We start from the raw sequence: 60948 nt of genomic DNA on the forward strand, positions 1-60948 counted from the left end.
CTCGTCGTGTCTCAGCGAAGAACAGACGCCTCCGGCGACCTACACGCAGAGGCGGGGCCAAATCCAAAGCTGATCCCCTGGGAGCTGTGAGAACAAAGAAGAGAAAGGGAAATCTCTCCCAGCAGCCTCAGGAGCAGCGGATTAAAGCTCCATAGTCAATTTGATGTACCCTGCATCTGTGGAATACATGAATAGACAACCAATCATCCGGAATTAAGGAGGTGGACTTTGAGAGCAAGATTTATTATTTTTTTTCCCCTTTTCCTTTTTTTGTGAGTGTGTATGTGTATGCTTCTGTGTGAGATTTTGTCTGTATAGCTTTGCTTCCATCATTTGTCCTAGGACTCTATCCGTCCGTTTTTTTTCCTCTTAATATTTTTTTATTTTAATAACTTTATTATATTTTATCTTACTTTATTTTACTTTATCTTCCTTCTTTCTTTTTTTCCTTCCTTCCCTCCTTCCTTCCTTCCTCCCTCCTTCCCTCCCTCCTTTCTTTCTTTCTACTTCTACTAATTCTTTCTTTCTACTTTTTCCCCCTTTTATTCTGAGCCGTGTAGATGAAAGGCTCTTGGTGCTGCAACCAGGAGTCAGTGCTGTGCCTCTGAGGTGGGAGAGCCAACTTAAGGACACTGGTCCACAAGAGACCTCCCAGCCCCACATAATATCAAACGGCGAAAATCTCCCAGAGATCTCCATCTCAACACTATCACCCAGCTTCACTCAACGACCAGCAAGCTACAGTGCTGAACATCCTATGCCAAACAACTAGCAAGACAGGAACACAACCCCACCGATTAGCACAGAGGCTGCCTAAGATCATAATAAGTCCACAGACACCCCAAAACACACCACCAGACGTGGACCTGCCCACCAGAAAGACAAGATCCATCCCCATCCACGAGAACACAGGCACTAGTCCCCTCCACCAGGAAGCCTACACAACCCACTGAACCAACCTTAGCCACTGGGGACAGACACCAAAAACAACGGGAACTATGAACCTGCAGCCTGCAAAAAGGAGACCCCAAACACAGTAAGTTAAGCAAAATGAGAAGACAGAAAAACACACAGCAGATGAAGGAGCAAGATAAAAACCCACCAGACCTAACAAATGAAGAGGAAATAGGCAGTCTACCTGAAAAAGAATTCAGAATAATGATAGTAAAAATGATCCAAAATCTTGGAAATAGAATAGACAAAATGCAAGAAAGATTTAACAAGGACCTAGAAGAACTAAAGATGAAACAATGATGAACAACACAATAAATGAAATGAAAAATACTCTAGATGGGATCAATAGCAGAATAACTGAGGCAGAAGAACGGATAAGTGACCTGGAAGATAAAATAGTGGAAATAACTACTGCAGAGCAGAATAAAGAAAAAAGAATGAAAAGAACTGAGGACAGTCTCAGAGACCTCTGGGACAACATTAAACGCACCAACATTTGAATTATAGGGGTTCCAGAAGAAGAAGAGAAAAAGAAAGGGACTGAGAAAATATTTGAAGAGATCATAGTTGAAAACTTCCCTAATATGGGAAAGGAAATAGTTAATCAAGTCCAGGAAGCACACAGAGTCCCATACAGGATAAATCCAAGGAGAAACACGCCAAGACACATATTAATGAAACTGTTGAAAATTAAATACAAAGAAAACATATTAAAAGCAGCAAGGGAAAAACAACAAATAACACACAAGGGAATCCCCATAAGGTTAACAGCTGATCTTTCAGCAGAAACTCTGCAAGCCAGTAGGGACTGGCAGGATATATTTAAAGTTATGAAGGAGAAAAGCCTGCAACCAAGGTTACTCTACCCAGCAAGGATCTCATTCAGATTTGATGGAGAAATTAAAACCTTTACAGACAAGCAAAAGCTGAGAGAGTTCAGCACCACCAAACCAGGTCTACAGCAACTGCTAAAGGAACTTCTCTAGGCAAGAAACACAAGAGAAGGAAAAGACCTACAATAACGAACCCAAAACAATTAAGAAAATGGGAATAAGAACATACATATCGATAATTACCTTAAATGTAAATGGACTAAATGCTCCCACCAAAACACACAGATTGGCTGAGTGGATACAAAAACAAGACCCATATATTTGCTGTCTACAAGAGACCCACTTCAGACCTAGAGACACATACAGACTGAAAGTAAAGGGATGGAAAAAGATATTTCATGCAAATGGAAACCAAAAGAAAGCTGGAGTAGCAATTCTCATATCAGACAAAATAGACTTTAAAATAAAGACTATTAGAAGAGACAAGGAAGGACACTACATAATGATCAAGGGATCGATTCAAGAAGATATAACAATTGTAAATATTTATGCACCCCACATAGGAGGACCTCAATACATAAGGCAAACACTAACAGCCATAAAAGGGGAACTCGACAGTAACACATTCATAGTAGGAGACTTTAACACCCCACTTTCACCAATGGACAGATCACCCAAAATGAAAATAAATAAGGAAACACAAGCTTTAAATGATACATTAAACAAGATGGACTTAATTGATATTTATAGGACATTCCATCCAAAAACAACAGAATACACATTTTTCTCTAGTGCTTATGGAACATTCTCCAGGATAGATCATATCTTGGGTCACAAATCAAGCCTTGGTAAATTTAAGAAAATCGAAGTTGTATCAAGTATCTTTTCCGACCACAATGCTATGAGACTAGATATCAACTACAGGAAACGATCTGTAAAAAATACAAACACATGGAGGCTAAACAATACACTACTTAATAACGAAGTGATCACTGAAGAAATCAAAGAGGAAATTAAAAAATACCTAGAAACAAATGACAATGGAGACACGACGACCCCAAACCTATGGGATGCAGCAAAAGCAGTTCTAAGAGGGAAGTTTATAGCAATACAAGCCTACCTTAAGAAACAGGAAACATCTCAAATAAAAAACCTAACCTTGCACCTAAAGCAATTAGAGGAAGAAGAACAAAAACCCCCAAAAGTTAGCAGAAGGAAAGAAATCATAAAAATCAGATCAGAAATAAATGAAAAAGAAATGAAGGAAACGATAGCAAAGATCAATAAAACTAAAAGCTGGTTCTTTGAGAAGATAAACAAAATTGATAAACCATTAGCCAGGCTCATCAAGAAAAAAAGGGAGAAGACTCAAATCAATAGAATTAGAAATGAAAAAGGTGAAGTAACAACTGAAACTGCAGAAATACAAAAGATCATGAGAGATTACTACAAGCAACTCTATGCCAATAAAATGGACAACCTGGAAGAAACGGACAAATTCTTAGAAATGCACAACCTGCCAAGACTGAATCAGGAAGAAATAGAAAATATGAACAGACCAATCACAAGCACTGAAATTGAAGCTGTAATTAAAAATCTTCCAACAAACAAAAGCCCAGGACCAGATGGCTTCACAGGCAAATTCTATCAAATATTTAGAGAAGAGCTAATACCTATCCTCAAACTCTTCCAAAATATAGCAGAGGGAGGAACACTCCCAAACTCATTCTACGAGGCCACCATCACCCTGATACCAAAACCAGACAAGGATGTCACAAAGAAAGAAAACTACAGGCCAATATCACTGATGAACATAGATGCAAAAATCCTCAACAAAATACTAGCAAACAGAATCCAACAGCACATTAAACGGATCATACACCATGATCAAGTGGGGTTTATTCCAGGAATGCAAGGATTCTTCAATATATGCAAATCAATCAACGTGATACACCATATTAAGAAACTGAAGGAGAAAAACCATATGATCGTCTCAATAGATGCAGAGAAAGCTTTCAACAAAATTCAACACCCATTTATGATAAAAACCCTCCAGAAAGTAGGCATAGAGGGAACTTTCCTCAACATAATAAAGGCCATATATGACAAACCGACAGCCAACATCGTCCTCAATGGTGAAATACTGAAAGCATTTCCACTAAGATCAGGCACAAGACAAGGTTGCCCACTCTCACCACTCTTATTCAACATAGTTTTGGAAGTTTTAGCCACAGCAATCAGAGAAGAAAAGGAAATAAAAGGAATCCAAATCGGAAAAGAAGAAGTAAAGCTGTCACTGTTTGCAGATGACATGATACTATCCATAGAGAATCCTAAAGATGCTACCAGAAAACTACTAGAGCTAATCAATGAATTTGGTAAAGTAGCAGGATACAAAATTAATGCACAGAAATCACTGGCATTCCTATACACTAAAGATGAAAAATCTGAAAGTGAAATGAAGAAAACACTCCCATTTACCATTGCAACAAAAAGAATAAAATATCTAGGAATAAGCCTACCTAAGGAGACAAAAGACCTGTATGCAGAAAATTATAAGACACTGATGAAAGATACAAATAGATGGATACAAATAGATGGAAAAGTATACCATGTTCTTGGATTGGAAGAATCAACATTGTGAAAATGACTCTACTACCCAAAGCAATCTACAGATTCAATGCAATCCCTATCAAACTACTACTTGCAGTTTTCACAGAACTAGAACAAAAGATTTCACAATTTGTATGGAAACACAAAAGACCCCGAATAGCCAAAGCAATCTTGAGAACGAAAAACGGAGCTGGAGGAATCAGGCTGCCTGACTTCAGACTATACTACAAAGCTACAGTAATCAAGACAATATGGTACTGGCACAAAAACAGAAAGATAGATCAATGGAACAGGAAAGAAAGCCCAGAGATAAATCCACGCACATATGGTCACCTTATCTTTGATAAAGGAGGCAGGAATGTACAGTGGAGAAAGGACAGCCTCTTCAATAAGTGGTGCTGGGAAAACTGGACAGCTACATGTAAAAGTATGAAATTAGATCACTCCCTAACACCATACACAAAAATAAGCTCAAAATGGATGAAAGACCTAAATGTAAGGCCAGAAACTATCAAACTCTTAGAGGAAAACATAGGTAGGACACTCTATGACATAAATCACAGCAAGATCCTTTTTGACCCACCTCCTAGAGAAATGGAAATAAAAACAAAAATAAACAAAGGGGACCTAATGAAACTTCAAAGCTTTTGCACAGCAAAGGAAACCATAAACAAGACCAAAAGACAACCCTCAGAATGGGAGAAAATATTTGCAAATGAAGCAACTGACAAAGGATTAATCTCCAATATTTATAGGCAGCTCCTGCAGCTTAATAACAAAAAAACCAAACAACCCAATCCAAAAATGGGCAGAAGACCTAAATAGACATTTCTGTAAAGAAGATATACGGACTGCCAACAAACACATGAAAGATTGCTCAACATCAATAATCATTAGAGAAATGCAAATCAAAACTACAATGAGATATCATCTCACACCAGTCAGAATGGCCATCATCAAAAAATCTAGAAAAAATAAATGCTGGAGAGGGTGTGGAGAAAAGGGAACCCTCTTGCACTGTTGGTGGGAATGTAAATTGATACAGCCACTGTGGAGAACAGTATGGAGGTTGCTTAAAAAACTACAAATAGGGCTTCCCTGGTGGCGCAGTGGTTAAGAATCTGCCTGCCAATGCAGGGGACACGGGTTCAAGCCCTGGTCTGGGAAGATCCCACATGCTGTGGAGCAGCTAAGCCCATACGCCACAACTACTGAGCCTGTGCTCTAGAGCCAGTGTGCCACAGCTACTGAAGCCCATGTGCCTAGAGCCCGTGCTCTGCAACAAGAGAAGCCATCGCAATGAGAAGACCGTGCACTGCAACGAAGAGTAGCCCCTGCTCCCCACAACTAGAGAAAGCCCGTGCACAGCAACAAAAGACCCAACACAGCCTAAATAAATAAATAATAAAATAAATAAATTTATTAAAAAAAAAATTACAAATAGAACTACCATATGACCCAGCAATCCCACTACTGGGCATATACCCTGAGAAAACCATAATTCAAAAAGAGTCATGTACCAAAATGTTCATTGCAGCTCTATTTACAATAGCCCGGAGATGGAAACAACCTAAGTGTCCATCATCAGATGAGTGGATAAAGAAGATGTGGCACATATGTACAATGGAATATTACTCGGCCATAAAAAGAAACGAAATTGAGCTATTTGTAATGAGGTGGATAGACCTAGAGTCTGTCATACAGAGTGAAATAAGTCAGAAAGAGAAAGACAAATACCATATGCTAACACATATATATGGAATTTAAGGGAAAAAAATGTCATGAAGAGCCTAGGGGTAAGACAGGAATAAAGACACAGACCTACTAGAGAATGGACTTGAGGATATGGGGAGGGGGAAGGGTAAGGTGTGACAAAGCGAGAGAGAGGCATGGACATATATACACTACCAAACGTAAGGTAGATAGATAGTGGGAAGCAGCCGCATAGCACAGGGAGATCAGCTCCGTGCTTTGTGATTGCCTGAAGGGGTGGGATAGGGAGGGTGGGAGGGAGGGAGACGCAAGAGGGAAGAGATATGGGAACATATGTATATATATAACTGATTCATTTTGTTGTAAAGCAGAAACTAACACACGATTGTAAAGCAATTATACTCCAATAGGGATGTTAGAAAAGGAAAAACAAAACAAAACAAACAAAAAAAGACAACAAAAAAACCCCACAATGAGATATCATTTTACATTCACTAAAATGAGGCTATTGAGAAATTGGAGGCTATTGGCTATCACACAGACAATAGTGAGTGACAACAGCTCTCTAGGGCCACCAGCCCTACAAAAGTATTCAGCGTGGGATTTGCACATTCCCACATGGACTATTTTTTTAAATAGATTTTATTTATTTATTTATGTATTTATGTATGTATGTATGTATTTATTTATTGGCTGCGTTGGGTCTTCTGTTGCTGTGCACTGGCTTTCTCTAGTTGTGGCGAGTGGTGGCTACTCTTTGTTGCGGTGTGAGGGCTTCTCATTGCGGTGGCTTCTTTTTGTTGCGGAGCACAGGCTCTAGGTGTGCAGGCTTCAGTAGTTGTGGCACACGGGCTTCAGTAGTTGTGGCTTGCGGGCTCTAGAGCACAAGCTCAGTAGTTGTGGCATGTGGGCTTTGTTGCTCTGTGGCATGTGGGATATTCCCGGACCAGGGCTCGAACCCGTGTCCCCTGCATTGGCAGGCGGATTCTTAACCACTGCGCCACCAGGAAAGCCCCTCCCACATAGACTATTGTTGGTCAGAAGATAAAACTGATGTTTTCCATCCGTTGGATGGGGCCACTGAGGGTGCCCGAAACATATATTGGGGCAGGCCCTTGTAACTGTTCTTTCTCTCATGCTATAGACTGACTGAATGTGTCCTGACAAAATTTATTATGTTGAAACCTAATCTCTAATGTGATGGTATTTGGAGGGGGCCTTTGGGAGGTGATCAGATCATAAGAGCTCCCTTGCTTCTTCTTACCATGTGAGGACACAGAGAAAAGATGAACTGTCATGGCACCTGTGGGTGTGTAGTTTGGCATATGTAGTTTGGCAAATCTAAAATCTCAGGATGATATATTCCTGAGTTAGTCCAACCCAAGACCACCACACACTCTTCTGGAAAATCCCCATTTTGCAGTCTGTTTCTGTTGCTTGCAACCCATGGACCCTACCAGATTAATAGTGATCTGGAGTGGTGTCACATTGCACCTGGCCATAATAACCTATGGTGGTCTTTCTAAAGACCATCAGGCTCTGGAAGGGGAGAAGTAGAACTTCATGAGCCTTTGTTCTAAGCTCTGTTATATGTTAGCTCAGAGGACTTGAGCTCTGAGCTATGCCTGTAAGTGGAATTGCTTGGATGACACATGGTCCCAGAACACCAGATCTCTCGTGACCCCAGGTCACTCCTAGGGTGAGACTGGCCTAAAAATTTATTCTAGTTGATGGCGATCGAGCCAGGATTCCATGTACCAGGAGAGAGGGCAGGTACTGAAGCTGCTGTCTGTGAGCCCTAAAGATGGGCTTAGGATGGCTTTTGGAATGAAGTAGCACATCTAGGGTTTGGAGGAGATTTTGGGTTCTTGGGAGCCCAGCCAGGTGGGCCAAGAACTAGAAAAAGTGTCGCCCTTGGAATAGAGTGCCACTTCTGTTCCCGTATGGACATAGCACAGTGTGGTCAGTGGCTGGACCCACTGGGCCAACTGGAGTTCAACCTGGTTTTCAGAGCACTCTGAAGCCCTCAAGCCCAGCTGACTGAGCATCTGAAGTTGGGCTCCTTGCTGTCCTGAAGTTGCATTCAGTCCCAGATGTATTCATATAATCAACACATATGCCAGGCCCTGTGCAGGGCATTGGGGATATGAGGCGAATCAGATGTCCTCCACTCCTCTTTCTTAGGAAATATTGGAGACAGTCACATAAGCAAGAAAGGGCCAGGGAACATTACAGGTGCTACTGGGATGTATATCTATACAGATAAGGGACCCAAACTGAGGAGGACTGAGAGCTTGGGAAGAGAGTACCAAGGAGGTGATAGAGGGGCATCTGGGCAGAGGGTGCAGCATGAGCAACGGTTTGGAGGCATAAAACCCTGGTGGGTGGTTTTGTCTGTTGCAGTGAAGGGTTAAATGGCCAGAGATGAAGTTAAAGAGGCCAGCAAAGGCCCAGTCATGGAGGAACATGTATGCTATATCAAAGGGTTTGGTTTTCATCCTCAAGTCAATGAGATTGAATAATTTTAATTGAATTGATAATAATAATTCAATAATTTCAAGAGAGGGATCACATGTTCATTTTTGCATTTCAGAAAGAAATTGCTCAGGAAGCAGATAGAGGATGCGTTGGAGGAGGTGAAATCGACTTCTGAGCGATGGGGAGGAGGTGAAGTTGCTAAGACCTGATTCCCTGAGTGCAGAGGGAAGGGAGAAGTTCAGCAGGATGCCCAGGTCCACTTGGATGATGACGGTGCCCTTTTTTTTTTTTAATTTTTGAATTTTATTTAATTTATTTTTTTATATAGCAGGTTCTTATCAGTTATCTATTTTATACATATTAGTGTATATATGTCAATCCCAATCTCCCAATTCATCCCACCACCACCACCCCCCTGTGCCACTTTTCCCTCTTGGTGTCCATACGTTTGTTCTCTACATCTGTGTCTCTATTTCTGCCCTGCAAACCAGTTCATCTGTACCATTTTTTTAGGTTCCACATATATGCGTTAATATACGATATTTGTTTTTCTCTTTCTGACTTACTTCACTCTGTATGACAGTCTCTAGGTCTATCCACATATCTACAAATGACCCAATTTCGTTCCTTTTTATGGCTGAGCAATATTCCATTGTATATATGTACCACATCTTCGTTATCCATTCGTCTGTCGGGCATTTAGTTTGCTTCCATGACCTGGCTATTGTAAATAGTGCTGCAATGAACATTGGGATGCATGTGTCTTTTTGAATTATGGCTTTCTCTGGGTATGTGTCCAGTAGTGGGATTGCTGGGTCATATGGTAATTCTACTTTTAGTTTTTTAAGGAACCTCCATACTGTTCTCCATGGTGGCTGTATCAATTTACCTTCCCACCAACAGTGCAAGAGGGTTCTCTTTTCTCCACACCCTCTCCAGCATTTGTTTTTTGTAGATTTTTTGATGATTGTCATTCTGACTGGTGTGAGGTAGTACCTCATTGTAGTTTTGATTTGCATTTCTCTAATAATTAGTGATGTTGAGCAGCTTTTCATGTGCTTCTTGGCCATCTGTATGTCTTCTTTGGAGAGATGTCTATTTAGGTCTTCTGCCTATTTTTAGATTGGGTTGTTTGTTTTTTTAATATTGAGCTGCATGAGCTGTTTATATATATTGGAGACTAATCCTTTGTCTGTTGATTCGTTTGCAAGTATTTTTTCCCATTCTGAGGGTTGTCTTTTCATCTTGTTTGTATTTTCCTTTGCTTTGCAAAAGATTTTAAGTTTCCTTAGGTCCCATTTGTTTATTTTTGTTTTTATTTCCATTCCTGTAGGAGGTGGATCAAAAAAGATCTTGCTGTGATTTATGTCAGTGTTCTTCCTATGTTTTCCTCTAAGAGTTTTATAGTGTCCGGTCTTACATTTAGGTCTCTAACCCATTTTGAGTTTATTTTTGTGTATGGTGTTAGGGAGTGTTCTAATTTCATTCTTTTACATGTAGTTGTCCAGTTTCCCCAGCACCACGTATTGAAGAGACTGTCTTTTCTCCACTGTATATCCTTGCCTCCTTTGTCATAGATTAGTTGACTGTAGGTGCGTGGGTTTAGATGATGGTGCTCTTTACCCAGATGGAGGAACTGGGAGGTAGGACATCTCTGGGTAGAGAGGAGATGGTAAGTGGACTTTTGGACAGATTGAGTGAGGGGTCCGTGAAATCTCTCTCTCACTATTTCTATCACTGCCCCAACCACAGCATTTTATAAATATGGCTCAAGTGTCCATGTGTCCATTCCACCTCCCCACCACTTGTGAACTGCAAGCCCTTTGAGCATGGAGATCCAAGTCTCACTCATCTCTGTGGTTCCAGGACCAGCACAATGACAGGTACCCAACAGTAGGTGCTCAATTAGTGTCCATTGAATGGCAGGCTGGGTGTCCGCATGGAGAGATGACTTCAGCCCATTCCCATCACTGAGTCCTTCTTGGAGTCAGATCCCAGACTAGTAGATGAAATCTCCTCTTAAAGGAGTAGAAGGGTGTCCTTTCCTCCCACTGCCATCGTGTGGGGTCCTGCAGCTTTGGACCAGGTGGAATGGGAAGTGGTCAGACCTGGGACATGTTGGGTGGCTGAGGAGGCCAGGATAAGACAGGTTGTGGAGCTGGCTGTGTCCAGACCAGGCCTCCCTGGAGTAGGTGCCCACACCCATTCCTGCTGCTCACAACAGGTAGATGGGCTGGGAGGGGCACTTGAGGCTGGTGGAAGGGTGGAGCAGGATGTTGGCTAAGGGGCCAGGTAAGACGGTCCAGGGACAAGCTGGCTGTATTGGCCATGCCCTCTGGCAGGCCCAAGACCTGACTGAGTTCGGTTTATTCACCTTAAGCCAAACAAGGCCTCTGTACCCACCACCCATCAGCAGGGCTCATGACTCAGACCTAATGGATCCTGGGTTGCCGTCATCAAGGAGGGGCTGTATTCCTAGAAAAGCTGGGCGCCAGTCCAAGTCTCAGTAGTTGGGGTGAAGTCTGCTGGGTGAGGCTGGGGTGTGTCAGCTCAGCCAGTGTGCATGTCCCAGGCCTTCACTCTGACCTGGAGCAGGAGATGGAGAAATCACCGGCTTCCTTGCCTGAGCACAGTTCTTTTCTTACTGTGTTGATCCCAGCACTTGTGTAGGTGCCCAGGGCTTTTAGGGCTTGGCCTCGGCTCTGCTCCTAGGAATCCCCACTCAAGGCACTTCCTTGGCATCACAGTGGCTGCACACATCTCCCCTCATACTCCCCTCATCAGGGCCCTCACAGCTGCCCTGGGAGTCAGGCTGGTGGTGGTACATATCAGCGGGCCCATTTCTCAGATGGGAACACATGCACAGGCCCAAAGAGAGGAAGGGAGGCACCCAAGTTCATCCAACAAGTTGGTGGCTGTGCTGAGACCTAAGTACGAGCTGGCCCTCCCCTCCTGGCACTCACTTCTTTGGTCACTCCACTCCAGCCACAATGGACTCCTTGATGCTTACTGCCTGAGCATGCCAAGCTCGCTCCTGTCCCAGGGCCTTTGCACTCGCCATTCCTTCGCTTGGCAGGCTCCTTCCCCAGATCTCTGCAGGAACATTTCCTTCTTGCTCACATGTCATCATCTAAAAGCAGCCTCCTCCCCTTCTGTCACATTCTCCCCTTACACCATAATTTCTCTTCTGTATAACATATCATGTGCTCATTTTGTATTTCTTTGTTGTCTGTCACTCCACTAGAATATAAGCACATGGAAGGCAGGGACTTCCTCTACCTTATTCACAGCTGAATTCCTGGTGACTAGAATAGTGCATGAAATATAGTAGGCACTTAATACGTATTTGTTGAAGGAATGAACAAACTCAGATCTCTGGGATGCAGAGAGGTACAAGGAGAGAGTTCAAGGTCCAGAACTCTCTCCTTGTACCTCTCTGCATCCCGGAGAAGCTAGAGCAGGAAGGTAGTGAGGGAGGGGTTGGCTCAGGCTGGAGGGAGACAGCCCCTTTGCCAGAGACGCACCAGGCACTCTGACCCAGGCTGTGCCACCTGGGGTCTGGCATGTGTCAGCGGGCTCTCTAGGGTTCTCACGACCTCCCAGGAGCATGGAGGGACCAGTGGGGATAGCAATTGCCTTCACTCCACTGCTCCCTCTTTTCCAAAGCTGGGACCATCTCTGTCCTTGGACCCACTGTCTTCTGCCCCCTCTTGGAACTGTTACTCAGTATTTACTGGGCACCTACTGTGTGCCAGGCCCAGGACTGGGCACCCAGAGAGCTTTATGAGCAAGGTGGACAAGCAAATGCCACGAGAGCACAGGGCAAAGACTGATGGAGGAAGGAGGGGCAGTGGGAGGGGGGCATTCAGGAGGACAGCAGTGACCTTGCCCAGGCTGGTGGAGGGCAATAGGAAAGGTTTCAAAAGAGAGGGATATTTGAGCTGGTTTTTATAAGATGGGGCTGAGGGGGATAGAGATGGGAGACCCGGCATTGCCGGCAGAGAGAATAAATCATGCAAAGGGTTCAGTAGAACTGAAGAAGTGTAGGTCCAGAGTGGGGCTGGGCAAAGATGAGGCTGAAAATGTAGGTTGGAATCAGAGGCTGAAGGGCCTTGAACAACAAGCTGAGGAGCCTGGGCTTTGTCCTGCTGGCAGGGGGCAGCATTACAGCACTTTGGGCAGGGGTGACTTGGTCCAATTTGCATGTTAGGAAGCTCGTCCTGGCCGCTGTGTGCAGTGGTTTGGAGTGGCAGGTGAGGAGGCAGGGATATGAGCTAGGAGACTATTGAGGTAGCCAAAGATAGTCTAGGTCAGAGATGAGGGTGGCCAGGCCCAGGGTATGGTATTGGGTGGAGAGGGACGGCGTCAAGAGCTATTGAGGAAGCAGAACCTATACACTCAGTGGAAAAGCAAAGAAGGCCGCAGGCTTGGCTCTCAGATTCCACAGCTGGAAGGTGGGGGCCAGTGATTTGGCCCCCCTGACCGTTCCAGGCTTGTCTCATGCCCCTCTCTATTCACTGATGTCACCTTGGCTACACTGGCTTCTCTGTTCCCTGGATGTGCCAAGCTTCTTCCTGCCTCAGGGCTTTTATACATTCTGTTCCCTCTGCCTGCAACACTGCTCCACCCTGCTACAGCCTGCCCCGCCCACTCACCCTGTGGCCTTCTCTGATTTCCCAGATGGACAGGTCAGTCTTGGATCCTCCTAAAGCACTGAGCGTGTCTCATTCATGGGACTCATCCCAACAGTGATGATACAGTTCCGCTGCTCATTTAGTACCACTCACTCACTTAACCACAAGCTCCTTGAGGGCAGGAACTGTGTCTGACTTATTCCCTGCTGTATCCAAACACTCAGCATAGAGCTGGGCACCTAGTTGCTCATTAAACTCTTGTTGAATGAATGGGTGAATTTCAAATTAATGAATGAGGTTTATTTGGATACATTAACATCCACAGGGATGTTGTCCAATAGCAGTTGGATATAAGAGTCAGGCTCACACTTTGGTGGGAGGACAGATTAGGAAGTTTGTTACTGTGAGTGAATCTAGGAGATGTTTGTCTGAGGAAAGAGACCTTGGGCAGCGGGGAATGGTAGGTGGGCTTGGCAGCCCACAGGCTGCCCTTGATTTTACTCTGGACTTTGGAGGATGCAGAATTCAAGCTTTCTGTTCCCTTGAACAGCTAAAACCATTAGCAGCCATTCCTGCCACAATCATAGAGGTCTAAGGTCCAAAACAAGTGAGGTGACAAGTTCCTTTGCTCCATTCTGTCCCCTTCTCACTCTAACCTGGGACACTGGCAGACAGACCTGGGGACCAGGTGAGAAATGCTGAGAGACCCAGGAGCTTCATCATATGCAAGGGTGGGGGAACTTCCCTTGTGGTCCAGTGGTTGAGACTCCACACTTCCACTGCAGGGGGCACTCGTTCGATCCTGGTTGGGGAACTAGGATCCCGCATGCCATGCAGCCAAAAAAAACAAAAGCAAGTGTGGGGGCAGGCAAGGGGCTGGACCTGCTCAGCCTGGAGGTGCTCATCTGGGGTTCATGCAGGTACAGGAAGCTAGACAGGGAAGCAGATCTCTTGTGTGAGGAAGGGCTCCGTTCAAAACCATCCAACAATGAAGACAAATACTGTGTGATATCACTTATATGTGCAATCTAAAAAATAAAACAAACTAATGAACATAACAAAACAGAAACTGACTCACAGATATAGAGAACAAACTAGTGGTTACCAGTGGGGAGAGGGAAGGGAGTGGCATGATACAGGTAGGGGATTAAGAGGTACAAACTACTGTGGATAAAATAAATAAGCTACAGGGATATATTGTACAGCACAGAGAATATAGCCAACATTTTATAATAATTATAAGTGGAGTATAGACTTTAAAAATTGTGAATCACTATGTCGTACACCTGAAACTTATATAACATTCTACATCATCTATACCTCACTAAAAATATTAAAAGAAGTCAAACCTTAAGAAAAACCCATCCAACAATGAAACTTCTCCCCATCACTGGAGAATGAATGACTTCTTGGTGGGGCTGCTGTAGGAAGGTCTGAGTGGAAGAGGAGAGAGAACCTAGATGACCTTTAAAATTCCCCTTCCTTTATGAGATGGCGTTCTTACCTTAGGGCAGGAAATCATGGTTAAATATTTGCTCTGCCCAGCTGGGCAATGGAAGGACATCTGCCACCTGTCCTTCCACCTCAGAAGCATTCCTGAGAAGGGGCAGGAGGATCTCAACGCTGAGTTATGGACCTCAGGTGGGCTTGGCTGTAGATCCCAGGCTTCTATCAGCCTGTGAGGGTGATTGTCTGGCTGCCTGTGGCCCCCAAAGGGGCTATTCTTGAACAAGAATCCTTCCCATTAATTCATTTAACTATTTTTACAACCTATTCGTAGACTTGAAATCATTCAAAGTAAAAAGGTTTTTTTTAAAAAAACAAAACACTGATTCAAATATTTCAGAGTAGGGCTCAGCATCTGTAGTTTAAAGTTCTCCCCAGGGAAATTTATCTGCAGATGGAGCTGAAAATCACGGATCTAAACGAATTAGAGGAATGCATGGGTAAATAAAATTTTGTTATTCTCTTTATAATCTGAAATTCTTTGAGGCTTCCCTGGTGGTGCAGTGGTTGGGAATCAGCCTGCCAATGCAGGACACAGGGGTTCCGGCCCTGGTCCGGGAGGATCTCACGTGCGGCGGAGCGGCTGGGCCCATGCACTACAACTGCTGGGCTTGCGCTCTGGAGCCCACGAGCCACAGCTCCTGGGCCCGCGGGCCACGACTCCTGAGGCCTGCGCTCCTGGAGCCCGTGCTCCGCAATGGGAGAGGCCGCCGCAGTGAGAGGCCCGCGCACGGCAGCGAAGAGTGGCTCCCGCCTGCCGCAGCTGGAGAGGGCCTGTGCGCAGCAAATGCAGCCAAAAATAAATAAATTAATTTAAAAAAAATTCTTTGAAAACAGATAACCAAATATCTTAGTCATATACCTGTATAAGTAAGGGGAAGTTTTAGATAGTGATTTTTCTTTTTTAAATTCTTATTTTAAAATTAATTAATTAATTTTGGGTGTGTTGGGTCTTCGTTGCTGTGCGCGGGCTTTTCTCTAGTTGAGGCGAGCGGGGGCTTCTCTTGTGGAGCACGGGCTCTAGGCATGCAGGCTTCAGTAGTTGTGGCTCACGGGCTTAGTTGCTCTGCGGCATGTGGGATCTTCCTGAACCAGGGCTCGAACCCGTGTCCCCTACATTGGCAGGCGGATTCTAAAACACTGCGCCACCAAGGAAGTCCCCTAGATATTGATTTTTCCTGAACAGAATCTTATCTGTATTTAACCCATTTAAATGTAAAAGAACATAGACTACATGCAAAGCATGAGGGCATCTTCCTTACAATATGTTTTATTTTATTTTTTTTTCCTCTGTCAGTTGCACCCTCTTCATGGTGCAAAAAAAGAAATAAAAATAAATGAAAAGAATAATTTCTATTTATACCTTATTTCATACTCTGCAAAGTGTTTTCCCATCTGCTATCACCACCTCTCGTCTTCACAGCAGCCCTAGGAGGGAGACAGAGCCAGAATTATCTTCCCCATTTTATGGTGGGTAAACTGAGGTCCAGTTTAACAAAAGCGGCTTTTCTGAGCTCACGAAGTTGGTTAGTGTCAGCACTGGCCAAAGGAACCCATGACTCCAGCCCCTTTTCTCTGCCTCTGACCACCTTCCAATTGCTGCTTTTTTGTTTTCTTTTTGATATCTCTGTCTCAGTCTCTCTGAATTAGTCTCTCTTTGTTTTCCTCTTTTTTTAAAAATAAATTTATTTATTTTATTTATTTATTTTTGCCTGTGTTGGGTCTTCGTTGCTGTGCACAGGCTTTCTCTCTAGTTGCGGTGAGTGGGGGATACTCTTTGTTGCAGTGCGCAGGCATCTCATTGCAGTGGCTTCTCTGGTTGCGGAGCACGGGCTCTAGGAGCGCAGGCTTCAGTAGTTGTGGCGCACGGGCTTAGTTGCTCCATGGCACATGGGATCTTCCCCGACCAGGGCTCAAACCCGTGTTCCCTGCATTGGCAGGCGGATTCTTAACCACTGCGCCACGAGGGAAGCCCCTGTCTTCGTCTTTCTACTTGTTTCCCTCTGCCTCTTGCTTCAGCCCTCAGTCTGGAGTCAGCTTTGCAAGTTGTCCAAACTTTTTCTCACTTCCAAAATCTGCTGGCCATAGCCCAGCCCCCGCCCCAGGCCACCACAAGCTCAGCGTCTCTGCAGAGAACAAACCCTTTCTAGATGCCAAGGTGCAGATAGGTGACACCTCCGGCCTCTCCATCTGGCCTCAGGTAAGATAAGGGTGGGGATCAGCACTATAAACAGGCCTCTATCGTCCCTGGCCCAGGCCCCAGCTCACTCAGGCCATGTCAGCCCAGGATCAGCATGGCTGTTCGCCTGTGGGTGGTCACCCTGGCCTTGGCTGCCCTCTTCCTTGTGGGCAGGGGTGAGTAGGCAGAGCCTGGATTCTCTGGCTTGGTGTTGGTAGGTGAGCTTGCGTGGAGCAGAGGCAGGGCCTGGAGCACCCTCTAAGGCCTTGGTTTTCTGCATATACCTTCTTTCTGCACACTGGGCTAGGAGAAAAGAAACCTGGGTTCAAATCCTAACCCTGTCCCAGAATTGCAAAAGTCCCCTCCCCTCTTGGGGACTCTGTTTCTCCAGCTATAAAGTAGGAGGTTGTTCTAGTTCAAAGCTGCACTGAGCAACTACTGGGCTAGAGATCGGGGAGGCAGAAGAGAGAAGTCTTATCTCTGGGGAGATAGGCAAGTCTGGTGGCTGTAGGGTGGTGGGTGCTGAAGAAAGCTTGGCCTGGGTCCTCTGAGCTCCCATCTGCTCTGACAGGCTGTGGTTGTGGGGCTGAGAGCAGCCTTGTGAGCACAAGGGAGCCCTCGCCCTGGGCTACACACATGCCCGCAGGAGTGGGGCCTGCTCAGGGCCTAGGGCACCTCTGCAGTCTCGCACCTGCTGGGTATCAGGCATTGTTCTGAGCCCTTAGAACTTATCAGTGAGCACACCAGAAAAAGAACTGTCCTGATAGGTCTTTAAATCCAGTGGGGTTTGAGGGAGGGGAACCAACAATAAACAAGACAGGTGCAATGTATGTTAAACAGTATGTTAGAAGGTGATAAAGCCTAAGGAAAAAAATACCGGGCAGGGTGATGGGGATTGAGAGGGGGTTGCAATGTTAAATAGGAGGAGTTCTCTCTGAGAGGCTGATGTTTGAGCAAAGCTTGAAGGAGGCAGAGGAGTGAGCCATGGGGGTATCTAAGAGAAGTGGGTTCCAGGCAGAGGGAACAGGCAGTGCAAAGGCCCTGAGGTAGGAGCATGTCTGGAGCGTTTGAGGTACGGCAAGGAGGCCAGCGGGGCTAGAAGAGAGTGAGGGGCAGGGTGCAGAGAGATAGGAGAAGAGATGATACAGGCAACTGGGAACTATATTGGGTAAGGCATTGGAGGTCAATGTGAGGGCATGGCTTTTCCTTTGAGTGAAATGGGAGACACTGAAGTGTAATGAGCAGAGTTATGTGTTAAAAGGTTTGCTCTGGTTGCTAAGTTGAGAACAGACTAAAAGGGGAAGCAGGGAGACTATTTAGGACACACCTGGACAAAGTCATGATGTTACAGAGCAAAGCCCAGCAGGACCCCAGGGACATTGGCCTCATGGCCAGTCTCAAACCCATTTCCCCAGCTGGGGTCATAGACTAGGAGCTGACACAATAGAGAATGGGTCTGCAGACTCTGGCCTGGCACAGCCTGCTTACTCCCAGCCTGGCATCCATTCCATCAGCAGCTCTTTTGTTGGGAACACTGAAGAGGCTGCCCTAAAGAGAGTCCTTTTGCCCATTGCAGATTCCTGCCTGGGCTGTGTGAGGAAGGGGCACACTGGGCCAAGGTCAAGGGCAGTCTGGGGGTAAATGCAACTTCCCACATCATCCAGGAAGAAACTCTGACACCAGAGAAGTTCTGAACTTCTCCCCCACAATGCACATTAGTGGTCAAATCCTGGACACTCACTGTGTGAAGGGCATTGCCACTTGGAGGCAGAGACAAAGGAACCCCAAGGCACTCAGGCCCGGCAAGAGTGACCCGGTGAGTGGGTGAGCACATGGTGGTGTGAAAGAAGCTACTAGGGTCTAGCTGCTTGTGGCCCCCCCAAATTCATATGTTGAGATTCTAACTCCCAAGGTGATAGTATTGGGTGGTGGGACATTTTGGGGGTGATTAGGTCATGAAGCCAGAGTCCACATGAATGGGATTGGTGCCCTTATAAACGAGGCCCCAGAGAGCTCCTTCACCCCTTCACCACGTGAGGACACAGTGAGAAGGCACCGACTACTAACCAGGAAGAGGGTTCTTGTCAGACACCAAGTTTGCCGGCACCATGACCTTAGACTTCCAGTCTCCAAAAGTATGAGTAATAAACGTTTGTTGATAAGCCACCCAGTTTATGCTATTTTTGTTATAGCAGCCCAGACGGACTAAAACAGAAGCCTAAGTCCAGGCCTGCTCAGGAAGCCCTGGGGGATATCAGGGAATACTTCACTGGGAGGTGGTCTGTGTCTTGAAAGGAGGGTCTGACTCAATAGGAGGAGAAGGAGAATAGGGACATTTCAGGCAGAGGGACCAGCATAAGCCAACACAGAGCTTGTTCCAGAAGAGTGAGCAGAGAGGAATGGCGGGGGCATAGGGGCATGGGGAGGTGTACGAGGAAGTGAGCCCAGGGGAAGTTTGGGGTCAGCTCACGCGGTGCCCTAAACATAAGATGAAGAGGCTTAGTGGTCACAATAGGGAGCCTTGGAAGGGCTTTATTATTATTTTTTTAATGCTTTTTCTCCCCCGCTAACAATTATGCACCATGAAAGGTACAAGTCTTATCACTCAATGAATCCTATTCAATGAGGTTTTTTTTTTTTTTTTTGCAGTACGCGGGCCTCTCACCGCTGTGGCCCCCCCCTTTTGCGGAGCGCAGGCTCCGGACGCACAGCCTCAGCGGCCATGGCTCACGGGCCCAGCCGCTCCGCGGCATGTGGGATCTTCCCGGACCGGGGCACAAACCCGTGTCCCCTGCATCGGCAGGCAGACTCTCAACCACTGCGCCACCAGGGAAGCCCCTATTCAATGAGTTTTGATGAGGCATATACCTGTGTAACCCAGACCCTTACCAAGATACAGAACAGTTCCATCATTCCAGAAATTTCCTTCATGTCAGTCAATCCCTGCCCCTACCCCACCCCTGCCCCAGAGGTAACCACAGCTCTGACTTTTTTCCACCATACATTAGTTTGCCTGCTCTAGAATGTCACACAGATGAAACCATACAGTGTGGAGTCTTTTGTGTCTGGCTTCTTAGGCGTGTTTTTGAGATTCAGCCATGGTGTTGCATGTTATGTTATTGGATTGTTGGGGTTTTTTAATTAATTAATTAATTTATGGCTTCGTTGGGTCTTTGTTGCTGCACGCGGGCTTTCTCTAGTTGCAGCGAGCGGGGGCTACTCTTTGTTGCGGTGCGCGGGCTTCTCGCTGTGGTGCCTTCTCTTGTTGTGAAGCACGGGCTCTAGGCATGCGGGCTTCAGTAGTTGTGGCTCGCAGGCTCTAGAGCACAGGCTCAGTAGTTGTGGCGCACGGGCTTAGATGCTCCGTGGCATGTGGGATCTTCCCGGACCAGGGCTCGAACCTGTGTCCCCTGCACTGGCAGGTGGATTCTTAACCACTGCACCACCAGGGAAGCCCTATTGGCTTTTCATTGTTGAGTTGTATTGTACTGTACTGTGTATCACAGTTTATCCATTCGCCTGTTGATGGACATTTGGATAATTTCCAGTTTGGGTGATTATGATATGGAAGGGTTTTGAGCAGTGTGGTGACAAGGGTAGATTTGCATGTTGACACTTCAACAGTGCATCAGAGGTCAGTTTTGGTTCCCTTCTTCCTCTCTGCCTTGGAAATCTCTTGTAATAGCATCTCCAGGAAAAGCTAAAACCACAGCGCCTCGCCCACCTCTAGGGATAGAGAGCTCTCCACTTCTGGAGACAGCCTCCTTCATTAAGGCATAGCTCCCACTGAGAGAAAATTCTGGAACCCACACCTGCTTCTTTGCAGCCTCCTCACGCAGATGAGCTCTGCCCTGTGAGGCTGAGAATAGCTCATCTCTCCCATGGCCCCATGACAGCCCTTCAGAGACTTCAGGAAGCAGCCTGCCCTTCTTCAACTTACATGGATACCTTTTCTTACACCTGTGGTCTTAAATACAGATCCCGTTCCCTCATCCACCTGTCACACTCGCCAGTCACATCACAATTTGCTCATGTCCTGTAAGAAGTGCGTCCAGAACTCAAGGGGCCATGGGGCATGACTGCGTGTGTGGAGTGACAGATCCATGTGCAAATCCAAGCTCTGCCCTTAACAAACTGTGTTGCTTTACCTGTGAGCCTCTTTCGTAAGTTAGTCAAGTTTCCCGGGAAGCAGACTCTGGGGAGTGCTCACGGGGTAACACCTATGAGGGATGAGGGATGTTGACTGTGATGTAGTAGAGCTGGGATGGCCCATTAGCATCATTCTGAGTAGAGAGGAGTAGTTCAGACCGTTGTACCCACATCACGCTGACATTGGATGCAAGCTGTTTCTGGGTAGGGAATGCGACCTTGGGCAAGGCAACTCCATTCTCTGAGGGTAATTCCCAGGAAAGGACTCTGCCGTGAGCAGCCAATACTCCTGGCAGCTGAGGAAATGAGTGCCTCTGGGGGTCGCAGACCACTGCTTCCTCTCCTGCCTGTTACACAGGCTTGAGAAAGCTGTGAATAGCAGTCAAGATCACGTGTTGTCATGGCCTGGTACACAGTAACTGAATTATTTTCATTGCTATTATATGGAATATAACAATCCCAGTGGGATCTAACTAATAACGAACAGGCTGGACTTTGATCTCCCTAATTCTAGACTTTCTGTCTCAGTTCTTATAATACAAGGTCACATGAGCTTTCTGGGAGCCCCTCTCTGGTGACTCACTACCTTTCCTTGAGGAATTCCAGATGGGGTGGTGGCTGGACAGATGCCCCAAAGAAGCTGTCCTCAGGCCCCTGGACCTGGGGCCTAGAGCCAGTATCACCTAATTCTTGCTTCTTTGCCTTTCAGAAGTGCCAGTGTCGGCAGCAAAGTTCATTTTCTCAAGAATGCTAAGGCAGCTGCTTGCAGTTCTGGCCTCAGGGCTGCTGATCTGGCCTTCCTTCTGCAGAGGGGAGCCCTCTCATCCATGCTGGGAAACCGGGCTTCTTCTTCTTTACACTCCTGCTCATACAACTTCAATGGCTCCGCAGTGGCCAGGGTGGCCTCCTGAGCATGCATGCTCCCCAGGTTAGCCCTTCCAGGCTGAGCAGGCCCACCCGCTTTGCCAAAGATTCACGGCTAATCAGTGCAGAGCTCAGGTCTCTCAGGCCTGGGGCCTTCACTGCTGCAGGGCACTGCCCCCCTCACCATATCCCTACCCCAGACCCCAATCCTAGTCCTGACCCAATTCTGACCCTGACCTCAGGGCTGGCTTGAAACCCTTTCAGACTGAGCTTCAATTAAGTCCCATTTCTCCAGCCTTCTCATACTAGGGGCCTGATAGGTCATGCGGGCCAGGGTGAGTTCAGGAGCCCCCAGGGAGGCGGGGCCTCCTAGGAATGATGGGTGGTTCCGTCTCCCGGGGTCCTCAATAGGACCAGCAGCAGGGTTCTATTAGACCCCGTGAGGAGTGTGTGAACCCATAAAGACAGGCACTCACCTGGATGCCCGCATACTTGGGCTCAGCAGATATAGGTACACACTTACGTACACACCCACGGTCCACGGTCGTGTACACACACATAAGCAAACGTGCCAAAGGGCCCTGAGTGGTTGGTTTCATGCTCTTTGGACCCACACTGGGGCCTTCTTGAATCTGGCTCCTCCGTGGAGATCCCCGCCTGGCTGCAAGCAGAGCCCCCAGTTCCCTCCTCTCTGCCTCCGAATCCCTGAGCGCCTCCCCCTTCCTCTCTTCCACAGCCCATCTGTGAGCACATGGCAGAATCTCCAGTCTGCCCCTAGATATATGACCCAGTTTGTGGCACTGACGGGGTCACGTATGACAGTGAATGCAAGCTCTGCTTGGCTCGCATGTAAGTCCACCCCCCCACCTTCCCCTGGGTTGGCTTGGGTGGGCCCCATCTGTGGTGCATATGAGTCTGAAAGGAGCAGGTCTTGACCTGCTTCTTCCTTCACTCACACTTGGCCTGGGAAGAGTCCTCCAACATTTGCCCGTAACAGAGTGAGTGCAAGTATAAATCAAAAGAAGGCACATGGTTCCAAGCAGAAAGTCCCACTGGTTGGGGGTTCAGGGTTCGGGTAGAAACTCTGGGCTCTTTTCCTTGTTCTGCCCCCGACTGACTAGGTGACCTTATTTGTTCATTTATTCCTCCAGTCAACAATTATTTATTGAACACCTACTGTGTGCCGGGCACTGGGGATACAACAGGGCATAATAAGCTAGACAGCATTACCGGCTCCTGGGGCAAACAGTCAGTCTAAGGGGGAAGCCAAGCTGAAGGTCAGCCAACAGCAGCACAGAATGCTAAAGGCCCAGATGGGGGCGCACAGGGTACTGTGGGTACCAGGCAAGGACAAGGCAGGGAAGACTTCCCAGGGGAGGCGACACCTCAGCTCAGCCCTGAGGGATAAGTAGAAACTAGGTAGGAAAAAGAAGAAACAAGGGACGGTAATTCCAAGTAGAGAAATGAGTTTGGAAAGATCTAGAAGGGAAAGAAAGTTTATATTTGAGGAAATATAAGAAGGTGGGTATGGTGGAGGACATTCTCATTTAAAGGAGAATGGGGGAGAGGCAAGAAATGAGTCTAGAGCAAGCAGGGCTGGAACATGACCTTGGTACATCGGATCTCCTATTTGGTCTCATTTCTTCATTCATAAGACCTTGAGCCGGCCAGAGCTAAGTGAGAACACAGAAGAGAAGAAAGTCTTTGGAAGCTGCAATACTCTAGACAGATGGAGAGTGTCCTAACTTGGAAAGCAATCATGATAATTAAAGGCTCATGGTTACATTGGGAGTAGAATCGACAAGCTGTGAGATTGGATGTGAGGGGTTGACAGGCAGGAAGGAAGCAAGAGCAACATGCTGGTTTCTAACTTGTAGGCTTGGGTGGCTGGTGGTGTCATGTGGCAGGGGGCAGGGTGTGCGTGGCAGGTTTGTGAGGTGATGATGTTCGTGGACAGTGGAGCCTCTGGGACAACCCAGCGGCGATGTACAATGGACAATCACATGAACAGGCCTGGAGTCTAAGACAGAGGTCCAGGCCAGAGACAGATTTGTGGCCAACAGCATGCAGAGGTGGTTGAAAGCCCAGGAAGCTGAAACCGCCCCAGGGGAGGGTGTACAGAGGGAAAAGCTGTAGAAGGATATGCCCAGGGAGCCCTGGGACCTCCCCCGCACTGTACACTGGGTGGGTGGGCAGAGCTCAGCAGGGGGTCTGGACTGGGCCAGGGTTCCTGAAGGGTACATTACGGTTCCTGAGGAGGTGGCCTCATCCTTGTCTGCTGTGATCCTAGAAAAAAGACAGGACATCCAGATCATGAACAATGGCAAATGCTAACCCCACAGGAGCCCCTTGAGCCATGAAGCTTCAGGCTGGAGAACCGTGGTGGGCATGGAGAGGATGTGACATGAAATAAAAGATTCAGCACAACCTGGCCAAGCAGGTCAGTGTCTGTGGGGATCCTGGGGAGGAGGCTGGCATAGGGGGGAATTTTGCTGTCCTCCCTACTCTGAATCTGATGTCCTCTCCATCACTCTGATGCTCCTCAACCCTGTCACATGTTCCCCTAGAGGTCCCAGGCATCTTCTGCCTTCTCGAGGGGGTCACGACTCTGAGAGTCAGTCCCTGTCCCCAGGGCTCTATGCAGTGCTCCTGTGTGCCCCAGCCTGGCCTGTCACTGAGGTCAAGAACCTAAGTGAAATCTGTACCCTCTGCCACTGCAAGGCCCAGCCTCGAACAGCCTTTGGGAGGGTCCCACACCCCTCATAGTTTTCTCCCTGGGCTGTACCAGCACCCCAAATCTCACTCACACACACACACACACAGACCGCCCCCGCCACATGTCAACACTATCATGGCTGATATTCAGGTGGTATTCATCATACATCTGACTGCTTATTACAATACTGAACCAGGTCTATAATTGTTGACAACAGGTGCTGCCCCAAGCCCTTAAGTGTCCCCCTGCACCCTGGCCACCATAGCAGGATCATGTCCAGACCCTGCTCTTCTCTTTTGGTCAACGTCCATTCTGACTGGTTGTTAAATATGTTGACATTGGACACACACAGCTCACAGGCACTCACACAATGGCCCACAGGGACACGTAGCATTGGGAAATCCCACCATAGACAGAGATCCCAGCCTGTGGTATATGTCAGATACCCGCTCTTGGCCAAAGCTTACAGGAGGAGCCTTTTGGTAGTGGTGGAGGTGGTGGGCAGAAGAGTGTGGAGAGGGGCCTGGCAGGCGGCAGCAGGGTCACACAGACTCAGATTCCTGCTCCAGGGCAGGCAGCTGGAGCAGGAAATGCTCGGTGGGAAAACACACACTGGGAGGAAAGTGGGGGCTAGGAGGACAGGAACCAGCATTCCCTGGACCACTGAAATGGGAACCTGGGCAGGAATTGTTGCTGATAGGTCTGCAGGTAGCAGGGACTGAGAGGTCACCTGTAAGGCGCTTCTATGGCTATTGACAATAGAAACTTGTTTCCCACCTGCATAGGGTTGGTATAGGATTAAGTCTGGCTGTGAGAGACCAAAAAGCCAAAATAACAGTGGCTTAAACAGATAGAAGTTAATTTCTCTCACACACAGACCTATGTAGTATGCTAACTTCATGTTCCTTTTATATTATACTCTGCTATCCTTATCAGTTTCCACCCCAATGTCCGAATAGCCGCTTCAGTTCCAACCATCATGTCTACACTCAGCCCACAGAGACGGGGAAGGGGCACTCTACTGCATCTGACGATGCTTCCCTAAGATGTACACACAACCCATTGGCTAAAATGTAGTCTCTTGGCCATGCTAGTGCAAAAAGACTGGGAAATATTATTTTATCTGGTTGGCCACGTATTAAGCTGCAAATTAGTAGTTCACTTAGTGTAGGAAGAGTGGATATTGGTGACATCTAAGTCTCTGCCCTAAGTGGGAAGCCCCTCTTAGACCCAAGTGGCAGAGCTCAGCCAAGCTTCTCCTCAGTGACCCTCCCCTCCCAGGCTTCCACTCACATGATGAGGAATCACAAAGGTTAAGCCTGAGCAATGTGCCAGAACACCACACAGAAAGAAAGACCTAATTCCCTACTTTACAGATATGGAAACTGTGGCCCTGTCTCTGGGAAGCACCCTGAAATGTAAGTGTGGGCCCCAAAGGCCTGTCTATGGCATGTGACCCTGCTGGCATGGCCACTGCTGATTGGCCAGAAGATTATTCTCCAGATTTTTCAAATCAGAAATAAGAAAACGCACACCAATGTAAAACAATTATACTCCAATAAAGATAAGAAAGAAAGAAAGAAAGAAAGAAAGAAAGAAAGAAAGAAAGAAAGAAAGAAAGAAAGAAAGAAAGAAAGAGAGGGAGAGGGGGAGGGGGAGGGGGAGAGGGGGAGGGGGAGGGGGAGAGGGGGAGGGGGGAGGGGGAGGGGGGAGGGGGAGGGGGGAGGGGGAGGGGGGAGGGGGAGGGGGGAGGGGGAGGAGGAGGGGGATAGGGAGAGGGAGAGAGAAAGAAAGAAAGAGAAGAAAAAAGAAAGAAGGAAACAGAGGCAGTTCCTCTCTGGTAGTGACATGCAATGAGATACAGACAGAAATTTCAGGCAGCATTTGTGTTCCTGGAGCCCAACTGCCCTTGAACTTCCCAAAGTTACATGAGATAACATCCTACCAACAAATTTTCTATTTCAACAATCTCTCTGGAATAGGTTTGTGGTGTTTTCAACTAAGAGTCCTGACTACCAGATGAAGAAGGGCTTCTCAGAGGGGATAAAATTTTTTTTTTTTTTTTTTTTTGCGGTACGCGGGCCTCTCACTGTTGTGGCCTCTCCCATTGCAGAGCACAGGCTCCGGACACGCAGGCTCAGCGGCCATGGCTCACAGGCCCAGCCGCTCTGCGGCATGTGGGATCTTCCCGGACCGGGGCACAAACCTACATCCCCTGCATCGGCAGGCGGACTCTCAACCACTGCGCCACCAGGGAAGCCTGAGGGGATAAACTTTAAGCTGTGCCTCGAAGGATAAGCAGAAATAATTGACTGAACAGAAAATGTGTGGGAGAATTCTTCCAACTCTGTGAGGCTGAAGGATGTTTGTGGGATCACAGAGCCCCATTTGTTCCCCTGCGGCAGGACTGATCATGTTATGCGCAAGTGGGCAACTGAGGTGTACTCTTTCCCTGTTCATAGGCAGAGATGCCCTGTAGATGTGCAGATCTATGTGAGTGGGCCGTGTTACTACCCTGCACATGTGCTGGGCAGCCCACCCTTAAATAAGACAGTGGCTAGCAGATGCTATAAATCCCAGTGCTGACGGAGCTTCAGTGGGTGAGTGCAGCAGTGGAAATTTCACTATTAATGTGTGCGGTCAACATTCGTTCATTCTCCAAATATTTATTGAGCATCTAATATAAACCAGACAATCTGCTTGAAATACACTGTTAACAAGACAAAGAAGCTCCTTAACCCAAGGAACTCACAGTCTAGCATAAAGGCAAATATTAATCAAATAATCCCATAAATAAATCATCATAGACCATGATAAACGCTGTTTATCGTAAAAAGTCATGACAAACTGTGAGAGGATATCACCTGGAGGCTTGATGTTCTCAGACAGTAGTAGGTGAGGTTTCTCCATGAAGAGACGTTTACGTTCTGAAGCATGAACAGGAGTCGCCTAGCACAGGGGTAGGGGAAGGGGAAGGATGGCGTGGAGCTGTCCAAGCAGAGGAACAGCGTCTGCAAAGACCCCAGGGCGGGAGAGGGCACAGAGCACCTGAAGGCCAGAACTAGACCAGAGTGGCTGACAGCAGAGAACAAACAGGAGAGTGGCCCGAGATGAGAAGGGAGCAGGGTACGGACCTTGGCCTCTGAGGTTTTTAAGCAGGGGACTGACATGGTAATTTGTGTACTTCATGATCACTCAGCTGCTCTGTGGAGAATGAACTGGAGAGGGCCAGAGGGGAGCTGCAGAGGCCAACATGGGAGATAAATAGAAGAAAAAGAGAAAATGAGAGGGTGTGAGCAACCCCATGTTAGTTGGGAGGCAAACTGGCAGAGATTAAGGACTTAGGCTCGGACTCAAGCTACCCAGTTTGTGTCCTGGCTTTGTCACTTACTCTGTGATTGTGAGCAAATTACCTGAGCTCATCTATAAAACAGGGATAGTATCTGTCTACCTCCTAGATTGTGTAAGGATTAAATGACCAATACACCTCAAGAACTTAGAGTGGTATCTGGCACACAGGAACGTGCTGGGGCTCAAGGCCACACAGCTACTACCTAGAAACAGAGAAATACTGGACTGCTCTGATTAAAGCTGGGGGTGGACGGGCCGGGCCCCAAGCCTCGTCCACTTGTCCACCCCTAACCACCACCTTGTCCTAGTCCCACCCATGCAGCCCTAAATGCCTGGGACTTCACAGACTCCCTCTCTGCCAAAGAAGGTTGACCTCAGAGTGGCCTGTTGGAAGCCTGTCTCCTGGGCACTGTGTGAAAAAATGGGGTGATGGCCGCTGACCTGTTTAAGCATTCCAGCACACAGGGCCACTCTCAACTTTATAACATAACTAGACTAGAACCTCAGAAGGCTTTTGCTTCCCATACTTCATCTACCAAAAGGAAAAGAAAGTCTAAACACTCTTCTGCTTGCTGACGTATATATAAACTGTTTTATTTTTTAAATAACAATGAAGGGGAAAAAGGCCACAAAACAGACAAAAACAGCCTCGAAGAACTCGAAGGACATGTAGATCTCAGAAGGGTACGGTTAACAGAAATGCCTTTGAAGGAACTCCTGAGAAGTTTATGGTGGCCCTCACTACCTGCCTGCTTTATTATTCACTCTGTCTCTCTTCTCTGCCCCTCCTAAGCCATGGTTGTGACCCGGTTTTGAGCAGAGACTTAGTCAACTCTGGGCTGTAACCTCCTAGAGATCTGCTTGGGGACAAGGAAGCCCATGGATCAACCACAGGCCCCAGTCCAGGAGCGGCCCCGAGACCTCACGGCCTGTGACTGGTCAGGGTCATTGGGGGGTGAAGACAGGGTCTATGAACCCACAACCCAGCCAGCTGTTCCAGAATTAGGTCACGATGAGAGATACTTGGACTACCTGTGTGCCAAACACCTGTTCTCAGGCATTCCTAACATTCCTGACCAGATGTAGCCTCCTGGTGATTCTGGTTTACACAGATGGGACTATGGGATCATAAGGGCAAAAAGGCCTCATGTATCTGAAGACAGGATAGCTGATAAACCCAGAACTACCCCAGGACAAATGAGAGCTCTCACCAGCCCAAAGAAAGCATCCAAAGGTCAAAAAAGCTGGGAAGACTTGGGCAGAGGAGGCCCTCTCCAGACAAGGTGGGCTGCTGGACAGCACAGATATACACAGACGGAATGAGAAACTGACAGGTGCGCTAAGATTGCACAGACAAGTGTTCACTGAGAGCAGGTATAAGAGAAGGAAAACTTTCAATCAGCCAGTTGTCCCCAGCAGCCCCGGGGAAAGCACGTAACTTCTGTTCCAGAGAGTGCAGAGCTGGCGGAGCTGTTCTTCAAGGCAGCGCAGCCTTCTCCACCTCACCTCAGTCAGCCAAGGCCAAGTTAGTGGCCTGCAGTCGCTCCATCTCCTGGCAGATGCTCTGCTCCACTGTATCACATGCAGCTAGGAACGCCTACAAGGTAAATGCAGAGCAGTAAGGGCCCACTCGGGGCCAGGCACCCCTGCCAGCCCCACCTGCAAAAGGCTCTTTGCCCAGCCACTCTGGGGAACCCCTGGGCGACTGACTCAGGCTGAAACAGGTGTGCAGGGATGGAGATGGCCTGGACTCCAGAGGAAGGAGGGGGAGGTAGAGGAAGCACAGGACCAGGGCTTCTGACAGTGCTCTATGCCAACAACCCCCAAACGGTGCTGAGGACAGGAAGCCAGGCCACTGCAACTGCACGATTTCAGGGGGTCCTGTCCATCGGATCAGTATAACATGTCAGCCCTATCTGCTCTCCAGCCATCTTCCTTCTCAATTAGTTTAAATCCAAATTTAATTACAGGGACATGAAAGGAGCTCTTCTCTTAGGTTCTGGGTTCATGCTGAGATGTAACAACCAAAGAGAGGCCACACCACACTTGTACTCTACCCTACTTTGAACAGATACATGCACCAACACATTACACTTTGTGATGCCCTACCACACAACTCACCTGAATCTTTTTCACCAAACCCTTCCTTTTCATTCGACTGTCTTTGAAATTTTCTGGCAGAACCTATGGAAGAATAAGTTGACGTATAAATAATCCTCAGTGAAAATGACATAACACGTCAGAAATACCTACAGTATACCGAACAGGCCACAGGTCACTAATGTGAATGACATGCATTTTCAGGAATCACTTCCCTGGATCTGTACCCTACATGGCCCTTCCCATGGCTCTCACCCCTATACAAGCTCCCTTTGTTCTTGGTGTTGGGGCCATAGATCTATAACATGGACTTTGTCCTCTCACTGTTTCCTGTACATGGATACCGTGCCCTGGCTGGACCATGAGCTCAGGGTGGCAGGAAAAGCACAGTGCTTTTTTGCTTCTTCTTTACCACCTCCCCCCAAGAATCCCAAGCAGAGTAGTTTAGGCTAGAGATATCATTACTGTGTCATCTCTAAGAGGGAGCGTGGCATCGATGATTCCCAACAGCCTCACAGGAGCTGGGTCTGACTGAATTCTGTACAGTTAATGAGCTCAGTGAAATGTCAGACACATGTGTTACGAAAGTTAAGCCCTCTGTTTCTCTAACCATGAGATCATGGACCATCCCAGCTTCCTGAGGATTAGATGCTACTGGCATACATAAATAAAAATAACAGGGACTTCCCTGGCAGTCCAGTGGTTAAGATTCTGCACTCCCAATGCAGGGGCATGGGTTCAATCCCTGATCGGGGAACTAAGATCCCACATGCCGTGGCCAAAATAAATAAATAAATACATAAATAATATGACAAAAGCCCTATGTTGGTGGGACAGGAGAAATCAGGAACCATCTTACCTTTCTGTGTATTCACCAAAGACCTAGCAGTGTCTGGTACGCAATAGGTGCTCAATACCCTCAGGCAGTGAGTGCGATACTGAAAGAGTGAAACTGACTGAAAAATAGTCAAAGGAAACTAGTTCTTCTCAGCTGAATATTTACTTACTAGTGTGTCAATCTCTTCCAAGATCTTCATAAACTGCCCGACTGTGGCTATTACTCTCCTGTCGAGTTTGCAGAGAGCTTCAGCTTGCAAATCCTTGGCCAGAAAACCCTGTGGAGGAATGATGCATTATTGCAAAGGTTCCTTGAGGCTGATGGAAAACTCCAAGCCAAGGCACTGATGAAGCAGCCACACCCTGAGTCCACATTCCCCAACAGGCTGGGCCAGACCTCAGGCCTGCAACTTCACCTCTTAGGAAAAACAGAAAAGCTGGCCCTGGGCCACTCCAAGCACTGTAGTAGGCTGCAGGCCATTACATGGTCTATCTTACACGGTCCACTGGGGTCACAAATGCCTGTGGAGGCCTGGCTCTGGTGAAGCCCCCAGTCACTAGTGTATACCTGCACACGAGAAGCAGACATTAAGAGCACAGGGTTTAGAGTTTGATAGGCCTGGGCTTCAACTCTGACTGCACTGTACTGGCTTGTGACCTTGAGCAAGTTCTTTACCTATCTGTGCCTCGGTGTTCTCGTCTTTAAAATGGAGATCATGATACCCACACCCCAGAGGGTTACCATGAGGATAAAGAGAAATAATGTAGACCTTTAATAGAATTCCTGACACAGATGTATGTATGCTAACAAATGGCAGCACTTACATTATTTTTATTAAATTGTCTCTCTGTTTATTCACAATGCTTGGCCTAATGACCAGTTAGCTGGTGACAACAGGTGGACAGCAGGTATCTCTGAGGAAATAAAAGCCATAGGCTACAGATGCAGATTTGACAACATGTAGTATATATTAGCTGGCAATTCCAACTTAAAGAATTTATCCTACCAAAAAAATCGGAAATGGTCAAAAAAGATTTATGTCCGAGGACGTTCAAAGAAGCATTATGGCTTCAAGATGGCGGAGGAGTAAGACGTGGAGATCACAAATACATCAGAAATACATCTACATGTGGAACAACTCCTACAGAACACCTACTGAATGCCGGCAGAAGACCTCAGACTTCCCAAAAGGCAAGAAACTCCCCACGTACCTGGGTAGGGCAAAAGAAAAAAGAAAAAACAGAGACAAAAGAATAGGGACGGGACCTGCACCAGTGGGAGGGAGCTGTGAAGGAGGAAAGGTTTCCACACACTAGGAAGCCCCTTCACTGGCGGAGATGGGGGATGGTGGGGAGGGGAAGCTTCAGAGCCACGGAGGAGAGCGCAGCAACAGGGGTGCAGAGGGCAAAGCGGAGAGATTTCTGCATAGAGGATCGGTGCTGACCAGCACTCACCAGCCCGAGAGGCTTGTCTGCTCACCCTCCAGGGTGGGCGGAGGCTGGGAGCTGAGGCTTGGGCTTTGGAGGTCAGATCCCAGGGAGAGGACTGGGGTTGGCTGCGTGAACACAGCCTGAAGGGGGCTAGTGCGCCCCAGCTAGCCGGGAGGGAGTCCGGGAAAAGTCTGGACATGCCTAAGAGTAAGGAGACCGTTGTTTCGGGGGTGCGCAAGGAGAGGGGATTCAGAGCACCGCGTAAACGAGCTCCAGAGACAGGCGTGAGCCGCGGCTATCAGCGCGCACCCCAGAGATGGGCATGAAACGCTAAAGCTACTGCTGCAGCCACCAAGAAGCCTGTGTGCAAGCACAGGTCACTATCCACACCTCCCTTCCGGGGAGCCTGTGCCGCCCGCCACTGCCAGGGTCCCGGGATCCAGGGACAACTTCCCCGGGAGAACGCACAGCGCGCCTCAGGCTGGTGCAACATCACTCTGGCCTCTGACGCCGCAGGCTCGCCCCGCATCCGTACCCCTCCCTCCCCCCGTCCTGAGTGAGCCAGAGCCCACTAATCAGCTTCTCCTTTAACCCCGTCCTGTCTGAGCGAAGAACAGACGCCCTCCAGCGACCTACACGCAGAGGCGGGGCCAAATCCAAAGCTGAACCCCAGGAGCTGTGCGAACAAAGAAGAGAAAGGGAAATCTCTCCCAGCAGCCTCAGGAGCAGTGGACTAAATCTCCACAATCAACCTCATGACCCTGCATCTGTGGAATACCTGAATAGATAACGAATCATCCCAAAATTGAGGCGGTCGACTTTGGGAGCAACTGTAGACTTGGGGTTTGCTGTCTGCATTTAATTTGTTCCTGGTTTTATGTTTATCTTAGTTTAGTATTTAGAGTTTATTATCATTGGTAGATTTGTTTATTGATTTGGTTGCTTTCTTCTTCCTTTTTTTTTTCTTTTTTTAAAATATATAGATACATTTTTTTTTCCTTTTTCTCTTTTTGTGAGTGTGTATGTGTATGCTTCTGTGTGTGATTTTGTCTGTATAGCTTTGCTTTTACCATTTGTCCTAGGGTTCTAGCTGTCCATTTTTTTTTTTTGTATAGTTTTTAGCACTTGTTATCACTGGTGGATTTGTTTTTTGGTTTGGTTGCTCTCTTCTTTCTTTCCTTCTTTCTTCTCTCTCTTTTTTTTTTTTACTACTTTTTAATTTTTAATAATTATTTTTTATTTTAATAACTTTCTTTTCTTTCCTTCCTTTCTTTCTTTTTTTCTCCCTTTTCTTCTGAGCCATGTGGCTGACAGGGTCTTGGTGCTCCGGTCGGGTGTCAGGCCTCTGCCTCTGAGGTGGGAGAGCCAAGTTCAGGACACTGGTGCACCAGAGACCTCCCGGCTCCTTGTAATATCAAATGGTGAAAGCTTTCCCAGAGATCTCCATCTCAACACTAAGACCCAGCTCCGCTCAATGACCAGCAAGCTACAGTGCTGAACACCCTATGCCAAACAACTAGCAAGACAGGAACACAACCCCATCCATTAGCAGAGAGTCTGCATAAAATCATAATAAGGTCACAGACACCCCAAAACACGGTCTTGCCCACCAGAAAGACAAGATCCAGCCTCGTCCACTAGAACACAGGCACTAGTCCCCTCCACCAGGAAGCCCACACAACCCACTGAACCAACCTTAGCCACTGGGGGCAGACACCAAAAACAGTGGGAACTATGAACCTGAAGCCTGCGAAAAGGAGACCCCAAACACAGTAAGTTAAGCAAAATGAGAAGACAAAGAAACACACAGCAGATGAAGAAGCAAGGTAAAAACCCATCAGACCAAACAAATGAAGAGGAAATAGGCAGTCTACCTGAAAAAGAATTCAGAGAAATGATAGTAAAGATGATCCAAAATCTTGGGGATAGGATGGAGAAAATACAAGAAACGTTTAACAAGGACTAGGAGACCTAAACAGCAAACAAACAATGATGAACAACACAATAAATGAAATTTAAGATTCTCTAGAAGGAATCAATAGCAGAATAACTGAGGCAGAAGAATGGATAAGTGACCTGGAAGATAAAATAGTGGAAATAACTACCTCAGAGCAGAATAAAGAAAAAAGAATGAAAAGAATTGAGGACAGGGCTTCCCTGGTGGCACAGTGGTTGAGAGTCCGCCTGCCGATGCAGCGGGCACTGGTTCGTGCCCCGGTCTGGGAAGACCCCACATGCCACGGAGCGGCTGGGCCTGTGAGCCATGGCTGCTAAGCCTGCGCGAACGGAGCGTGTGCTCCGCAACGGGAGAGGCCACAACAGTGAGAGGGGCCCGCGTACCACAAAAAAGAAAGGAAAAAAAAGAACTGAGGACAGGCTTAGAGACCTCTGGGACAATATTAAATGCACCAACAGGGCTTCCCTGATGGCGCAGTGGTTAAGAATCTGCCTGCCAGTGCAGGGGTCATGGGTTCGAGCCCTAGTTGGGGAAGATCCCACATGCCATGGAGCAACTATGCCTGTGTGCCACAACTACTGAGCCTGTGCTCTAGAGCCCACAAGCCACGACTGCTGAGCCTGTGTGCCACAACTACTGAAGCCCGTGCGCCTAGAGCCAGTGCTCTGCAGCAAGAGAAGCCACTGCCATAAGAAGCCTACGCACTGCAACGAAGAGTAGCTCCCGCTCGCAGCAACTAGAGAAAGCCCGCGCACAGCAACGAACACACAACACAGCCAAACATAAAAAAATTAATTAATTAAAAAAAAAACGCACCAACATTCGAATTATAGGGGTCCCAGAAGAAGAAGAGAAAAAGAAAGGGACTGAAAAAATATTTGAAGAGATTATAGTTGAAAACTTCCCTAATACGGGAAAGGAAATAGTCAAGTCCAGGAAGTGCAAAGAGTCCCATACAGAATAAACCCAAGGAGAAACATGCCAAGACACACATTAATCAAACTACCAAAATTAAACACAAAGGAAAACTATTAAAAGCAGGGAAAAACAACAAATAACATACAAGGGAATCCCCATAAGGTTAACAGCTGATCTTTCAGCAGAAACTCTACAAACTAGAAGGGAATGGCAGGACATATTTAAAGTGATGAAAGGGAAAAACCTACAACCAAGATTGGTCTACCCAGGAAGGATCTCATTCAGATTTGATGGAGAAATTAAAACCTTTACAGACAAGCAAAAGCTAAGAGAATTCAGCACCACCAAACCAGGTTTACAACAAATGCTAAAGGAACTTCTCTAAGCAGGAAACACAAGAGAAGGAGAAGACCTACAATAACAAACCCAAAACAATTAAGAAAATGGTAATAGGAACAAACATATCGATAATTACCTTAAATGTAAATGGATTAAATGCTCCAACCAAAAGACACAGACTGGCTGAATGGATACAAAAACAAGACCCATATATATGCTGTCTACAAGAGACCCACTTCAGACCTAGGGACACATACAGACTGAAAGTGAGGGGATGGAAAATGATATTCCATGCAAATGAAAATCAAAAGAAAGCTGGAGTAGCAAGTCTCATATCAGATAAAACAGACGTTAAAATAAAGACTATTAGAAGAGACAAGGACACTACGTAATGATCAAGGGATCAATCCAAGAAGAAGATATAACAATTGTAAATATTTATGCACCCAACATAGGAGCACCTCAGTACATAAGGCAAATGCTAACGGCCATAAAAGGGGAAATTGACAGCAACACAATCACAGTAGGGGACTTTAACACCACACTTACACAAATGGACAGATCATCCAAACAGAAAACAAATAAGGAAACACAAGCTTTAGATGATACATTAAACAAGATGGACTTAATTGATATTTATAGGACATTCCATCCAAAAACAAAAGAATACACTTTCTTCTCAAGTGCTCATGGAACATTCTCCAGGATAGATCATATCTTGGGTCACAAATCAAGCCTTGGTAAATTTAAGAAAATTGAAATCATATCAAGTGTCTTTTCCAACCACAAAGCTATGAGACTAGATAACAATTACAGGAAAAAAAATCTGTAAAAAATACAAGCATATGGAGACTAAACAATACACTACTTAATAACCAAGAGATCACTGAAGAAATCAAAGAGGAAATCAAAAAATACCTAGAAACAAATGACAATGAAAACACGACTATCCCAAACCTATGGAATGCAGCAAAAGCAGTTCTAAGAGGGAAGTTTACAGCAATACAATCCTACCTCAAGAAAAAAGAAACATCTCAAATAAACAACCTAACCTTACACCTAAAGTAATTAGAGAAAGAAGAACGAAAAAACTCCCAAAGTTAGCAGAAGGAAAGAAATCATAAAGATCACAACAGAAATAAATGAAAAAGAAATGAAGGAAACAATGGCAAACATCAATAAAATTAAAAGCTGGTTGTTTGAGAAGATAAACAAAATTGAAAAACCATTAGCCAGACTCAACAAGAACAAAAGGGAGAACACTCAAATCAATAGAATTAGAAATGAAAAGGGAGAAGTAACAACTGACACTGCAGAAATACAAAGGATCATGAGAGATTACTACAAGCAACTCTATGCCAATAAAATGGACAAGCTGGAAGAAATGGACAAATTCTTAGAAAAGCACAACCTTCTGAGACTGATCCAGGAAGAAATAGAAAATATAAACAGACCATTCACAAGCACTGAAATTGAGACTGTGATTAAAAATCTTCCAACAAACAAAAGCCCAGGACCAGATGGCTTCACAGGTGAATTCTATCAAACATTTAGAGAAAAGCTAACACCTGTGCTTCTCAAACTCTTCCAAAATATAGCAGAGGGAGGAACACTCCGAAACTCATTCTATGAGGCCCCCATCACCCTGATACCAAAATGAGACAAAGATGTCACAAAGAAAGAAAACTACAGGCCAATATCACTGATGAACATAGATGCAAAAATCCTCAACAAAATACTAGCAAACAAAATCCAATAACACATGAAAAGGATCATACACCATGATCAAGTGGGGTTTATCCCAGGAATGCAAGTATTCTTCAATATACACAAATCAATTAATGTGATATACCATATTAACAAATTGAAGGATAAAAACCATATGATCATCTCAATAGATGAAGAAAAAGCTTTTGACAAACTTCAACACCCATTTATGATAAAAACCCTCCAGAAAGAAGGCATAGAGGGAACTTACCTCAACATAATAAAGGCCATATATGACAAACCCACAACCAACATCGTTCTCAATGGTGAAAAACTGAAACCATTTCCGCTAAGATCAGGAACAAGACAAGGTTGCCCACTCTCACCACCTTTCTTCAACATAATTTTGGAAGTTTTAGCCACAGTAATGAGAGAAGAAAAGGAAATAAAAGGAATCCAAATTGCAAAGGAAGAAGTAAAGCTGTCACTGTTTGGAGATGACATGATACCGTACGTAGAAAATCCTAAAGATGCTACCAGAAAACTGCTAGAGATAATCAATGAATTTGGTAAAGTAGCAGGATACAAAATTAATGCACAGAAATCTCTTGCATTCCTACACACTAATGATGAAAAATGTGAAAGAGAAATTAAGGAAAAACGTCCATTTACCATTGCACCAAAAAGAATAAAATACCTAAGAATAAACCTACCTAAGGAGACAAAAGACCTGTATGCAGAAAACTATAAGACACTGATGAAGTAAATTAGAGATGATACGAAGAGATGGAGAGATACACCATGTTCTTGGATTGGAAGAATCAATATTGTGAAAATGACTATACTACCCAAAGCAATCTACAGATTCAACACAATCCCTATCAAACTACCAACGGCACTTTTCACAGAACTAGAACAAAAAGTTTCACAATTTGTATGGAAACACAAAAGACCCCGAATAGCCAAAGCAATCTTGAGAAAGAAAAACGGAGCTGGAGGAATCAGGCTCCCGGACTTCAGACTATACTACAAAGCTACAGTAATCAAGACAGTATGGTACTGGCACAAAAACAGAAATACAGATCAATGGAACAGGATAGAAAGCACAGAGATAAACCCATGCACGTATGGTTACCTTATCTTTGATAAAGGAGGCAAGAATATACAATGGAGAAAAGACAGCCTCTTTGATAAGTGGTGCTGGGAAAACCGGACAGGTACATGTAAAAGAATGAAATTAGAACACTCCCTAACACCATACACAAAAATAAACTCAAATGGATTAAAGACCTAAATGTAAGGCCAGACACTATCAAACTCTTAGAGGGAAACATAGGCAGAACACTCTATGATATAAATCACAGCAAGATCCTTTTTGACCCACCTCCTAGCGAAATGGAAATAAAAACAAAAATAAACAAAGGGGACCTAGTGAAACTTAAAAGCTTTTGCACAGCAAAGGAAACCATAAACAAGACGAAAAGACAACCCTCAGAATGGGAGAAAATATTTGCAAATGAAGCAACTGACAAAGGATTGATCCCCAAAATTTACAAGCAGCTCATGTAGCTCAATATCAAAAAAACAAACAACCCAACCCAAAAATGGGCAGAAGACCTAAATAGACATTTCTCCAAAGAAGATATACAGATTGCCAACAAACACATGAAAGGATGCTCAACATCACTAATCATTAGAGAAATGCAAATCAAAGCTACAATGAGGGGGCATCCCTGGTGGTGCAGTGGTTGAGAGGCCACCTGCCGATGCAGGGGACGCGGGTTCGTGACCTGGTCCGGGAAGATCCCACATGCTGCGGAGTGGCTGGGCCAGTGAGCCATGGCCGCTAAGCCTGCGTGTCCAGAGCCTGTGCTCCGCAACGGGAGAGGCCACAACAGTGAGAGGCCCGCGTACCGCAAAAAAAAAAAAAAAAAAATCTACAAACAATAAATGCTGGAGAGGGTGTGGAGAAAAGGGAACCCTCTTGCACTGTTGGTGGGAAGGTAAATTGATAGAGCCACTATGGAGAACAGTATGGAGGTTCCTTAAAAAACTAAAAATAGAACTACCATAGGAGCCAGTAATCCCACTACTGGGCATGTACCCTGAGAAAACCAGAATTCAAAAAGAGTCATATACCACAATATTTACTGCAGCTCTATGTACAATAGCCAGGACATGGAAGCAACCTAAGTGTCCATCGACAGATGAATGGATAAAGAAGATGTGGCACATATATACAATGGAATATTACTCAGCCATAAAAAGTAAATAAATCGAGTTATTTGTAGTGAGTTGGATGGACCTAGAGTCTGTCATACAGAGTGAAGTCAGAATGAGAAAAAGAAATACCATATGCTAAAACATATACATATATGGAATCTAAAAAAAAAAAAAAGATGGCTCTGAAGAACCTAGGGGCAGGACAGGAATAAAGATGCAGATGTAGAGAATGGACTTGAGGACATGGGGAAGGGGAAGGTTAAGCTGGGACGAAGTGGCATGGACTTATATATACTACCAAATGTAAAATAGATAGCTAGTGGGAAGCAGCCGCATAGCACAGGGAGATCAGCTCGGTGCTTTGTGACCACCCAGAGGGGTGGGGTAGGGAAGGTGGGAGGGAGACAGAGGAGGGAGGAGATACGGGGATATGGGTATATGTATAGCTTATTCACTTTGTTATAAAGCAGAAACTAGCACACCACTGTAAAGCAATTATACTCCAATAAAGATGTTAAAAAAAAAAGGAAGCACTATACATAATGGTAAAATAACATTAGGTGATGAATAATAGAGAATTGGTTAGGTAAACCATGATCCATTCATATGATGAAATAAATACTATGGAAGTTTTGAAAAGTATGACCTTTTTTTTTCCAGTCAAAACATTTTTTCTTTATTTAGGTATAGTTGATTTACAATACTGTGTTCGTTTCAGGTATACAGCAAAGTGATTTGGTTACATATGATCATTTTTAATGACATGGGAAAATGTTCAATTTTTTAAACCAATAAAGGAACAATTTACAAACAAAGTGTACCTAACATTATACCAATTTTTTTAAGATGAAAAAATAGATTCCAGTTTTTAGTAATGATTATCTTTGAGTTGGGGGTCTTACAGGTAATTATTATTTTTCATATTAGTGCCCATGTTTTCTTAAAAGCTATGTACAATCAGCATGTATTACTTTTGTAATTAAAACACAAACATACATCTATAAATGTTATAAAATGAAGGGATCATAAATAAGTATGTGCTTTGGGGCTGTGTCTCATCCTTATTTGGTTTCAGTACTCCACCTCTAATACTATAAGGAATTGAATAGGATGACCCCTATGCCCACCCCAAGATCATGGTCAACTTGGACCTTCTATGAATCCACACAATGTTCTTTGCCTTGCCAAATACATTATAGCTGACTAGACTGAGAGAAGCTACTTATTCTATTTTAGACACATGATCCTAGCACAGCAGGTGTTCTCCTAGGAGCACAAATGGATGCTGGCTGGGGTTTGGAAATAACAGTGTTGATAACACTTACAAAGCACTTAGTATATGTCAGGCTCAAATTATGTAATTTAATCCCCACAACAGCCCTAAGAGGGAGGTACCATCATTACTCCCTTTTTACAGATGAGGAACCTGAGACAAAGGCAAACTTGCCCACAGTAACAGAAAGGATAGAGCCAGGGTCTGAACCCAGGGAGTCTGACAACAAAGTCCGCCCTTGTAACCACATATTTGTATCTCCAGAGAATTCTCATAGAAGGCAGAACGACAAAGTCCACGGAGAGGGTTACCTGCTGGATTCCAGTAAGCTCTTTACTCAACTCTTCCAGTTGGTCAGCTATCTTCTCCACAGACTTCTCCAAATCTTTCAACTTCTTTATTTCAACTTCTTCCTCTGGACTGTTCTAAAATGTTTAAGAATAAAATGAAGTCAAGAATTTTTTTTCTGTCAGGAAAAAAAAATCTGACCACAATTGGGTTAAACCACTGACCTAGAAAAAATCGTCTTAACTCTGTTGCTTCTTAGAAGGCAAGCTGGAGGCTTATACATGAAGGTTTTCTATCTACAAAGACTCTAGACTAGATAGAGAGAAGGTATCAGGTACACATTCTGGCAAGAGAGCCCTGACGGCTTGGGTTCAGAGAACAAAGCTGATCCATGTGCCAGATTCAACCTCAGCCTGGGGCTCATTACCAACAGATTCCAGACTGAAGCCTGGAGTGTTAACAAGTTACAGTGAATGCCTGTGAGGAGTCCAGAACGGTGAGACAGGTGGAATTCTACCCTTCCTTTAAATGGAATTCCTGAGCTCTCTCATTCAATATGATGATGATGATGAATACTTTTACTGAGCATCCCCTGTATGCCAGGTTTCATCCTAAGCACTTCACCTGTATTACTGTTTAAGCCTTACCACAATCCAGTGAAGGAGGTACTGTTTCAGATGATGAAATTGAGGTTACTGTAAAGTAACTTAAGGTTACACAGCCCAAAATAGGTAGAAGAGACTTAAATTGGACTTGGCTCCACATACTCCAGGACAGCTCCAACTGAGGGTCCTAAAGCTTCTTCAAACTCAACTCTTGGGTTCTGCTCATTGCCCATCACCATTCTCCCTGACCCTTGAGCAAGAAATCTCTAGATTATTTCCCCTTCTCTCACCTTAATTGGTAGCCAGCAGCTTCCTGCTTTTACACTACCCTAAATTGTTCACATTCTTCTTTGTGGCCAAATCCTGAGTGCCAGTCTCCTGGCAGTTCCAAGTCTGGAGTAGACTTTCCGTGCCTCCACTTTGCTAATCTCTGCCCTCTCTCCGCTCTGAATCAGCCACCTCACTCGAAGTAAGGGAACTTCACAGGACCAACAATTCCACTGTGTCACAATGCAGGGCTGGCTATGGCCCTCTCTCATCACCCCAGGGCCTACTTTTCTCACCAACTGGCTTTTTCTCCATCACCTCTTTAGTCTGAACCTTTCTTTCCAGCCAAAGAGGGTTTATCCTTATGTGAGATTTTGGTAAAAAGAATGGTTAAAGGAAGAGAGGCTCCTGAAGTTTGCAGAGTACTTATTTTTAAAATCTACAGGTTTATTCTAACAAAAACGCTCTCTTGCAAATCCCCCTCCAAGTGAGTAGGGACTGCCTCAGGCACTATTTTAACCAGACTGATTCCACCACCAACACAAAAGCCACATTACTGAGGCAGCATAACCACTCCTAATTCCCAGAGTGAAAGCCCTAAACAACAGGAGCTGGAGGGTGTGAGAACTGGTGACTCCAGGGAACAAAGAGACTACATTTGTTTAGAGAGCGCTACTTCACCAGTGCCAACCTTGGCTCCCCGACTTGGCCTTCTAAACAGAAACATGCATAAAAGACCTTCGTCATTTGATTCTGAGGTATTCTGGTGGAAAAAGCAACTTACCTTTTTCCCAATTAACATGACCCGGCAACCATTTTGTATTCCAAGTGCTGACAATGGCGTCTCCATTTCTTTCAGAGATTTTCCTGAACAAAGAAGAAAGTGATGTCAGGTTGCAACAATTGCACAACAGTGAAAACAGATTTCAGCAAGGGTACAGGAAGTAGTGTGTTCACTAATAAGAAGAGGATGAATTGGTATAAGCTTTTTAGAAGGTTTCTTGACCCAGTAACTTCATTTTAGATATTTACCCTAACACATAACTGGACATGTGCCTGCACAATAACTGTTATACAATAACTATTATTCATAATAATGAGAAACTGGAAAGAGCCCAAAATTCAGGAATAGGGGACTGATTAACTATACATCAGTACAACAGAAGACTTTGTAGGCATCAAAGCTCATTTTTTTCAGGAAACTTCAATGCCATAATACATGTTGATGACCCAGTGTTATAAGAAGATCACTAGAAATGATCCTAGTTTTGTCAACTAAAAAAAAAAGCCACAAATGAGAACCCACACTTTGGGATGCCAGGACAAACAAACAAAAAGAGGCTGGACGGAAATATATTGAATTGTTATGAGGGGTTTTATCCAGGAGAACATTTTCTTTTTTGTGCTTTCCTCTATTTTCAAACATGGATTTCTATTGCCTTTATAATTCTAAAATGAAACGTTTTTAAAAAGAAAAGACAAGGAGCTGTACTATGAAGTACAAATATAAATGCTTCCCATCACTAAATTTTTTATGACTGGCACCAAATGGGATACATTTAGCCTCATCAGATACCAGAATAATGGGTTCCCATGGGAATGGGAAGACCAGAGAATGGGGATGGGAGTGGGTGTGTCCTGACAGAAATCAGCATCATCCACTGGGCCTGCCACATCCAGGCCCTGGTAAGTTTGTTCAATACCTTCTCTGTGCCAGCACTATGCCAAGCATTGGACACATAGCAGCATCTCTGCCCTTGTGGAGTTTGTTATTGTATTAGAGAAATCAGATGTTCAGTGACTATGAAGACAATTATTTAATAGGAATTTCAGTACAAGTTATGCAAAAGTGGTAGGGAGTGCCATCTGAACACAATGGGAAGAGGATCTAACTTGGCCAGGGAAGACTGCCCATATGCTTCATCAAAAATGGTAATATTTCTGTCACCTTCGTGTGACTTCAACTCTAATACCTGTTTAAATGTTTGCAAGTGTCCAGTGCATAGTAGGTCCTCAATACATATTTGTTGAAGTGATGAATAAATTAACAAGCAAATAAGAATTGTCCTAGTTTCGAAACTGAGAGTTTCTATTATTAAAGTTAAGCGGTTTTAAATAGGCCTTTTAGCAATGAGGGCTCAAAGCTGGAAGAGAAATACCTACCCTTAAATATGAGTTTCTGAAAAGGCAGCGGGACCCCTGTGGCCTCTTCAACAACCTGGGCCAGGTCTTGGACAATTGGTTCACTACAGCCTTCTTGCGGGATAACTTGAAGATCGTGCTTCTCATTGCCTGGGGAGAGAGAAAAGTGTTGAAGAAAACTCTTTCACACAAACCAATATAGGCTGACACTTTATTTACCCAGCCTTCAAGGCCTGCTCAAGGATTTTTGTTTCCTTTATTATAGTAACTAACAATATCAGTGATATCAGCTAACATTTTAAGCACTTAACATGCATAAGGGGTTGACTAGGCTCATTTCCTGCATGATCTTATTTAATTCTCAGAACAACCCCATGAAGTAGGTACTACCTATTATTCCCCATTTCACAGATAAGCAAACTATGAGTTCAGTCCAATTAAGACCTGCCTAATGAGACCCAACTCTAGAATTAGAACTTGACCTCAGATCTATCTGATTTCAAAGTCCGTGCCTTTCTTCACAAGCCATCTGCATCCTGTGGCCTGACTGTCCTCTACTCTGTGTTGTACTGGGCAAGGTACTATTTTTGTCTCCTTTGCTGTAATGGGCAAGGAAATGTTTTTCCTCCAGGTCTCTCCCACTGGGGACACCTCGGCACATACATGGTTGGTGCCCAGTGAATAGACAAATGAATAAACTCAAACAGCAGAAATTCCTTTTCGAAGCAGAGGTGCTAATTCTTTTCTGGGTATGTGGACAATAAGGAGGTAGCCTGTGCCGGTGCATCATGCCAAGCCTTAAGCCTACTCAACAGCCACATGTAGTGAGTGGGACAGGTGTTACCAACTCTGCTTCTATGTGAAGTAGAAAGCAGCTGCCTAGAAAGGAGACATCCCAAGGTCACTTAAACCTGAATTATCTAGAATCCTGGTCACCAGATTCCGAGGCCCTGGGGTCTCCCCTAATTGGTCCTGAGGAAACCTCATGGACTCAGCTATCTGGAGAACTCGACACAGAACTTTGTCTAGTTCTGTGTCAACTCCAAAAGTAGGCAGACCCAAAGGGTGCCCAGAGTGTACGCTTGAACCCAGGGCTCACTCAAAAAGCAGACAAGAGTTCAGACTCTCGCACACACGTAGGTGTCCAGACACACAACAGTCATACACAACATGGCTAAAAAGAGCCAGGCACAAAGACCCACAATAACTACGCAGGCACACACTAACACATACAACCAGGACCACGATGTGAAGCACGGACATCGAGGATCTAACAAATGGCCTGAGACAAAACACACCAGCCACATGCAAAGGTGTGCTGAACAGAAGATCCGTACAAAAGCCGGCCCCACGGACACAAACCAGATCCCACGCTTCCGGACGCCAGAAGAACACACGGACACACGCTTCGGGAGGGCACGTGGCCAAACCCACAGACCCCCGCCAGACTTTTCGCAGCCCGCGCTCACTGTGGGTGACGGTTACGCTGAGCCCGGCTGCCGCCATTTCCTCGCTCCGGGCCACCTCTTCACTTAGGGCCACCTCTTCGCTTCCGACCGCCTCTTCGCTCCGGGACCCCTCTTCGCTCCGGGTCACCTCTTCGCTCCGGGTCACCTCTTCGCTCCGGGCCGAGCGAGGCCGTGCTTTCTTCTTCACCCGCGGCCTGCGAACGCAGGCGGCGGCGCCCCTGGTGGATCCGGCACGCCCTCTGGTCACACTCCGGACGGCTGATCGCTGGGAGGGAGGCGGACCGCGCTCGGCTGGGGGCACCGACTGGCGCGGCTCCCGGCCCAGCCGAGGGGCGCGCCGCCGGGGGCCCAGCCGCTCCCGGTCGCCTCGCGATCTCCGAGCGCCGCCGCGCTCCGCCAGACCCGCGCTAGTAGCCCACCCAGCGGTGGAGGCTGAGCGCGGCGCCCCGCGACCCCGCCCGGCTACTTCCACGCTCCGCCCGGGCCTGCCGGCCCCGCCCCTCGGAGCAGCCCTGCTCCCTCCAGGCTCTATTCCGCTGCCGCCGCCCCGGGCCCCACCCACTCAGCCGAGGCCCCGCCCGGCTTATGAGGCCACGCCCACGCCCGCCACCGAGGCCACGCCCCCTGCTGACTCGGTCTATCACCTCCAACCTCCTGCAGTTCTTCCCCGGAAGACCGAGCTGAAAATCCGGAAAAAGGATCGGTAAACGCCAATAGGCACATTGCGCTTGCGCATGGAGGGCCGGAAGTCAAGGCGGAGGCGGAGGTGATTCTGCTTCCGTTTCTGGTTTTGCTCCAGTGTTTGGGTTGTCTTCGCGGCCGCTCAAGATGAACCGATTCTTCGGGAAAGCGAAACCCAAGGCTCCGCCTCCCAGCTTGACTGACTGCATTGGCACGGTGGGCACTTAGACACGCATAACTAGGCTCAGGGACCCTGACACCCCCAACCCCACCCACCCCCGGCTTCGGCGCCTACTCCTGGGTCCCGGACCTATTGCATCTCAGCTCTCTCCACTCCACTTTCTTTCCTGTTACCCAAGTCATTGCTGACTCCACAAACCAGGGACCCCTAACCCATCACTGTCTCGCCCTTCTTGCGCCCCACCCCTTCTGGTGCCCGTGCCGCGTCCACTCGCTGTTTCCTTACCTCCTCACTCCTACCAGCCATAGGCCCACACAGCTTTCCCACTTCGTCCAGCCTGACCCCTAACTCCTCTTCCATCCCTCATCCCTCTCTCACGTCAGGACCCTCGGCTTGATATTCTAGTTAAACATATCTGTACCCCAATCCTGGATCTCAGTAACAAAAATTCAGAACTCTGACCCCTGACATTAAGCCACCACTTTCTATCCAAGCGAATAGCATTAGATCTAAGCCCTAGCCGGGGTCCACTGGGCACTAACCCATTTCACACACCTCCTGCTTGAGCCCTCAGCCTGACAAGCCTCTGATTCTAGGGGAATCTCAACTAAACCCAGTGATTCTCAAATTCTTTTTCTGCTCAAGCACACTTGAGAGCGACCCTGGAATATTAGAATTTAGGGGGTGGAGTATAGTTTATAAAAGCTCTCCAGTGTTTCTGGCTGAGAATCTCCCCACCACCAACAGTTAGGAATCACTGTTTTCCACCTTTCACCATATGCTCTTCTTTTTTTAAAAAAATTAATTAATTTTATTTATTTATTTTGGGCTGCATTGGGTCTTCGTTGCTGCACGTGGACTTTCTCTAGTTGCAGCGAGCGGGGACTACTCTTCATTGCCATGCGCAGGCTTCTCATTTCGGTGGCTTCTCTTGTTGCAGAGCACTGGCTCTAGGTGCACGGGCTTCAGCAGTTGTGGCATGCAGGCTCAGTAGTTGTGGCGCATGGGTTTAGTTGCTCCGCGGCATGTGGGATCTTCCCAGACCAGGGATTGAACCAGTGATCCCTGTATTGTCAGGCAGAATCTTAACCACTGCGCCACCAGGGAAGTCCCTCTTCTTTATTTGTCCTTTCTTCCTCTATATTCATTCCTCTCCTGCCACTTTTCATGTAAATGTATTGCAATAACTACTACTGCCTTTGATGTTTTTCCCCTCAAGGTGGACAGCAGGGCAGAATCTATTGACAAGAAGATTTCTCGGCTGGATGCTGAACTGGTGAAGTATAAGGATCAGATCAAGAAGATGAGAGAGGGTCCTGCAAAGGTAAGGTAGGCAGCACCTGAAGAAGGTACTGTGACAACCTAACTTGAGCACCTGTGGAAGTAGGGCCTGGTGGTAAGGGCTGGTGAGAGATACAGAAGAGATGCTCACAGTCTAATAAGAAAACATACGTGAAGGTGTATCCTTCAGGGGGGAGAGTTTGCAGCCATATATGAGAGGAAGGCTAGGATTTGACCTGGTGGTGAGAAGATGCTGGTTACATGTCCAGAAGAATGTACATGGGAATTAGCATATTCTACTGAGAAGGTGCTATATTCTACCTGGAGAGCTGGGCCTGCTCAGGAATAATGAGTTGCCAGGCTAGTCAGGTTAGGTAAGTATAATAGACTGGTTAAGGAGTGGCATATTGGGAAAAAAGTACCAGTGTTCTATTAATAATATCATCACTACCTACTAGCTGTGACCTTTATAAAGTCAGTTAATTTTTTATTTTTCTCTTCTGTTAGGTAGAAACATAGAGTTGTATATTTAAGTGCATGGACTGTGAATGTAGAACTGTCTTCTTTTTTCCCATCCCTGTAACTTATTAGACATTCAAGCTAGAGCAAGTTACTTAGCATCACTGAACCTCAGTTTGCCCATTTATAAAATGGGGATGATATCTACTTTAAAGTGTGAGATTAAATGAGGTAATTCATGTGACCTACATAGCACTGTGTCTAGTACATAGACACATTCAGTAAATGTTAGGTATTATTATCATCTGTGAAGTAGTAATACCTGCTTTTCCTTCTTCATTGGAGGAGACAAATAAAATGATTTATGAAACAGTATAGAAATGGAAGTGACAGGAGGATTTTCTCTGCCATCTTAGTTAGATGGCTTGGCATGAAGAGCGAACAGAGGCAGAAATGCCCACCTAGACTTGAGATGAAAGCCTAAACCATGGTGGTAGTCATGAGAATGACATGAGAGGAATCAATTTAAAAGTGAGTTCTGGGGCTTCCCTGGTGGCACAGTGGTTGAGAGTCCGCCTGCAGATGCAGGGGACACGGGTTCGTGACCCGGTCCGGGAGGATCCCACATGCCGCAGAGCGGCTGGGCCCGTGAGCCATGGCTGCTGAGCCTGCGCGCCTGGAGCCTGTGCTCCGCAACGGGAGAGGCCACAACAGTGACAGGCCCGCGTACCGCAAAAAAAAAAAAAAAGTGAGTTCTGAAAATCTAAGATAGCAGTGCATGAAGACACAATAGAGAGAGGAAAGGTAAGGTTGGTGTAACAGTTTTCAACCTAGAGAAGTGAGAGACTGGCGGGGCCATTATTAGTCATTTCCAAGGTAAGAGCAGGCTGAGGAGTTTGAGCATGCTGAGTTTGAGTGGATAGCAGACTGTCCAAATTGGGAATCTCCCTAAGGCACCTAGATATACAAAATCGGCCCTTTTGGGGCTGGGAGTAGAGATAATATGCACTAGGAAAAGGAAATGTACTTCAGTACACTGAGATGTGGGATGCCAAGACTGAGACAAGCTGGGGCTTAAAGCCTGCTTGGGAGGTGAACAATCCAGGAGTCACTGTGTCTACTACTTTGAAGATGAGAGGAAGTAGAGGTATGTGGGGATATGGGAGATTTTTTTTTTTACCGTATGTATATTTTCTACTTCTTTTCATTAAAATCTGTTTTTCTCCCTAGAATATGGTCAAGCAGAAAGCCTTGCGGGTTTTAAAGCAAAAGCGGATGTAAGTTATAAGCATAACCTTTCCTCTAGCAGGTTTAACCAAAAGGGAAATGGTCTTCCATTCCTTTAGATTTTCATACCACTTTATAAGTATTCTTGAGTTAATTGCAAATTTCATTTACACATACAGTTAGCTGGGTTTTTCTCCCCCTGCATGTTCAGCAACATCTGTTGCAGCACTGTCCATTTAAATAGAACTTTTTGCTTTGATGGGAGGTGTTTTGTATCTCTGCTCTTCAGTACAGTAGCTATTAGCCATGTATGGCTATTGAGCACTTGAAATGTAGCTAATGTGACTAAGGAACTCAAGTTTTAATTTTATTTAATTTTAACAATTTAAGTAGCCATGTGTGGCTAGTGGCTTCTGTATTGGACTGCCCAGATCTATAGAGTTTGATTCTCCCATTTATTTAATTAGAGTGTGCCTTTTAAATTTTTGTTTGTCTGTAAAATTGGGAATCTTGAATATTTGTTCCCTCCCATCAGAAGATTTAACGGTCCTTAATTTGTTTTAGGTGACTGTGTCCCAGTGTTTGAGCAGAAGCCCAAGAGTATCTTTGGTACTTACCCTTGTGAGCTGTTGAGAGCCTCTGCAGGGTTTATAGAGGTCAGATGTAATCAGCTAATAAAGAACCAGAAAAATTGTTGATATCTCTATTCCTATTTATAAACTAACTTTTTATAAGACATCAGACACCATCTTACTCCTTTTAGATTAGACAGAATTGGAAAAATAAATTATGATGCCTAGAGTGGTGAGAGAGTGTGATAAAATTGTTACCTCTCTAATTGGTAGCACTGCAATTTTTAGGTAACTTTTTTTTTAATAAAAGGATATTATTCATTGTAGAAACTTGGCAAGTACATAAACATGAGTAGAAGAAAAGGAAATCTACCTAGATTCCTACTAGCAGAAATAACCACCTTTAAAATGCTATTTTTACAGTTTCTTTCTCTGCTTGTGCATACATGGTATGTGTGCATATAATTTTTAGAAGATAATAAATGGCATGTATATAGGTTATCCTTTTCCACTTAATGTTATATCATGAGTATTTTTGTCCTTCTAAATATTCTTTGCAAACATACTTTTTAACGGGGTAATAATGTTCCACCACCATTTGCCTGCATCGTTGACCATTTTTCTTCTGGTTGGATGGTTAGGTGGTTTCGAAATATTGTATAAGGGCTATAGGGATATAAGTCTTTGAGGCAGTATTATAAGTTGATATAAAGCTTTATTTTAAAAAAACATGGAGTGTCAGGCATTATATTAGGTTGGATAGATTACCTATTTGTGGATACGAGATTAATAAAATAACATACCTGTCCTCAAGGAGTTCAGTCTACTGGAAAAACAGTTTCACTATATGTATGAAGAGCCTTAAAAACAGTTTTGCCTTTTCCCTCAAGAATTCCATTTCTGGGAATTTAGCATAGGAAATGATCTAAAACGTTATAAAAACATGTATTAAGACTTCTTAGCAACGTAGAAAGCAGCAGTAATAATAATAATGTTAAGTGGAAAATAGTGTTGTAACTAAAATATATACAAAGGAAAAAGACTGGAGGGACATCAAATGATGTTTGTGTTAGATTGATTAAATTGTTTTTCCCAATTTTTCTGTATATTTAATTTTTTAACATTTGTTGTTATTGTTTTTAAGAAAATTCTCTTATTTTGTGTTAGAGATACTTTCTTCATGAGGATTTCTATCTGACTCACATTTATCCTTCTCAATTGACTCTAAAAAGGTATGAGCAGCAGCGGGACAATCTTGCCCAACAGTCATTTAATATGGAACAAGCCAATTACACCATCCAGTCATTGAAGGACACCAAGACCACGGTACTCCCAAAACACCTTTGCCATGGTTTTATTTTATTTTATTTTTTTTAAATTTTATTTATTTATTTATTTATTTTTGGCTGTGTTGGGTCCTCATTTCTGTGCAAGGGCTTTCTCCAGTTGCGGTGAGCGAGGGCCACTCTTCATCGTGGTGCGCGGGCCTCTCACTGTCGCGGCCTCTCTTGTTGCGGAGCACAGGCTCCAGACGCGCAGGCTCGGTAGTTGTGGCTCACGGGCCCAGTTGCTCCGCGGCATGTGGGATCTTCCCAGACCAGGGCTCGAACCCGTGTCCCCTGCATTAGCAGGCAGATTCTCAACCACTGCGCCACGAGGGAAGCCCTTATTTTATTTTTGTTTTATTTTATTTTTGTACTCTGTGCTCTTTTCCCATGGTTTTTAAAACACAGTTTAACCAACACGGCTTCTTAAGACATGGTGTTTCCTTTTTTTAGGTTGATGCTATGAAACTGGGTGTAAAGGAAATGAAGAAAGCATACAAGCAAGTGAAAATCGACCAGATTGAGGTGAGATGTGTACTGGATTCTCCAAGAATATACACTTGTTTCTGAAAGAATCAAAATGATTGTGTATGTGATGGGAAGAGCACAGGAGAGGGATTGAATCTTGGGTTCTGCCATTTACTAATAGAGTAACTTTGGGAAAGGGTTCCAAAGGTCTCACTTTCCTCATTGTTAACCTAAGGATCCTAATACCACATACAATTATAATTAGAATGAAATAAATGAGCTGATGTATCTAAACGCACAATGCCTGGCACATAATAAGCACCCAGTGAATAAGCACCCAGTTTCCTTTTACTTCTAACTCACTTAATGACTTTTAGTCAGTTGCCTCAATTGTAAAGTAGTGATGTTGCTGCTCATCTCCCAGGATTGTCCCGAGTGTAAAATGAGGACATATACATAAAGTGCTTAGCACAATTCCTGGTGTAGAATTGGTTCCCTCTTCTAGTAATTCTCTTTATATTTTTTTCCCCCAGTTTTATTGAGATACACTTGACATATAACATTGTGTAAGTTTAAGGTATACAACATGATGATTTCATACATATATATATAGTGAAGTGGTTACCACTATAAAGTTAGTTAACACCTTCATAACCTCACATAATTACTATTTTTTTGTGGTGAGAATATTTAAGGTTTACTTTCCTAGCAACTTGCAAATATTGTTAAATATAGCCACCATGATGTACTTTAGATCCCCAGAACTTGAGTCATCTTTTTTTTAAAGGTTATATTCCATTTATAATTATTATAAAATATTGACTGTATTCCTTGTTGTACAATATATCCTTGTAGCTTATGTATTTTATACGTAGTAGTTTGTGCCTCTTGATCCCCTACCCCCATTTCTTTAGATTTTTTTTTTTTTTTTTTTGGCTGCACTGGGTCTTAGTTGCAGCACGCGGGATCTTCACTGTGGCATTCGGGCTTCTTAGTTGTTGCATACGGGCTTCTTAGTTGTGCATGCGAACTCTTAGTTGCAGCATGCGGACTCCTAGTTGCGGCAGATGGGATCTAGTTCCCTGACCAGGGATCGAACCGTGGCCCCCTGCACTGGGAGCACAGAGTCTTACCCACTGGCCCACCATGGAAGTCCCTAAATTTTTAATAATAATGTCATTAGGTCCTTAAAATTAGCATTTCTTTTTGAGATCATGTTTTGGCTGGGGCACTGAGCCCTAAGAGTTTGGCTCCTCTTGCCTCTCTCAGTTGAACAGCGCAGATGGCAAACAGAAGGAGTAGTGACTGGCCTGAGGAAAAGCCTTCCTTTCTGTGTATGTGATAGTTCTAACCCCCGGAGTAGAATGTCTCTTTCTAAGAGGGCATGGACTCAGTTTTGTTCACTGTTGTATCCCCAGTGCCCCAAACAATGCCTGTCCATAGTTGGTGCTTAGAAAGTGTCTAATGATTGATGAACAAATGAACTAGAGGCCATTCATGGAGATAAAACAGTTCTGCCCAATTGGAGCATTATTTGTTGGTGGCATATTTACTATGTTCCTAGCATTTTACGGCTTCTGCAGATGTATTCTCTGGTAGGGTAGTTCTGGTCTTTAGTGAGTGAAGGCATTCCTCCCATCTTGCTCTTTTCCAGCACCCCTCCTTATACTTCTCAGGAACCTCTTTCTAATCCTCCACACCAGTCTCTGCTTACAAGAATTTAGGCTTAGTGATATCTTCCAGGAGATTTCACTGAGAAAAATGTTCTGACTATGCGTGTCTTATTTGTGTATTATTATTTGATAATAAAATAAAATGAAACTGAATTTTATTTTCTGCTTTTCGGGTTCCTTGTGTTTTAATTAGTGCTATTTAATGAACAAAATAGAAATTTTGATCTTTGCGGTTTTTTGTATGTTTCTTCGTCTTTGACCTATGGTTGTCTGGCTCTCTCCACATCTAATTATCCTTCTCCTGTCACCTCATAGATTTGCTTGCATGACAGGTGGAAAGCCCCTTTCGTTGTAACTTTTTTGATGTGTATGGGTATGTGTCTTTGGCTGGTCTAGGTATTTTGAATTCCATTTGTTTTCCTAAAATCCTTTACTTGTAAAAAATTTTCACTTTTATAGTACTCATTCAGAAAATTTGCCTCTATGTATGTATGTTCCCCTGTTTCTGTCTTTTTTGTTTCCCAGTTTCTGCACATCAAGTGTAGTGCTTATATTTGTTTTGTATTGATTTTGTTTGTTTTTCCAGAACTGAACATGCTAATTCTTTGTGATGATTTTTTTCTTTTCTGTGTCTATCCTGGAGTCTATTGCTAGGAATCCTATCCATAAATGATTTTGGCAGACTTGTCTTGACATGTAAAAGCATAATATAAGTTCAACTTGATTAGTTTATGTTATTTTTACTCTATTTTAAGTATTGTTTCAGCCAGTGCTTCTCTGTATAGCAGACTGTTACATATGTACAATAGTTTGGCCCTTGGTAATGCAGAAAAGCAAAGCATTTTCTTTTTAAAGAAATGTTTTTCTCCGCTTTATTTTATATCCTTTATATGGAAAAACAAACCTAATCTGGGGGCCAGGAAGGAGTTTTTAAGTGTTTTGCATTGCTCTAGAAATCCTGAAGGATAAGTGGTGCTAATTTGGACCCTCTGTGTTATCAACACTAGTCCATTCCCCTCTATGTGGAATTTTCAGTATATGAAAAACATATTGTTTTGTACATCCTTAACAGAGTAGAAGATATATAGTATTAAGTGCTTAGTGTTTGACACATATTATGACATATATTATTGCAATAAATCCTTATTATAACCCTATGAAGAATGACTATTAATAATCCCATCTTACAGATGAGGAAATAAGGGCTAAGAGACATTACTTTTCATTGAGTAATGGCCAGATTTTAGCTTAGATATGTCTGACTCCAGAGTCTGCTCTTCTAACCATTATACTAACTGCCCTTTATTATGCTATAGTACTTCTCAGCTTGGTTTTACATTCTTTCTGGCCTTGTAATAGTCTCCCAGTTAAGTACAAATAGATAATTCCCAGAAGATTTATGCCCTCAATCAGTTTTTTTCACCAGCCTGGTCTCAGGTATCAAGCCTATCCTGATTACATTTCTGTTTCCCCATCCGGGGTGGGCCCAGAACAACTCTTTTGTACTACCCAGTTGTTTCCGCTAGTGCTTCCTTTCCCTGTACAGCGTAGTCAGTTTTTGGCTGACTCAAGAAGAGTAATTTGCTTGTCTCAATTACCTCTTCTCTATTAACTAGAAAAATTTTGATAGTGTAACTGTTGCTTGATTTGATGTTTCAAGGAAACTTTCTGTAATGAGAGAGCTGATTGGGCATGTATTCTTACAGTAGAAGTTTGGATTTCCGTGAAGCACCTTAAATTCAAATGCAAGATTACCAATTCTATTCTTTATTTTGAAGTTTACATTTTACCACCCAAAATAGGAACATTATGTGAGCCATTGCTCGTTTCTGAGATTCAGGAGAGAGAATAGGGACAGGTGGTAGTTAGAGAAAAATGGTAAGAAATGAATAAAAATCCTGTCATATATTTTTGTAGGATCTACAAGACCAGCTAGAGGATATGATGGAAGATGCAAATGAAATCCAAGAAGCACTGAGTCGTAGTTACGGCACCCCAGAATTAGATGAAGATGACCTAGAAGCAGGTAAGTTATAGGAAAAGCACTGTATATGTAGTTTTAGCATCTGAGAGGAGCGACTGCCTGGGACCTTTTCTCCCAAATGTTAGAGAAAATTTCTGCAATAGTTCCCTGAGAGTTTATGGTATAGTCTCTGGGCAAAGAGCTTGAGAGGCAGCCATATCAGATTTGCATACCCCACCAACTCTGGGATGGACAAGCTCTGAAGGAATGTCTAGGCAAAGTCCTCTGCTGACCTGGTGCTTGGTATCCAAACACTGCCATTCCCTGCCATTTTCCTTTTGATTTTTTTTCTCTTTATTTTCCTGCTGGAGTCCTCTCCCTCAGAACAGTGAAGCAGATCAAGAAACAGTAGTTGGCAAATACTTAGTGTGCATCTGCTATATGCCAGGCACTGTATTAGAAGCTGGGGATTCAGCCTTGAAGAAAACAAACACAATCCCTGCATTTATGAAGCTTCTCCTCTAGCAGGGGTAAGAAACTGCTTGTTTCAAGTAATTCATTAATTATAAGAGCACAAACTGTTGGGAAGGAGAAGTATGGGGTACCATAGGAGCACATAGCCAGTGAATCTAACCTATTTGGGAGTCAGTGACAGGCATTGCACCTGAAGGATGAGCAGAGGGTAGCAAGACAAAATGGAAGGGGTTGTTAAGTGGCCTCACAGAGAGTTGTTTAGAAACTATTCCTGTAGTCCATTTAAGAAATTGTGGTGGCTGAGACTATGGTGGTGGTAGCAAAAACAGAGATAAGTGGACATCTTGAAGAAATTTTAGGAGGTTGAATGGACAAGACCTAATGATTGATTGGGTGTGGAGAGAGAGGGAGGTGTCAGAGGTGTTTGTCAATTTCTAGCATGAGCAACTGGGTAGATGGCAGGACCACCCCACACTGGATTTTCTGTTGCATGATTCCCCTGTCCCATTACTACTTCTTTCTCTCCATGTTCTGTTTTGCCTAGAACCTTTTTTCCCCTGTTTATTTCTTTGTTTTCTTATTTCTCATCTTAAGTTTCCTCTGATGAGTCTCTACCTGCTGTTGCCATTTCCCCGGTCACTTCCAACTCACTTTGCCATAGACTTATTTTTAAAGCCTGATCTCGTGCAATGGTCACTCACTATACAACAATCTCATGCCTCCTTTCACTGCCTGCTTTCAAGTTCATCAATAAATGGGAGAGGATTTTTTACATTTGTTATCATCAGGATTTTCTAATTTGAATTGGCCAACCGATAACTATAGAGTCTTCTCATGAAGACTGGGCCTTATAAACCTGTGGGGAATGGTTTTGTTTGTTTGTTTTATTTTAATTTTTCATGGATTTTTACCACACCAGTTCCCTTGAAAATTTCTTACAATGGCCATCTTTTATTTTGAAAATAGAAATTAATAATCCCTTCTCTTTGTTTCTTAAGTTTTCATCTTATTGCAAATAATTTGGCCAACTTTCCTAACATTAGCTGCCAGTTTTCTTGCTTACATTTTATTGAAATATTGACTATTTCAATCTCAGAGTTGGATGCACTGGGCGATGAGCTTCTGGCTGATGAAGACAGTTCTTATTTGGATGAAGCAGCATCTGCACCTGCAATTCCAGAAGGTGTTCCCACTGACACAAAGAATAAGGTGAAAGCTTTTTCTGTTTTATTTTCTATGCAAAATGGTCTGGGAATCTAAAAGGTATTCTTAAGTAAGAACAAGGAAAGACTGTCATTATTTTGGGAACCCTTGAAAGCCCAGTTTTCCCACATTGGATTGTGGATAGGCTACATAAATAGTGTCACTGAGGCCCAGGGATGGTTTTATTCAATGACAATTTGTATAGTATACATAATCACTTTTGTGAGCTTGGACTGGGTGCTATTGGGTTTTAGACATTTCCTGGGAAAGCAGCAGCAACATATGCATGAACCATGCGGGGTGGCAGCATAAAATAAAGGTCCACTCCAGACACGATGATCAATAATAGGGTGGATTTTTTTTTTGAACTAGGGATTCATAATTTAAGTATAAAACAATGTAGAAAGATTCTACTTCAACAAGGAAAAAGAATCAGGATATATGGGTGTAAGCCTGAGATTGACACCACTAACTGTGAGACCTTGGCAAATCACTTAGCTGTTTTGAACTTTTCTGTTCCTTGCATCTATAAAATGCAGATAACTGTAACTATCTCACATAATTGTTATGTAGATCAAATTAGATCTTGTATGTAAAAGGACTTTGCGAACTTAAAGCCCTGTTCAAATCTACATGCTTGTCATTATAAATAGATACAATTTTGCTGCTTATAAAATCCTGTTTACCCCATCTGAGATTCTGGTATCACATGTCATTTTTTCTATTGCCACTGGCCATTTACAGTCCTGGTGTTTACCTACTCCCAACGTGCACATCGAGGTGCACAGTATAGTTGACAGAATCCTAGAGTGGGAGCCAGTCTCAGCTCTGCCTTTATTCACTGTGTGACTTTGAGCAAATTAGAAGTTCATATCTTCTTTCTGAACCTCATGTTTTTCCTACCTGTGCAATGTGGGGAACAAAAAGGTGGGAAAGTAGGTAATTTCTCCGGTCCCTTATAACTGAATTTTTTTTTTAATATTTATTTATTTGGTTGCATTGGGTCTTGGTTACAACAAGTGGGCTCCTTAGTTGCGGCTCGCCAGCTCCTTAGTTGTGGCATGCAAACTCTTAGTTGCAGCATGCATGTGGGATCTAGTTCCCAGACCAGGGATCAAACCTAAGACCCTTGCATTGGGACTGAGGAGTCCTAACCACCGTGCCACCAGGGAAGTCCCCCTTATAAATGGTTTTGACGAATGTGTGTGTTCCCCTACCTTACCCCTCCCCCCCACTTACTTGAGCCTGGGGTCGTCTTACCTTTCTCTACTACACAGGCCACCCTCACCACTTCAAGGCACCAGGTGCATAGGTTGCGTTTTCTCAGCATACCTAAAATCATTTTTATTAACACTACCATAGCCCATCTTTTCACATCCTTGGTAACAGGTCCCTGAGGGATGTGTGTTATTTCCACTTTTAGAAGGTCACAGATTCCTGACTTGAATGTGCTGTTGAGGTATGGTTTCTGAATTGATAGTGGTGTCAGTGCCTATAAGTTTGTAGTAAAGTGTGATATGGAAGTGACTGCCTGTCCCAGGGCACCGCTCTTTCAAGGATTGATGAGGCGGGCTTCCCTGGTGGTACAGTGGTTAGGAATCCGCCTGCCAATGCAGGGGACACAGGTTTGAGCCCTGGTCCGGGAAGATCCCACATGCTGCGGAACAGCTAAGCCCGTGCGCCACAACTACTGAGCCTGTGCTCTGGAGCCCACGAGCCACAACTACTGAAGCCCGTGTGCCTAGAGCCCATGCTCCATAACAAGAAAAGCCACTACAATGAGAAGCCCACGCACCGCAACGAAGAGTAGCCCCCGCTCTCCGCAACTAGAGAAAAGCCTGCATGCAGCAACAAAGACCCAATGCAGCCAAAATTAAATAAATTAAATAAATAAACTTTTAAAGATAAATAAAAGGATTGATGAGGCTACAAAAGGTATTGGTTCACTTTGGGATCAGAGTGAAAGTGGGAATCTGGAGACAAGCACTCTCTCCTCTGCCTTCACTCCTGGACATTCCCAGTCCCCTTTTCCCCTTTCTAGGTTTACTCTTAGGTTTCTCTTTCTTTCTGTACTCTTCCCTTACTCTGCAAGGAGTCATCCCTTTTGATCTCTTCCACTTCTTTTCCTGGTTTATCACTTCCCCCTTTACCTTTCATAAAACAGCTTGTTCTCATCAGTGGGATTTTTTTCATTGATTAAACACTTAGAAATGAGTTTTGACTACTAAACATTTGTAATCTTTTTCTTTTTTTATCAGTTGGAAAATAGTGGCACTAAACATTTCTTCCTTTTCACAGGATGGAGTCTTGGTGGATGAATTCGGATTGCCACAGATCCCTGCTTCGTAGACTTGCATCATTCAAGTACATCATGTAAAATAAACACATATTCTGGGACTAGGAAATATTTATCTTTCCAAGTTTGCCATAACAGATTTAGGTTTCTTTCCTTTCTTTGGAGGAAAAGTTAACTACATTGCTTTCATTTTTTTTCCGTTAAGAGACTTATTGCTTGAAGGAAGCTTTCTTCATACTAGATTTTTATTCCTTTTCTCTTATGAAAGACTAACTTACTTAAAGTTATCATTGGGTATGTATAACTTCATTCCTTAATAATAATTTTGAGATAAAACCAAGGAAATGGGAATCTTTAAGTTCTATGACAGCATATCTCCACAATCTCAAATTGACCTGATAAATTGATGACAAAGACAAGATTAGTGGGACTGTCCATATTATGATTCAAAACCATTTTCTCTTGTGGTATTATAGGTTGGTTAAAGTGATGGCCTTTTTTGGTGAGTTTTGTTGTGTCTTGTGAGTAAATCATTACTGTGTCCAATATTGGAATGGAATTATCACTACTGTATCATGGGTGGCTATTTTGATTCTGTGGTTCATTCAGTATTACAGTGGACTTGTAATCAATAATGAATATTTCTTGATATTTAATGTATAGGACATTTATTTATACTCAATAAATATTTTTCAAAAGGATATAATTTTAATAGTATTACCTCAGCCTGAAACTTCCACTACAGAAACCAAATTTAATATAATTTTAATGTCAACTCAGCCTAAAAACTCCACTACAGAAATCGAATTTAACTGGCAGCATTGTGGTATAGTGGAAAGAGCAAGGAGCAATCCAGGCTTGGGCCCTGGGTCTGCATCTAATAACTACTAAGTAGCCCACTCACACCTCTAAATTTTTATTTCTTACTAGGCTACTTACTAGTAAAATCATGCTTCTCTCACAAGCTTTTGTGAGGAATAATTGATTGTCTTGAGTACTTTGTTAACTGCCACGTCTCATATGAGGGGTTATTAACAATTAAAAATCAGGGGTTGGGAGTTCTCTGGCAGTCCAGTGGTTAGCACTCGGCACTTTCACTGCCATGGTCTCGGGTTCAATCCCTGGTCGGGGAACTAAGGTCCTGCAAGCTGCGCAGCTCGGCAAAAAAAAAAAAAAAAAGTGGGCTTTATTCCCTTCTTGGGAAGTGCCTGGAGTGCTACAGCAAGTCCAAATTCCTGCTAGATTTCAGGGTCTTTAATGATCCATCCTCCCTCTGCCAGCCTCACTGGCTGCCTCACAGTGTCACATGCACCAGCCTTTCATGTGTCAGCAGATCAATAAACATTTATTGAACACCAGCCCTGTAGAGTTTCTATACCAACCCAGGGGATACCAAGAACAATCACAGCTCCTGTCTTCAAAACTTCACTGTCTAATTATAGGTGAGGATGAGACATGGATGTAACCCTCTCCCATCCCCACTAACCTCACCCTTGAAGAAGACTTCCAGTGGAGCAAATATTACACTATTCATCATTACCTTCTTGAAACCTTCCTTGGCTTCCTTACAAGTTCTCACTCAGCCCTTTTAATATTTCT

General features: G+C 44.7%; 2 protein-coding genes across 4 annotated transcripts; one reads left to right on the forward strand and one right to left on the reverse strand.

Annotated features, from left to right (window-relative positions):
- Positions 1-23074: 23074 nt before the first annotated feature.
- On the reverse strand, positions 23075-45717 carry BAG1 (BAG cochaperone 1). Of its 3 annotated transcripts, XM_082656066.1 has the most exons (9): positions 45547-45717; positions 44099-44227; positions 42720-42802; positions 41087-41200; positions 31098-31205; positions 30112-30174; positions 29497-29587; positions 24170-24209; positions 23075-23596 (listed from the first exon to the last, which is right to left on the reverse strand). In XM_082656066.1, exons 1-7 carry the CDS (start codon positions 45581-45583, stop codon positions 29498-29500), a joined length of 624 nt encoding a protein of 207 aa, XP_082512192.1. In that variant the 5' UTR covers positions 45584-45717; the 3' UTR covers positions 23075-23596; positions 24170-24209; position 29497. The 3 variants fall into 3 exon arrangements, with proteins under 3 accessions (XP_082512192.1, XP_082512191.1, XP_082512190.1); XM_082656065.1 differs by having other exon boundaries at positions 23075-24209; XM_082656064.1 differs by lacking the exons at positions 23075-23596; positions 24170-24209 and having other exon boundaries at positions 27290-29587.
- Positions 45718-46315: 598 nt separating this feature from the next.
- Positions 46316-60055, forward strand: CHMP5 (charged multivesicular body protein 5). The gene is made up of 8 exons (XM_082655897.1): positions 46316-46443; positions 47628-47732; positions 49379-49425; positions 51180-51273; positions 51726-51797; positions 55331-55439; positions 56947-57059; positions 59352-60055. Exons 1-8 carry the CDS (start codon positions 46375-46377, stop codon positions 59400-59402), a joined length of 660 nt encoding a protein of 219 aa, XP_082512023.1. The 5' UTR covers positions 46316-46374; the 3' UTR covers positions 59403-60055.
- Positions 60056-60948: the final 893 nt, after the last annotated feature.

Source organism: Grampus griseus (genome assembly GCF_964374135.1).
Source record: "Grampus griseus genome assembly, chromosome: 6".
Classification (NCBI taxonomy): Eukaryota; Metazoa; Chordata; class Mammalia; order Artiodactyla; family Delphinidae; genus Grampus; species Grampus griseus.

Coding starts and splice junctions, on each gene's coding strand:
- CHMP5 (XM_082655897.1), top strand. CDS start 46,375: ATGAACCGATTCTTCGGGAAAGCGAAACCCAAGGCTCCGCCTCCCAGC. Junction 49,426..51,179: donor GTTTTAAAGCAAAAGCGGAT/GTAAGTTATAAG, acceptor GACTCTAAAAAG/GTATGAGCAGCAGCGGGACA. Junction 55,440..56,946: donor TGAAGATGACCTAGAAGCAG/GTAAGTTATAGG, acceptor TTTCAATCTCAG/AGTTGGATGCACTGGGCGAT.
- BAG1 (XM_082656066.1), bottom strand. CDS start 45,583: ATGGCGGCAGCCGGGCTCAGCGTAACCGTCACCCACA. Junction 44,228..45,546: donor CAGCGTAACCGTCACCCACA/GTGAGCGCGGGC, acceptor CTCTCTCCCCAG/GCAATGAGAAGCACGATCTT. Junction 30,175..31,097: donor TGGAAGAGATTGACACACTA/GTAAGTAAATAT, acceptor ATTCTTCCATAG/GTTCTGCCAGAAAATTTCAA.